A 71827-nucleotide genomic window follows, 5' to 3' on the forward strand; every position below is an offset into this window, starting at 1 on the left:
GTCACTGGAGGATATTGTCTAAGAAGACAATCCATAACATTACATCTCATTGACTAAATTAGGTTTAGGAGGATATTGATTGTTTCCCATATTGTTTCCTCTCGTAGACAGCGATGCTCATTACTTAATAATATATGACATGGTTAAACTCTATGCCTATGTTAAATAATGCATTCATGCCAAACATGGTTAATATCATATTATAGGTTCAGGAAAAGTAAACTTTAATTGTACCCCTCACAACATAAAGTATATGATATTATACAAATCTAGCCACTGAATATGCAAAACAACTGAAACCTTCACCTCCTCTTTTTACATGAGCTCAAGCAAGATAGGATACCCTATCTACAAGACCTCAAGTACTACCACAACATCTAATGACTCAACCCATTAATGTCTTCAACTAGAAAAATTTACCAATAAACTATCATCAAGTTCAAAGTAAATCCACGATGATTAATATCCAAAACTAGCATGCTATACAACTTTAACATATGCTATATTGGATATAAGCTATAAGTTACTTCATCTAACATGTGTTTTCACAATAGTATAATTATAACCATCGCCTAACAACACGTACACTCAATAGAGGTAAGCAATTATGCATTGAATATATTATAATTACTATCCAAGATTTGAGTGTGGTTGATATTAACTATCTTAAGGTCTCTATTAGACCATCTACATACATCTACATATGTACAAAGAAGATTACTATCAAACTACTTCTAGTCAAACCAATTAATATCTTAGTGATAAACACGTATAATATGTTGACTAGGTTATTAAATAAGTTTAAGCTTAGGGATTTCCCTCCTAAGAAAAACTAGCATGTAAATATAATCAAACCAAAAGAATTGCAAAGAGTGAAAGAATACGATACCTAACCGATTGAAAAACCGGATTACTATATTTTCCTCATTCTAGAAAAATAGTTCAAAACAACTGTAATTCTGAACCAGCTCAGGACGAATTGGGTATCAAGCCTTATACCACTGGAAAGCTCTTTGAATCAGCTATCCAACACAAGAATCGGATTGCAAAACCAAACTCTGAGCTGAAAGTTACAGCAGTTTCCGTAACGAGTGACGCAGCTGTCAAAAAGACGAACTTTGACGTTTTTCTTGATAGAAATCTCATATTTGACTCCCACAAACATAGCAGAAAGGTCTACAACCATATAGGGTTTGATAAACCACAAAAGATCAATAAATATCCAATCTTTAATTGGTTTCCCTAACAAAAATGAAATTATTAGAAAATTTTTAAAGTCATAACCCAATAATACAAACAATAACCCAAACAAAAAGACTTATCTTTTGATTGCCGTATTAAAGCACTCTCCTTTGTTCTACTACGAAAAAATTCTTTCCTTAAGATTGTTAGAATAGTTGTATCAACACAGCAACTAGAGTAGAATAGAATGAATAATAGACAAGGACAGAATTAACAGGTAATAACCAAGGCGCGGATTAGGCTGTCCTTAAGGAAAGATTTCGCCCCTTCCAATGGTGCAAAAAGGCAGCAGTGACGTCTTCTTCACAGGATTCAATGGTTAACAGCAGTCTGACTTTGCACTAGAACAGACTACCCTCTAGAACAGCAATATAACTCTCTCTACCGGCTACAGAAAGAAGAGAAGAAGAATAGGATAGGTTATAGTTTCTGTTTCTCTGAGATGGGTTTCTAATCTGTTAAAGTCTATCCCCTCTATGGACTCACAGTCCTATTTATAGAGGTTAGGTCGGTCTCCTAAACAGATAAGGAAGAGAGGCAAACTCCTAATAGAACACCAAAACTTGTTGCTCAAGGAAAAAAACAAAACAAGTTTAGGCAATTGGTCCAACCACTACCCACAACAGTAAGCCCAAGCCCAAGCCTGAACCCGACCTATGGTGGATAACCAATGTGGGACTATCTATTATGCACTAAAGTAGAGAGAACACTATTTATTCATCTCCTCCACTTTGCACACACACACTAGTATTTAGAAATACACAAGAGATTCCAACAGATCCGACCCAGATAAACTTTTAATTGAACAAAATCCGTTAGAACATTACAATGAATTCAAAGGTCATTTTTACAATGCAAAGTCGTGCGCTAGGTAGGGGCTGAACCTACGACACTCTCTTTGTTTAACAAACAGACGCTCTATCCACTGAGCTACAAGCGCATATTGGTTAAGACTTAGGAGTTCAAAAGCAAGTTTTTTCAAAACAATATTCAGCAAGCAGAGAATTCATCTTCATCGAAGAGCAAATAAACACATAGTATCAAAGCAAAAACTGACTAAAAACCTAATCCCATCTGGTAGTTGACCAAGTATCATGTTAGTTTCTAATCAACACGTAGCGACTACATGGAAAATATATTATGGCTCTTCCAAGCCGACTCTATCCGGTTGGCATTGACTGCAGTTATAAGATGCAGACGAGCTTACTAATTTATTCAAAAACTCCTGGAACACTATATTTAGCATATAGAGTTACATAAGCAAAAGGAAACAGAGTATGTGACCATAATGGCAAATCTCAATACAGTCAACAACAATACCACGACACCCTTCATGTATATAACATGCCACATATGAAACTTATGTTAAGCCCACAAAACCCATTTCAGGTGGGATATTGCCTAATCCAACTACAACTAAAATAGAAAGGGGGATAACACAATATCTAAAATGAGCAAATCATATATCAAAATTTAATACCAAAATCCAGAATTCAAGGCTACTTACCAGAATATTGATTGGGTATTGATTGATTGGTCACCCAACATCAAAAGGACCTACATCACCATTTGTATAAAGTGATTTTAATACCATACAAAAAATGCTACGTAATAGCCATACATATTGTAGGGGATCGATATCTTATCATGCACGCGTGCAACGTAAGCGAACTCAGGACGCCGACCCTCGAGACCGAACTGTGAGCAGCTCCCTCAGGAACACCCCGGTACAGCGACCTCCAAGAGCGACCTACGAGAAAGGAGGATGAAGATATTTCAGTACGAGCACATGGCAGAACGCCTCGTGTAATGATAACCATCAGGGGTAATCATTACCCATCCCCGGAAAATAGGGGTAACCTCATCAGCACCCAATGAGTACATGACTTATAATATAACTAGCTCAACACTCATTCACGATCTCCACCTTACACGTGTAGCATAAACACGCGTGTCTTCTAGATTGATACTTCCCTAAGCCTATAAATACCACCTGATTGAACTACGTCGGGGCTGATTCCTCTGACCCCGAAAAAGAAAGGAAAAGGAGAAAAACTAAGAAGAGGATACGTAGGCAGTTCGCTCAAGAGCGAACCCGGTCCCAACAAGAAATCCAAAACACTCCTTTAAATCCAAAACACTCCTTTACATTGGCGCCGTCTGTGGTTTCGATTACTTGAGAGCCACTTTAAATCAGTTCATCCATCTCTAACTCTCAAGCCCACGAAGCATGGTTAGCCTAGAAGATCAAGTCCAGCACCTTGCCCACCAGTTGGGAATAACGAATGAGAGCATTTCCTTGCTCAGGGAGGAAAATGCTACTTTACGTGCTCAGGTGGATAGTTACCAGCAACAACAAGTCGGCAACGGAGCAGAGAACAGCATCAATGACGTTAATCAACAGATTAATGAGTTATCCCAAAGGATTGGCCAGAACGCCGCAAAGAAGGATTCGACACAGATTGTGCACAAGATGCTTAAGACGTATCGCGCATCTCCGTTCAGCGCAGAGGTCCTCAATAAACCCTCTCCACAAGACTTTATCCAGCCACGCTTTCCCATGTATGACGGCAGCACGTGCCCTGGTCAGCATGTGGCTCGCTATATTCAGAGTTTGGCACTTTCACTCACCGAGTTTGATCATCTCCACTGCAGATTATTCCCGCCGACCTCAAGGATGGCTCTCGATGAGTTCTTTTCATTGGAATCGATTCTATAAAACCTTTGAACGACTTTTATCGATTTGTTTCGCCAAGACGATACGTCACAACAGCGGAAGAAGGCAGATCTTGATTCTTTGTTTCAGTTATCATTCAAGGAGGACGAAACTATTCGTGAATTCCTAGGACGGTTCAAGGCGAACTGTTGTGCATGGAAAGTGGCTTGAAAGAATCCTTTCGCCACACTGGCCTTTTCCAATGCTTGCCGAGTGCGAAACACCGACCTCTCTAGGTCGTTGATGAAGGAACGCCCAGAGACATTGTCCGAGCTCTACGCTCGCGTGGACAAGTACATCAAGTTGCAGGAAACTTTAAAACTCCACGGCTTAGAAGAGAACCAGGAGGTCGCAGCAGTCTCAGATCGTACACCACGGGCAAAAAAGCGCGCTAGGTCGCTTGCACCAAAGGCCGACACTTTCGAAAAAAACAGTAGAGTTAAGCTATCGACGACAGCCCCCGGCTACATACGGGTAAAATTAAGCGAGCCCCATTCTTCCGGCCCGAAGTGAGGCAACCCGGTAGATCGGCCTGACAAGCCATTTTGCGCATTTCACAACGCCAAATGCCATGAAACTGATGCGTGCTGGGGGCTTAAACACTATCTCCAGGACCTAGTGGAAGCCGGCCACATCAAACAGTACACTAGCATTCCTGACGGCGATTTGCGACACAAACTGATGGCTCGCCGAGTCCATAGTCGATCTCCATCTCGCCGTCACCCCCAAGAGTTTCAAGGTCGTCCACGCAGCAGAGGACGTCCACGAGATCGTTCGCGCCACGAGCGCCGGCAACACTCATCCGATCGTGACAATGATCGAACTATTCACGTGATTACTTTTCCGGATGATTCCGTAACCTCATCCAGAGAGAAAAGACGTCGTGTTGGCGCTCTTCAGGAAGTCTATCATTTCACCTCCCAGGCCGCTCACGCCCCGCGTGGTTCAGGTCGCAGCGCAGGCGATATCACTTTTACGGAGGCCGATTTAAGCAAAGTCTGCCTTCCTCATAATGATGCATTGGTTGTCCATGTCCGACAACGACCCCGCCGACTATCCCTGCTTTCAAAAAGCCATCAATGACGAGGTCGACAAACTCAAGCAAGTCGGTTTTATCCGAAAAGTAGACTATCCGGAGTGGATCGCTAACATCGTGGCCGTACCCAAAAAGAACGGAACAGTTCGCCTATGCGTCGATTTTACGAATGTAAATTAGGCCACTCCAAAAAATAGTTTTCCCCTACCTCGCATCGACCGACTTGTCGACCAGACCTGTGGTCATGAGCTTCTCTCCTTCATGGACGCGTACAGTGGGTACAACCAAATCCCACTCGCAGAGGAGGATCAAGAGAAGACCTCTTTCATAACAGAGCAAGGGATCTATTGCTACAACGTTCTCCCATTCGGCTTGAAAACGCCGAACAACGTATCAGCGCTTGGTCACCGACATGTTCCAAGACATGTTAGGCGACACCATGGAGGTCTACATCGATGATATGGTCGTCAAAAGTAAAAAGCCGGTGATCACCCTCGCCCGCCTTGAGCAAAGCGTTCTCGATTACGTCAATGCGGGCATGAAACTCAATCCAGAGAAATGCCTTTTGGGCGTCCTCCGGCAAGTTTTAGGGTATCAAGTGTCGGCCGAGGATCGGTTTAATCCGGACCAGATCCGGCGTTCTTAGACATGCCCGATCCGCGCACGAAGAAACAAATACAGAAATTGTCAGGCATGGTCGCTGCACTCAACCGATTCATATCAAGGGCATCCGATAGGTGTAGACCGTTCTTGCAACTCCTTAAAAAAGGCGAGCAGTTCTCATGGAGTGATCAGTGCCATCAAGCATTCGCCACTCTCAAAGAGTACCTCACCACGCCCCCCGTCTTAGCTAAACCTGTAGATGGAGAGACTCTGGGGCTCTATCTGGCAGTATCCGATTTCGCAATCAGCTCAGTTCTCTTCAAAGAGGAAAACAATTCAGAAAAACCGATCTACTTCACAAGCAAGACGCTCACGACAGCGGAAAAGAATTACTCCTTCCTGGAAAGAGCAGTACTTGCTTTGTTATATTCGGCACGGAAGTTCAGGCCTTACTTTCAGGCGCATCAAATCAAAGTTCTTACCGACCTCCCATTGAAGAAAATTCTCCACAAAGAAAACAAAACTACTCGAATGGCAGTTTGGGCCGAAGAACTCGGCGAACACCACCTGGAATTCGTACCACGAATTTCCCAGAAGGGACAGGTCGTTGCCGATTTTCTAGCGGATTTCCCTGTTGATGACCCCAATTGGGAACAAGAGACCGACCTCCCAGATTTGAAGGAGCACATCAAATCCACCTGGTCTCTCTTTGTAGATGGTTCTAGCAATCCCGGCGGCAGCGGCATCGGGGTTGTCTTAGTTTCACCCGATGGAACGGTGATGGAAAAGTCCGTTCGCATCGACTTTGCCACTTCCAACAATGAGGCGGAGTCGGTATTTGCTTTCGGGGGGACTTCGTATATGGCTTCGGCGCGTCGAAGAGATCCAAGTCTTTAGTGACTTCATGAACTTTGTCGTTCGCCAGGTTGCAAAAGAGTACACTACCCATGAAGGTAACCTTTCCAAGTATCTTAAGGTCGTTCATCAGTTATTGCCTTCTTTTAAGCAGGTACACATACATCATTTCTTGCGTGAGGAGAACCGCCACGTAGACAGTTTAGCTTACTTGGCTACCCAGACCCCGAGCTGCGTTCCCCGACAAATTCTCATAGAAGTCGTCGATCGACCTGCATACCAAGTCGACCACACCTTGATGATAAGCGACCTATTTCCTCTCTTCGCCACTCAGTTGAGTCAAACATGGATGCAACCCATCATTGATTATATCCAGCACGGCACGCTCCCTGAGGAGCGTACCAAGGCTAAGCGGATCCCCTACCAAGCACGACGTTATTGTTTGGTTCATAACAAATTGTTCATAAAATCCGTTGGAGGCCCGGACTTACGGTGCATTACCCCAGAACAGGGTCAGTTGATTTTTGCAGAAATCCACGAAGGAGAATGTGGAAATCACGGCGTGCATTTCGTTAGCCCACAATGCCATCTCTCAAGGATATTTTGGCCCGGATGCAGATCGATGCCAAAGCATACGTCCTCAAATGTCTCAAATGCCAAACGTTTGGCCACAATATCATCCAACCTGCTCGTGAACTGATCAGCATAGCGAGCCCGTGGCCATTCCACATGTGGGGCATGGACATTATGGGCCCATTCATCCCACAGAAGAGTACTGGCTTCCGCTTTGTCCTAGCTGCAACCGACTACTTCACCAAGTGGGTAGAGGCTATTCCTTTAGCACACGTCAAGGAGTTACATGTCAGAAACTTCATTTGGACCCACATCATCACCAGATTTGGTTTGCCACACACATTAGTAATGGATAATGGGCCTCAGTTCAAAGGCAGAACGGTTAAAGAGTTTCTAGCCAAGTGGAAGATCGTTCACGCCTTTTCTACTCCACGATGCGCTTTCGAGTAATGGTCAGGCAAAAGCCAGTAACAAAGCAATCTTGGAAAACTTGAAGAAAAAGATTGAAAAGAATAAAAGCCAATGGCCAAATCAATTGGAGAATATTTTATGGGCCCACCGCACCACATTTCGATCCGATGCCGGGCGAGTCTCCATTCTCTTTATGTTATGGCACGAAGCCGTAATTCCCACGGTGACGATCATCACTACGATTTCGATCGAACTTTGTCGAGGACATAACGACTCCATGTTAGCGAGAAGTCGACTGTTGAAGAAAAGCGGAACTTACGCCATCGAGTCGCGATCTTATCGACAAACTCACGAAGAACTCCTACAACAAGCGAGTTCATCCTAGGTCTTTTCAACACGGAGACCTAGTGCTCAAAAAGGCGCAAAGGCGATTCCAAGTTAGCACCCACATGGGAAGGCCCTACATCGTGGAACGCGTCGTTGGCAATGGAGCATACTGGCTAAGAACCCAAGAGGGGAAGATATTGCCTCGCCCTTGGAATACTTATTTACTGAAAAAATTTTACCAGTAGCGATATTCACGTTGTATATCTTCATGTTCACATTAATGAAAACTACGTTTCTTGGGTTAGCTAGTACGGTATAATCTATTTACTTGTATTGACAAGTCAGCCAGTTTACACAGCATAGATAAACAACACGCTTGCTGGGTCCACCATTCTCAAAGAAAGACCCATTGCCGCATCGCTGCGAGAACGCTTCTCATGCGAATATCATCTGACTCTCGGAGCTTACACGGGGCTCTGCCTTTCCAAGTCTTGTTACGTCGAGGACCTATATTTCTAGGATCGACCACCACGAACGCTCTCTCATGAGCATACAGACTCTACGGAGCTTACAAGCTCTGACCTTTCCAAGTCTTGTTACGTCGAGGACCTATATTTCTAGGATCGACCACACGAGAACGCTCTCCGCGAAAGCATGCGACTCTCGGAGCTTTACAGGCTCTGGCGTTTCCAAGTCTTGTTACGTCGAGGACCTATATTTCTAGGATCGACCACACGAGAATGCTCTCATCGAAGCATACTGCTCTCTAGAGCTTACGGGCTCTACTGCCTTTCCAAGTCTTGTTACATCGAGGGACCTATATTTCTAGGATCGACCACACGAGAACGCTCTCGCGAAAGCATGCGACTCTTCCGGAGCTTACAGTGCTCTACCTTTTCAAGTCTTGTTATGTCGAGGACCTATATTTCTAGGATCGACCACCACGAGAACGGCTCTCGCGAAAGCATCTGACTCTACGGAGCTATGGCTCTATAGCCTTTACGTGTCTTGTTATCGATGACTTATATGTCTACGATTGACTACACGAGCGCTCCCCATGAGCGATCGGCTCCCGGAGCCCGCATGATCCATTGACCCCTCCAATTCCTGTCACGTCGACGACCTATATTTCTAGGGTAACCTCAAGACAGGACGCATATTACTAGAATCCTAAGCAGAGCGCTAATTACACACCAGTCCACGGCAATATACATACGGAACATCTCCAATCAGATTATATAACCATGCATCATAACAGCTACATCCACCGATCTGCTGGGATTACCAAGGAAATCCAGATCGATGATCATTACAAAAATTAACCAAGTGTGGAACTGCCACTTTCGTGGAAACCAGTTCCTTGAATAAAAATGGCGAACTGCTCAGGCAAGCCTGAAAACACAGCTCTATTGTTGACTCTCGTATAAGAGAGAAAAATGTGAACGAAACTTACAACTCAAGACTAGAGAGTCAAATGAAGATCACCTTATCGATTCGGTGATGACATGCTTATCTTCGGTACTGCGCTAGTCGGAAGCGATGCCGGTGACCTCAAAGCATCACACGCATCTCATTCCCTCCTTCATCGCCCGCAATCGTTTTCCTCAGCGTGTCATACTTTTTCGTCGGTAGCGGCGCATAGGCGATCTGAGGCTTCGATATACGCCTTCTTCGCTTTTCGCACCACCTCCGACATTTCTTCGCGATAAGCAAATCACCACGGCTAGTTCCCTTTCTAACTGTCCGTCGGTCCACTAACGCGGCATTCTCCGCAGTGGCGTTCTAATACTTGGTCGTCATCAACTCCAGCTTTCTCTTGTTTGCCCCCCACGCAGCTCACATACATCCTAGCTCGACGTGAGGGTTGTCATTCATCTCCGCGTTTTGTACAACATCTTTTCGACTTGTCATATCCCCGCAAAAACTGCATGAAGCAAGTTAAAGAATCAGTTTGCCTTAGTAACTGACATAACAACTCAGTATGTCTGGAGTTTACCAAACAAGCGGCCATATCCATCATCCCCAGTAGCGTGTCCATGTCCTCATCCTTCACCTCCTGACCTAGATCGGGCATTACCCTCACCTATCCTATCCTCTTCTTCCAAATCAACCTCCACGCCAACACTCACTGCTTCTTCATCCTCGTACTCTCCACAACTCAAGGATATCTCTCGGACCTCCTCCGATAGCGAGTGTCATCAGAATCAGACATTATGGCAAGTTTTCTTTTTTCTACCAATTACTCAAGCTGAAACCCTATACCCTTATGATGACCTACCTATTTAGCAAAACGCACTGACAGGGAGGAAAGCAAATTGAAAATGGAAAGATAATAGCAGCAGAAGCACTCACCTGAGGAACCCTATCTTGCGTTTTTGTGGAAGAAGAAAACACGCAATGCCTTTTCGATGTCCCAAATTTGATTTTGTATAAACCGCATGTTCAGTTACCAAAAAGTTATGATTACAGCCTAGGCTATAGCCCGCACACGTGTTCCAAGGTACTGTCTTTTCAACAGTTCCGAATAATGCGGCGACACGTTTCTCTCTCAACTACTACGATTCTGTCACGTGCATGTTACGACATAACTTCCCTTTCCCACCAAAGCATCAGCATGCGTGAATTCGAAAGTCATGTCGTCCCGGTCGAAGTCGTCCACCACGGCTTCGCTCACGTTCCACACATTCTTTTCTCAAAGATAATGTTTCGTGGCATAAACACTCTACTGAGAGGGGGCTGTGTAGTGGAGCAATATCTTATCATGCACGCATGCAACGTAAGCAAACTCAGGACGCCGACCCTCGAGACCGAACTGTGAGCAGCTCCCTCAGGAACACCCCGGTACAGCGACCTCCAAAAGCGACCTACGAGAAAGGAGGACGAAGATATTTCAGTACGAGCACATGGCAGAACGCCTCGTGTAATGATAACCATCAGGGGTAATCATTACCCATCCCGAAAAATAGGGGTAACCTCATCAGCACCCAATGAGTACATGACTTATAATATAACCAGCTCAACACTCATTCACGATCTCCACCTTACACGTGTAGCATAAACACGCATGTCTTCTAGATTGATACTTCCCTAAGCCTATAAATACCACCTGATTGAACTACGTCGGGGATGATTCCTCTGACCCCGAAAAAGAAAGGAAAAGGAGAAAAACTAAGAAGAGGATACGTAGGCAGTTCCCTCAAGAGCGAACCCGGTCCCAACAAGAAATCCAAAACACTCCTTTACATTCAAAACACTCCTTTACACATATATTTAAATCTTTTAATCCATAAATCATTTAGCAAGTTAGAACAGACCATACATCCAATATTTGAAATTTAAACAAATTTTTGAATGGGGCCATACCTTATCAGGGGCATAAACAAATTTTTTCATGATCAAGTATCTCCACCGGCTTCCGACGTCTTCTTACATTGTTCTAATACTTCAACTGATGCCCTGAAACAGCCATCATTAATAAGTATTAAAAATAAATGCATTCTAATATCCTCCACAAAAGCATCAGAATTTGCACCGATTTTTTCACAAATGTGTCCTTGACAAGATCCTTCAGTTCATAATACACGTCATTGTCGTCTTCAACAGTATTTGAAATTTAAAGTGTCTCATTACTTTTCACGTCTTTTTTTTCCATGAACAAAACCACAGAGTGTACAATTTATCTATACTATGATACAACAAGTGATAATGAATCATATCGAGAAGGAAGCATGGGAAATGGGAAGTTTACCTACATCTCATGGTACTTAGCTTTCTCACTACTCAACAGTGGGTAGATGACTCTAGATAGTGGTAGCGAGTTCCCAATTTTTGATATTAAGCATCTCAGAAACCTTTATACACAACTGGTAAACTAAAACTACACCATCAACAAAACAGTCAATCAGTTTCAAATCGGACTTTGCATTGAACCATCATCATATGAATATGAGCCAATACTGAATAAAATTTGTGTAAAGTATATTTACAGAAGTATAGCCATGTCTACAATCTCATCTAGTCATGAGCGGAAAAACCAAATGACGGGCACCAGAAAGCTCGGATTGCTCTTTATGTTGTGGCTAACAAAACCACTTCTGGACAGCATCTTGGGAAGCTTTTATTAGCTGCACTGCTCAAGCCAAGATGAGAACAAAAGTGATGACTCTCTTGAATAACTTAAGGACACATCAGATTTTATAACTCGAAAAGAATTGGTATTTCATGAAAAAGAGAAAGCGCGTAAACAGCTTGGAAAGAACATCTGATTCAGATTACTCACAAGAAAACCTCCACCATATAGTTTACATCTCCATTGACTGGCCCATCTCTACCTCTAGCTGTTTCACAATGAATGCATTTTCTCGTTGTTTCATAATACTATACCACCAGGATCACGCAGGATTCAACAATAGGGGGGGGGGGGGCTACTAACACTAATTCTCACTATTTATTTTTTTTTTTATTTTTTTTTTAAGTGAATTTACCACTTTGTATTTTTGGGTTTTGAGCAAAGCTAGGGGGGGCTATAGCCCGGGTCAGCCAACTCATAGATCCGCCCCTGTATACCACTGTAGGCCTGCTTGATAAAATTTTCTGGCAAATATTAGTGGGAAAACAATTTCCCACTTAAAATTTTGACAGGAAAATAATTTTTTACCGCTGTTTGTTTTATCAAACGACAAATGTTGGCAAATGTCATTTCCAGTGCTTGATAACACAAAAATTTGCATGCATTTTCTCGTTGTTTCATAATACTATACCACCAGGGGCGGATGCAGGATTCAACAATAGGGGGGGGGGGGCTACTAACACTAATTCTCACTATTTATTTATTTATTATTATTATTATTTTTTTTTTGGAGTGAATAGTTACCACTGTACTTTTGGGTTTTGAGCAAAGCTAGGGGGCTCAGCCGGGTCGACCTAACTCATAGATAGATCCCTGTGATACCATTTGTAGGCGCTTGATAAAATTTTCTGGCAAATATTAGTGGGAAAACAATTTCCCACTTAAAATTTTGACAGGAAAATAATTTTTTACCGCTGTTTGTTTTATCAAACGGCAAATGTTGGCAAATGTCATTTCCAGTGCTTGATAACACAAAAATTTGCCATCGGCAAATTCGGCAAATAATTTTAACCCTAGTTTTGAATTATTCGTTTTTCTCTCTCTTCCTCTCTCTTTTTAAATTTTATATATATAAAAACAAACAAAATCATTTTGACTATGATTGCTATGTCAATTTGCCAGATTTGGGGAGATTGGATTAATCTCTTTCTTCTTTTAATTCGAATCAAGGTAAGAAATTTAATGGTTTTCACTTATATTTTTCAAATATTTGTATTACTAAAGTTTGGTGCATACTTACTTCAACTAGCTAGTTCGTTAATTAGAGCTCATGCCCACAGTACAATGTGTAATTTGAGTTGCATAGATGGTATTATGTGCTTGCTCTCTTCCTGCCACCACTAGTGTTCCTATCCTTTTCGCTAGCATCATTTCCATATTTTATTCCTGATTTATAAAATCTGTAGGCTACTTAAAAAGGAGCTTTTAAAGTGTTAACTTTTCTGTCAGGATCTGTTTAAGATTTATCAGTTCTTTAATGAGTTTTAGGAATTTCCTTCACTTTTGAGATTTTAGGTGAAATACTAATATTGTTTTGTCTCTCCCCCATGATTGGTAATTTCGAGCTAGCTTCACAGATCACAGGATTAAGTGGTACTTGGAGTCAAAACATCTTGTTAGAAACCTGTGAGTAGATCGTCCATTTTCAAATATTCCATGTTGTTTATTGATTGCTTTAACTTCTAGTGTGTATAGTCACTTGTATACATAACACATCCCATGGACTAGAAATTATGTACTAAATATTCACCAACCATATCATAGAGGATTGGGCTAGCTATTTGTAATACCCTGAACACTATATACATATACTTAATTTTAAAATCATCATTATTATCAATATTAGCATTTTCAAAATCTTAGCATTTCATTATTTAAATTACTGTATGAAGTCTTTTATAGAATTTTCTTATACTAGTTATTAGCATATCATATTGAATGAATGCATGGAGTTTATCTTTGGACGTGGGTCAGGTAGTCTAGGCTTTAGCTTAGTTTCTATTGGAGAAGTATGAGTGTTGGACACGTGAGGGAAGTGTTGTTAAAGAGAGTTGAACTAGTCAAGACTAAGACTAGAGTCTTAGTAACTTAGGACTCTGAGAACTTAACTCAAAAATGGGATAATGGTGAAGTGGTCATGCATACTAGGGCCGGGCTAATGAGTGCTGAATTAGGGCCAGGCCTATGTTTAAGAACCTTAGCCCTAGCCCTGCCCAAGAAGGCATTAGGGTCGGGCGGGCCCTGCCCTAAACTCTGTGAGAGCTTTAGTTATGAGGGCTTAGAGTCGGGTCGGTCAGGGCCGGGTTAAGGTCATTAGGGCCAAATTCCCACCCCTAGTGCATACAAGTTGAGTGGTTAGAGAAAATATAGGAGAGCTCATCAATAAAGGAGATGAAGCTTTTGGTGATTAAAATGATCGATTTTCAACTGATTCAAAAAGAACTAAGTGGTAGATAAAATCTCTCGAGTGTTGAGAACACACACAAGGACTGTTGGTGGAGTAATCCACTAATTCACTTGAAGGGATTTTTTTTTTTTCGATAATCCACTTGAAGGGATTTATTACTCAAGTGTCAGCACTATGCTATGTATAGGTGCTCTGGAAATCTTCTTTTTGGTTTTGGAGTATCAATTGCTAGTATTACCAAGGTGAGTTCTACACTTCTATACCTTTAATTTCCTATTTTTAATTACTTAGAAAGAATGTTACTTCCATCACTTCTATATATTTTCAAAGATTTATTTGGAATTGTAGTATTTCCAACTTTATACTAAAATTTCATTGTCATACCGGAAATACGATTTTCGACTTATAAGAAGGCTATTTTTATAACTATGATTAATTTTCCGGATTTTAATACATTCATTCACAAGGATGCATGGAATTTATGCAAAGTTGTTGTTTAACAAAATGTATGAATGTGGCTTCGAACTTCCTTTGGAAATTCATGGGTAAATGTTTTGTTAGTTCTTAATATGTGACACGGAATAATAGAATTTGACTCGGAACTTAAGAAGGGAGTTGTTATCCCTAGGGTGAAAGACCCAAAAGTAACGTGTTTGTCGAGCGGTTAAGTCAACATGGTGTTCACATATATAGAATAAGGTTTTGATATAATTAAGTGCATGGTTTTTGCATATTATATGATTTAAGAAAAATCAGCTATTTCAATATATTGTTATCATTTCAATCCATGTTTTCTTTTGTAGTGACTCATTGGGCTTCTTGGAAGCTCACCCCCCTTTTTCTCACTTTTATTTTTTAGATTAGTAAGTTTTCACGTTATGCTCCAGGGATCTTGGGATTCGTGGATAGCGGGGGGCTGGATTTAGTAGGATTAGTAGTAGACCTTTTTTATTGTTTTAATTCATTGTTGGATGTAAGACTAAGCTTTATCTATTTGAAGTTATAGGCAGTGATATCAATACTTTTGAATTTTAAGTTATGTTGAACCTTCATTATTGAGTAATGACATTTGGAATAAATATTAGATTAGAATATTATTTGTGGAGTGTTTTATTTTTTGATATTTTGGATAGTACATCTTGGGTCTTAAATGATCTATTTTAAGATCCAGGGTATCACACTATTTAAGCTTTTTTACTCGGAGAATTATATTATAAATGATCTAGATCTATTGATAAATAGATAGTCAATTTCCTTGTTGGTTTCACCTATTCCATTTCATATGCTATGCTAATTTCACCTTTATCATTTCTGTGTTGCCCCTTATAATAACAGTAGTCAATATCTCCAGGCTTTACTATTTGTTACAAGTTCCGAGGAATTATATTACTTATATATACACAGGCTTTAGAGTAATTATCATTCTTTATATATACACAATGTTGTTTAGTGATTATATAAAATGGTTGTAAGTGTAAGTTTTATTACTTGTTAAATACATAGTTTTATTAGTTGACATTTAAGTTTCTTTTCATAGTTATGGCGAGTCGGCAGCAAACCCGTTGGTCTCTGATGATGGATGAGATCCTGATTCAGTTGTTGTTGGAGAAATGTCTAAATGGTACTGGTAGAATGTCAAGGAATTAGTTTGACATCAGGACCTTAAAAGTGGCGGCTAAGGTTTTGAATCAACGCTTGAACTTGTCAATTGGGGATGGACATGTATAGTCAAGGATTAAAACTATGAAGAGAGATTACATAGCTGTCAATGAACTTATCAAGACTACTGAGTTTGGTTTTTCATACAACTAACAAACTTAACGTATGGAAGTTGATCGGAAAGCATGTGATGCGTATTTTAGGGTAAGTTATTTGCATATCTTGTAACAAAATTGTTACTAGAAGTTATATAACCATAGCTTGCATGTAAGAAACTGTTTATTGTTATAGGCACATCCCGTAGCAAAGCACCCAAGAGGGAGGATGTTTCCTCATTTTGTCGAAGCTTGTGTAATTTTTGGGAATGACTTTTCACATCATACTATTAATGTTGGTGAAAGCTTTGGGCAAGTTGTTGGTGACACTTCAAAAGCTGAGAGTGTTCTTGGTGATACACAAGTTGAGAGGTGAAAGTTTTGGTGGACATGGCGAAAGCTCTGGTGTGGTTGATGATAATACCCCCCCCCCCCCCCTTCCTTTTAATAAAGTATTAAATTCCTTCAGTGGAGTATTCATGGCAGTAGACTTCATAATAGTTTGTTGAACGTTGTGAGGGAGTAATATTCACATCCAATGAATATCGCACACGTGTCCAGCATATACAGAACTACCAACTGACCTCATATCCTCGTCCTTAGAGCTCGCTTCATAGTGACTCGACTCAGGCAAGAAACTGATCTCACGTACTCGTCTTGCGAACTAGCTTCTAAGTGGCTCGAGTCGAGTAAACGATCTCACCCAGAAGCGACTTCCATAGCGCTTAATCCTCGCATCCACAACAGCTCATAATGTATGTCTTTACTACAACCATCAGGCACGCTTAACAATAAATGTCCTTCACTCGCCATCAAGACTTGCAAGTGACTTGTAGACCTGGATCTGACCAGACACAGGAAAGCAAGAGGCATGGGCACCTTGCCTATATAGAGAGGATGAGGAACTACGTCTGACTTGATTCAAGTTTCCCCCCAGAGAGAGAACTTGATACGTAGGCAGTTCGTCCATACGAACTCGGTCAAATCCAAATTATCTATCAAATTCATTCCAAATTGCCTATGATTGTAAGGTTAATCCCAAATCTAACCTTTACATTGCCGCCGTCTGTGGCTCGATTTCTTGAGTTCACAACCTTCAACCAGAAAAACCTTCAAACAAATCTCAAGCCCAAGAAGCATGGAAAGCCTCCAGGCTCAACTGAAGATTATGGCCACCTAGATGGAAGCCATGAACGGTAGCATCACCCAGCTCCAACAGGAGAATGCAGCTCTCAAAACCCAGGTCGAGTCCCAGGACCCGAACAAAGTTACCACCGAGGACAGGATCAATGAGGTCAACCAGCAGATCAACAGCCTTTCCCAGCGGATTGAACAGAGCACTGACAAGAAGGACGCCACTAAGGTCGTCTAGAAAATGCTGAAGATGTACCGAGCGTCCCATTTCACAACGGAGGTGCTCAATAAACCTTCCCCCCAAGATTTTATCCAGCCTAGATTCGCAATGTAAGTCGGTAGTACGTGCCTTGGTCAGCACGTAGCTCGCTACATTCAAAGCCTTGCACTCTACAGTACGCAGGAGTTTGACCACCTGCAGTGCTGTTTGTTCCAAGCAAGCTTAAAAGATGGAGCTCTCAATTGGTTCTACTCGCTGGGACCGAAATCAATCGATAGCTTCGAAAAGCTAACTAACCAGTTCGCCAGCCAGTACGTACGTCCACAACAGACGTAAGGCAGCCGACCTCAATTCACTCTTCTAGTTGTCTCAGAAGAGTGGCGAACCAATTTGCACCTTCTTGGGATGTTTCAAGATAGAGCTACTGCCCATGGAGAGTGACCTTAAGGAGTCGTTCACCACAGTGGCTTTTACCAATTGAATTCTTGTCTTGAATGAGTTTAAGATAGCAGCAACGCCATTTGATAAACCGTAAAAACACAACTAGATTTCTCTAACTTTATTCTTACGTTATCAATTATTTATTTCCTACTCTCACATTTATATTCATGCAATATATCGTTCCACTCTTAACTCTCTAGACTTAAACGAATTCAACTAATCAAACACAAGGAAACAATGGTGAGAGCAATATTTATGGATGTGAATTTATACTACGAAACTAAATATATGAATTTAACTTATACTAATTTAATTAAAGCAATTGAATATGACTTGAATAAAATATGGAGAAGAATAGAGAGAGATTGAAATCCACTTTTTAATATCTTAACATGCTAGCATAGATTTGTATAAAAATCCCTAGTCTAGATATTCTCACACAAGGTTAAAATATAAAGACTAGACTTTTAATGATCCCTAATTACTTTATACTATCTCTAGTCATAAACTAATTAGCATGAGATAAAGCTTGTTCCCATTCTTATGGCAAACTCACTATTCTCTAGTTTAGGTTAAACTCTTCTTATCTCTAAGTCAAGAAAAACCTAAACTTTAAACCCTAAACAACAAATCTATACTAACAAATCAAGTCCTCTCAAAACTTCATTCAAACTCCCTCTAATAGGAGTTTAGTTTTGATTCATAGGACTATCATAAACAAAAGAATGAAAAAAAGACATAATAGAAAGAGAAGCAATTGAATTGAATAATAATAATAACTTGAAGGTATTTTAATGGAGATTTTATGGAGGCTACAATTATAAACCCTAATTACTTAAACTATACTAAACTAAAGAAAGTGGAGAGAGAGAGAAAGAGAAAACCCTAATTTACAACTAAACTAAAGAGGGGAGTAGCCAAGTTTTGTTTAGCCTTAACCCTCTTTATATAGGAGAGGGTTAGGTTTACAATTTTGTGCATGGGCTTTGGAGTTGTGTTTTGGGCCACTAAATCAAGCCCAAAACCTAATTATTTAAGTCCAAAAAGGGTTTTTCTGTGGAAATTTACTACAACACCCTTTTCATCTACTTTTACTACTCTGATTGGATCAATACTTAGACCATTAAAAAGCTCTTTCTGAGACGGTCGTTTTGACATATAATATGCCCAATTCCGATGTCTAAGTCTAAAGATACGGCTTGCGGAAGTTCTGTTGACTTTTCTGTTCTTTTTCTACCCGCGTTAACTTTGACTTTTCAGCTTTGACTAGGCTTTAAAAAAGTTTTTTCTCTTTGAAACTTGGGTTTTAATCATATAATTTCTCTAGCAAGCAATTTGACTCCTTTCTCTTGCAAAAGTGACGTATTTCTTCACATAATTGATTCCAAGACCTAAAATACACAAAAACTCGTAAACATTACTAACTCTTATTTATTATAAATATAATTGGCCTAAATATAATACTATTAAGGGGTTGAAACTACAGTTTTGGGCTCTTATCACAAAGTTTGACGAGGAGTGTAAGAATGTGAAACCTGGAGCTTCTCGCAACTCCACCTATTAGAATTAAGCAACCAAATTAACTCGTGAACATACTGGAAGTTAGTTAAACAAGTCCAGAGAGTCCAAAACAATACTGAGAATAAAACTGATTTGGGCCTAAAAAATGGAGTGTTGATACTCCATAGCAGTCTCACTCGTAACCCGTCAAAGTCTCGTCCGAGACTATGAGATAAGTTCAGTAGTTCAACTTCTTATAGCGTTCTTAGAATGTCCTAAGGATGATAACTCCGATTTGGTTCATAGGTACCTTAAGCAGAAAAATAAAAGTCGGTACGAGCAGTTAAGAGAAACATTAGAATCGCAAAGTAAATGAAAAATCGAAAAGAGGAAAGGGTAGGAGAGGGGGATTTATCCAGTGATGTATTCTAGTTGTTATATTAAATGTCTGGAGTCCTTAGGCATGCAATGACGCCATTTGATAATCAGCAGACTTTTTAGGTTTGTTCTTTCGAGTCCAAAGTCCGTAAAACGTCCGACTAGTCAAGTTACCTTACTCACGTGGGTTGGTAGCATAGATCGAGTAAGAGATCGTCCAAACCTTAGGACTAGCCAAAGTTCACAACTAAATTTACAACTTTAAGAGAATTAGTTAGTAGGATTTTAGGTTATAACAAGAAATTGGGTCTAACACCCAATTTTGGAGAAAATGAAGTCTAGAGGACACGGTTTTTGGTGAGTAACTCACAAGGACAAATTCTAGCAATTAGTAACTCACGAACCCACGATTTCAAATTTTTTAACCCTCAAGGACAAAATAAGTTGGCCCGACCATTTTACTTTTTTTAAATGCCAGTTATACCCTTTCGTGAAAATAACCCTCAAGGACAAATGGCTCGGATTTAAAATGAATATTTTCCAATTTTACCCTTTCTGTCATTTTACTATGAACAATGAGTGTTCATACCTTCTGCTGGTGTATGAACAATGATTGTTCATATCCAAATAGGTGAATGTACCTTATACAATATATTGATGTATGAACATTGAATGTTCATACCCAAAGGACTATGAACATTGAATGTTCTATGAACATTGAATGTTCATACCCAAAGATTATGAACATTGAATAAGGACCAAGGACTATGAAATCAATGTTCATACCCAAGGACTATGAACATTGAATGTTCCAATCAATGAACATTGAATGTTCACTATGAACATTGAATGTTCATATCCAAGGACTATGAACATCGAATTCTCATACCTAAAAGACTATGAACATTGAATGTTCATACCCAATCAATATTCATACCCAAGGACTGTGAGCATTGAATCTTCATACCCAATCAATATTCATACCCAAGGATTGTGAACATTGAATATTCACTATGAACATTGAATGTTCATATCCAAGGACTATGAACATCGAATGTTCATACTCAAAGGACTATGAACATTGAATGTTCATACCCAATCAATATTCATACCCAAGGACTGTGAACATTGAATGTTCATACCCAAAGAACTATAAACATTGAATGTTCACTATGAACATTGAATGTTCATACCCAAGGACTATGAACATCGAATGTTCATACCCAAAGACTATGAACATTCAATGTTCATACTAAATACACTAGGTTGCTTCGTCTGGGCTGGGCTGTTAATTATTTCGCGTTAGGGGTATACTTGATATTTCATCTACCCGATCCGTTTTTTATTTCGCGTCAAGGGTATACTTGAACTTTCATCTACCCGGTCCTTGAAAGTTACTTTTTCGGCATTTTTGTCCTTGAGAGTCACTCCTTGTATTTCTTATGTTGCTCAATTAAAACTTGGAATGCAAGTTAACGTAGAATTACAAAGATTGATTTCTTAGTAAACAAGATAGAGAGAGAGAGAGATACAGGAAGAGGGTTACATAATCATGAAAGATCAATTACAAATTTTTAGAGTACCTTATCACTACAGCTCAATCCGTCTCGAGTTCATAGACAAACCCAAAATGGCGTCGAGTATCAATCCCTAGTAAGATGTACTCATCTCTGAGTTCATCTTACTAGCATGAGGAGTTGAATTAACATTCCATCTCTAGAATATTACTTCAACTCCTGGTTTAATTATACACCAGTTGGGCAAACTAAAGGGCTAATGGCTACCATAGGATCTCGCACGAGACTTGACCTAGTATTAACTGGGTCTCGCACGAGACTGATCTGGAGTATCAGCACTCCAAACTTGATCATACTCAGTCATTTTGGGACCGGATGTATAATCTAAACCTATTTTCCTAAATAGTGATCCTGAACTACTAAAATGCACCCTGATCCTCACATGAGCATCATTAACCCTCCCATTGGGAAGGTTTTAGCTCATGGTCCTTGGATGGATTTTATTTCTTGCATGTATGAAATGAAAAAGTAAGAAAAAGCAAAGGAAGAACTGGAAATTTAACTTGAAGAAAAATAGATTTTATTAGAAGTTCAAGACCTTTTGTATCAACCTAACACAAAGGCTTCAAATGGGAGAAAATACCATGCATGAATAGTAAACAACCAAAATGGAAAGCAAGGATGAAAAATGGAATGCCCCCTTTCTCCAACATCCCAAAAGATATACCCCCCTCTCTCATGTCAAGCCTTCCTACATTTATTACAAGTTTGTCTTTTTCTTTTCAAATCATCCAAACTTTTTTCACACCTTTTATAATCAAAAGTCTAGTCATGCATTTAATTCTTTGTCTTATCTTGTTTTGCAAGGTGTCCAAGAGTGCCTATAACTTGCCACTTGTCCATGCATGATGACTCATCACTTCTTGTGGGCCCATAGAGTGGGTCCACGTGTTGTGACCAGTGGTGGCCCGGGATGTTGGCATTTTTATAACTTTCTATCTTTGCGTAGAGCTAGTCGTCCTGGTCATACATGGCAGTTCACTTGTCGAAATCGGAATCCAGGTTTGAAATATGTGAGCTTCAGAAGTTTGCTGCTTTTTTGCACGTGGTCCTTGTCACACCCCGAATTTCGATAGAATTCGGAAAAATAATATTTGTTCTCGACTCTTCGATTTTCGAGGTGTGATGCACTCTCAACTCCCAAAAACCCATAATCAGTTTAAATACGCGGATAATTAAAAACCAATAAAAAATTTCAAATAAACAAAAGTCATCTTCATTACAAAAATTCACAAATCTGATTAAGTTACAAATCTCATTTCAACCCTCTTTAGTTATAATTACAACTGAAAATATAAAACAACATTTGTCTCAACTAAAATCTATTACACCTTAAGGGAAAACATAACATATCCTGAATGCGACGCTAATGCAAACCACAAGCAGCAACTAACCTTCTTCAACATGAAACCTGTCAAGACTTATCAACTATGTTCATTTAATGAACACACCCGATAAACAAACATGCAAATCGGGTCAACATTATAAACAATGTTGGTGTGAGTAGCCCTAAAATATAAATCATACTAATACATATATATACCCAATAAATAAGGCAGTTAGTTCCTCCACCGAGGCGCCTTAACATCCAACGAATAATACAACATTCTTAATTACAATAATTAAAGCAGGTAGTTCCTCCACTGAGGCGCCTTAACTTCCCACCAACCACACAACAAACTATACGCATAATAAATAAGGCATGTAGTTTCTCCATTGAGGCGCCTTAGCTTCCCAACAATAATACTAAGGCATTTAGTTCCTCCACCGAGGCACCTTAGGTTCTAATTAAACTAATAACCAGCCAAGCATATTCGATACTTACTGCATTTCCTGCTCAATTACAGAGTGGGTTGTCTCTGCACAAGTAATTAGTTTGACCCACCCTTCTGCAAAACCATATACGATCATAAATTTAAAGATATATCATTAACCAATATATTATCATAATTATATTATTTAAGGCTTTCTTTGCGTGTCCCTAAAATCACGTCGTAACTATGTCTTACCTAGTTTGGTAGGCTACCACAATCGCTACCTAACACCGAACATGTACATCCACATGCCTCCCCTCACATAATGAACCACTTCATGCGTAGCTACCCTAAGCGGGATATCGCATACTAGGTAACCCTCACACGAAAGCCATTATGTGAGTACTGCCACTATTCGGCATAAAAATATTGCGCGTCTCGTTCTAATTTTTTTTGTGAACGAATTAATCAAGCTACTATTCGGCTATGCCAGAAGGGCCATTCAGATTCACTGAAATGCCCGAAGGGCCAATCGTATCACATATGCCCCTCACAAGGGCCAAATCACATGAATTGTGGTAGCTAGGTTCTAGGATTTTCGTTACGTAATTTATTCAAGTGTCATATATTGATATCTCAGAATAATTCTTATTCTATCTCATGCCAGTATACTTAATTGTACTGAAACTCAACGTTTCTCGTTATAATACAATCCACATTATCACGTGCCAATACTATTCATTGCACGATATTCAAGTATCTCTATATCAAATCTCAAAACTTATTATTTCACGTGCCAATCATATATTGCACTACACCGTATGGAATATCTCAAGCCTTCATAAATACTACAATTCATTTAAGTTGCAACTCATAATAGCAATCAATCATGTAATGTATTCGTTCAATATATTTATGTGAATTTAATTCACCATCAAAGCCCAATACTAAAGTTCATGAATCTAAGTCCGTATATAATTTAATTATCATAAAAACGTATATATCTAAGTCTTATAAGAATTTCCCTCTTGTTACGTGCCAAATTTATATGCTTTACACTCTACTCACGTCAAATCTTAATTAGATAATGACAACCAAATTTATACAGGCTTCCGCACCATTTTAGCATTTGCTTTGTCCATACAATTTACAACATAAAACGTAGCACAATTAAACAGTCCACAGTCCACAATCAAAGCCCAAAACCAAAACCCAAAAGTCTACATATTTAAAGACCCCATTGGATTTATTTTAAGTTATATGGACCGGCCCCAAAACAAACTTGAAACTGGCCCAAAGAAAACTAATTAGCTTTAGCCCAAACAACTTAAACTAAACCGGGCCCAAACTAAACAATCTAAGGTGATCTGGCCCAAAACAAAACAAATAGAACTGGCCCAAAACAATAGAAATGAATCCGACCCAACAACTAAAATCTAAAGACTTTGGCCAAAAGCCCAAGCACAACCGATCATCTTCCTCAGCTCCAGCAGCCACCAAATCGGCCACCACAACCTCCACTCGTCCGCCATCCTCCTCCCACCGGTTTTATCCCTCATGAAAAACCCTACCACTTTAATACACACAAAAACTCGATTCATTACCTCGATCCCCCTTCATCAAATCTAGATCTGGTTTTCGCGCCGCCATTAACGCCTGACTCAAAGCTTCAATCTGCCCTACTGTCCAGCCCCCAATCAACCCTCAAAAACCAATAACCAACTAATAACCAACATCACAACAAAAAAGAGTTCAAACAAATCAATAGGATTTCATTCTTTTGGCTTGGCGACGCCATTAGCGCCCCTTCAGAGCTTCGCCAGCACCCATTCTATTACACAATCCAATTTTCATTCCCTAAACCCAAGTCAACAACACCACCACTTTCCCATACACCGACAATTCAACCACCAATTTCAATCTCAACAGCCCCAACAAACCTCAACAACCAAACATCAAAACTATATACACAACTATATACCTATATACAAGTTCAATCCATAATGTATAGGACGATTCTTTCCTTTGGGGTTTTAGCCGCCATTAATGGGCCTAAACAAGGTTCGACAGTTCAATATCAACTTTTAGAGTTTCGAGTTTTAACAACACGACAGATTTCAACAAAGTTTTAACAACACGATAGACAGGACGCCGAATAAAATAGGAGAATAAGCAAAAATAAAACAGAACCTTGAACAGACATAAATATCTCCGTATACACACGTAAAACAACTATAGGTTCAATGAAATAGCAAAAATAACTACTCACGTTAATCAAAAGCTCCACGAATCCTTATAGTCCGAATCGTCGCGCTCCAACTCTCTAGCAAGCAAGTTTTCTTATCTCCGCCTCCACTTTATTTTTATCTAAAAACCCTATTCTCTGGAAAAATATTAATATATACATGGGTTTGAAACCTAAGCCCAACACATACTCGGGCCCAGAAATCAGGCCCACATATCCCAAATCCAATCCAACAACTTTTAAATAAATAAATAAATAAATACATACATATTACAAATACAGGCGTTACAGTCCTGTTCTTCACTGGTTTTGTCCCGTTGAAATCTTCGGCTCTAGTTAGGCTTTGTTGGGCTTTGTTGGGCTTCACTGGAGTTGAGTGAGAGACTTCAAGTATGCATAGTATTCTCGTGCTTTGATGTAGGTTTTATCATCATATTCACGTTAACTGTGAAAACCTGCAAAAGTACAAAAATATAATTATTTCATAATTATTAAACACATAATTACCCAAAATGCTATGTCTCTACGGGAAAGCTAGTATTACAGTTGTGGGTGCTTATCAATTATCTTGGAGAGCCTTAAGCGATTTTGCTCGACTGTAATTGAGCTCTATGCAGAAAAATATATGAGAGCACCAACATAAGTTGATATTCAACGCCTACTAAAATAAAGGGAAGAGAGGGGATTTCCTGGAATGCTCGGCAATTTGGACTATATGCATTGGACATGGCATGCTTGTCCAACTGCTTGGCATGGTACCCACGTTGGTCACAAGAAAGAAGCTACTTTGATATTATAGGCAGTAGCTTCTAGAGATTTATGGATATGGCACGCCTTTTTTGGCATGCTTGGATCTCATAATGACATTAATGTCTTGGACCGTTCTCCACTTTTCAATGATGTTATCAATGGGAGAGTTCCTGCTTGCAACTTTGTGTTGAATGGTCATGCATACCACATGGGATATTACCTATCAGACGGTATATATCCTGAATATACAACCTTGATCCAAAGCATATCTCAACCAGTTGGGAATAAACGAAATCAAAATGCATGACACCAATGCACTTTCTCCTCTTTCCAACACAATCATACACACAGTATAAAAAGGGTGTCATTCCTTACAAAATCATTTCACGTCTGAGGATTCTTGTTGATCCGAACAAACAAGTATAGGATTGCTCCCATTGAGTGAATATCTCTTATTGGACATTTCATCAAAAACATATACACATACTATATAAATTTAAGCAAACAAATGCCTTACCCGATTTTGCATGGTCATCCCACTTTGATGTACTGCTTCTAATTGACTGAGAAATCCACAAAACTTGTTGACTGCAAGTTGAATTACACCCCATCGATCACTTATCCCTTTCGAACTTCGACCGGTTTGGTAATTCAAGATCTCATGAAACGCGTCAAGTGCCCGCTCCCAAAACCTTTTTCTAGTTTGGCATGTTCCAACAACCGAATCCTCACCAATAGCTACCCATGCTTTGCACAATGCCTCATCTTCTTCCAATGAAAAATTCGGACCCCTCCTTCTGACATTAATTGATCGTGAAGCTGCCATTACAAGTAGTGAGGAGATTTGTGTTGAATTAATGGCGTAGTAGTGGTGAAATGAGTGCTTGTGAAGCAAGCAGTGAAGGTGCAGAAGGTGGTGGTGGGGAAATTCAAAATATGTCTGTTGGGGTTTTGGGGTTTTGCAGAACAAAAAAACATGAACCGAGTGAAGTGCAGTCACGTTTTTGGTCACGTGCGAACGGATTTGGGCTTCAGCTCCTCTAAAATCATCGATAGAAATAGAGAGAGACATAGGGATTATAAATTTTTAAATAGAGAGAGATATACAGATTCTAAATTTGGGGGCCCCATTTAGGGGCTGCGTTGGAGGTTGGTTTTTCTATCAGTCCTTCAAATTTGAAGATCAAGGCCCGGATATAGGCCCCATTGGTGATGCCCTAAGAGGTTTCCTAGAAACTCTTGTTCAAGTGAAAGGATGAAAGTTCAGTCCCAACTTTGGTGTCTTAACTGCAACACTTTAGCAGTATTTGGATCATCATTGGTAAGGCCCCTATTCAGGTGCTTGGGTGCAGGGTTTATCTACTATATATCTAATGATCACGGATACAAAAATACTGGTCGAAGCTAAATAATTTTGGACCTATTTTCAAGCCATTGACTCCCTTCTCCCATTGTTCAATATAAAATTTTGTTCAATATAAAATTTTGTTACCTGCAAAACTGAAGCAAAGTAACAAAAGATCTTTTATACATTTCTTGCTTGGGTCTGATGGGGCAACGTCCATTGTAGGTCTCCGGGTTTGGGTTTGGATTTGGACATACTGAGGCCGCCCCTGACCTAAACGGGCTAACCGAGTGACCATTTCTTTCTCTCACTCCTCGCCAATGGGGCCTCGTATCTCAACTCTGAAAAATTGGCCAATGCCTCAATCTAAACAAAGAGAGCTTGAGACAGAAATAGAAATCGATGATAATAATAAAATTCCCTTTTCTACCCCTACAATCATTCTTCAACACTAATTCATTTCTACTAATCTTGTAATTATTATTATTATAAAAAAAAAAAAAAAAAAAAATCCCTTCAAATGTTTCCAAGACTATATACAAGCTTACTAAACATCACAATACACTCATTATGCAAAGCCCAACAACTAGAAAAAGCAGAAACAATTCTTATAGACGCAATTCGTCTTGGCTACTTCCCAAATATCAATACATACAACAATCTTATCTCTGCTTACTCACGTATCGTAAGTTTTAATGCTGCTTACTCAATTCTAGATAGAATTACAGAAGCTGGCCTAACTCCAAATGTAGTTACTTACAATGCATTAATAGCTGCTGCTTCTAGATACTCACTTTTATCAACTTGTATTCATTTGTTTGATGAAATGCATGGTTTGGGTATCCTGCCCGATGTTTGGACTTATAATACTTTGATGGATTGTTTCTTTAAAAATGGTAAACCTGATGAAGCTGTTGGTATTTTTCGTGATGTTCTTTGTACTGGTGATGATATTATGCCTTGTGCTACTACGTTTAATATTTTGATACATGGTCTATGTACAAGTGGGTATACGGGTAATGCGTTTAGGTTGTTTAGGAAGTTACAAGAGCATGGTTTTGAAGGAACGGTTGCTACTCATAATATACTTATTAATTGGCTTTGTAAATTGCGTAGAACGGGATCTGCTAGGATCATTCTTAAGGAACTTGAGGAAACAGGGAATGTACCTGATGCGTCTACTTATACTACTGTGATGAAGTGTTGTTTTCGGTCGAAAAAGTTTGAGCAAGGGTTTCAGATTTTTATGGAGATGAAGAGTAAAGGATATACGTTTGATGCGTTTGGGTATTGTACTGTGATTAGTGCTCTAGCTAAGGTAGGTTTGACAAGAGAGGCTAATTATTGTATTGGTGAAATGGTTAAGAACGGAATTGAACTTGATTTAGTTGCTTACAACACACTGATTAATGTGTATTGTAGAGAAGGGAAGTTGGAGAATGCGTTTGGTTTGGTCAATGAGCTACAGGAATGTGGGATGGAAAGTGATCAGTATACTCATACTATACTTGTTGATGGAATGTGTCGGTCAGGTGACATGGATGGGGCTGAACGTCATTTGAAGCTTATGGAGATGAAGGAATTCAAGTCAAATTTGGTAGCCTCCAACTGCTTGCTTAATGGATTGTGCCAAGCAGGTCAAGTAGAAGATGCAATGAAGGTGTTTGGAAGAATGGAGTATAAGGATGATTTCACCTACTCCATGATGGTGCATGCTCTTTGCAAGGCGAAGCAGTTCTTTGCAGCAGCCAGACTTATAAAGACCAGTTTAATAGAAGACGTGAAAGTCCTCAAATCTGCACAAAAGGCAACAGTTTTCGGTCTTCGTTCTACAGGCTATAAAAGAGAAGCAAGTCAGCTCCGGTCAGCAATTATGGTTGCTAAGTATACAAGATACTGAAGTCAGGTATTGAATCACATTAGAAATAGATTAGCTTGGTGTATGTACATTCTTTGGATTACCAACTTGGTAGTGTAAACAAGTTTTGTGTGAAACAAAAGACCCGCAGCTGTCATGGAAAAAGCGGTACTTTAGTTTCAGACAAGTCTTCAGCTTGATTAAACTGAACATACATTGTCCCAGATGCACCATAGAATGATTTAGTGGACCCAGAAGTGCTGAACTTGGACCCATAGTGACATCTCCTCCCATTCTACAAATTGCGAAATTGGTAACATTTTGTAGAAATTTTTTGTTACCCACCTAGAGATGCTCTTAGTAGGAAATAATTGAAAGACTGAAGTCATAAGTCAAATAGCTGTATCCACATGTTGGTAGCAGATGGATGGGAGAGTAGATCGTTATTTCTTCATTTTTTGAATTTAAGGGACTTTTAACTGGGAACCTGACCAAAATATTGTATGTAACTAGATGTTAAAAAATCAGAGATGGCCATTTTTTATTTTTTTTAATAATGATTAGATAGGAGAAAACACTGTGGCATTGTACAGCTTTTATTTTCATCAGTTTCCTTGAGATGAGTATTATTTTTAATCCATATTGCATTAGTAGTACCAAAAGTTTGGAAACAATTTTTTTATGTCAGAAACTGTTCCCTGGCCTCCATACTTGTGTCTGTCAGTCCAAATATACTATAGTAGTTTTCATTGCATGGTTCTTATTTTAGTATGGAGAAACTGTACTGAGAAACTGTTCCTTGCATTCGTACTTGTTTTTATGTTGGTCATTATTTTGTATCCAAAGCTTATTTTTGTTATATGGAAGACATTTCTACTGTAGATGTTTCTATTTCTGGTCACCATTGGTATATAGTAAGTATAAAATTTATTTATAGTGTGTCACTGTCGTATCTCTATGGAGCTGAGGGGAGTCGGGTTTACAATGAGAATCCATTTTCTTTCTATCTGTCTGCTAGTTACAACCCATGCTGCGTCATTTACAAATCAAAGCTTCTCTAGTATAGGATATATATCGTATGTTCTTTTCCCAATTTAAATAATATGCTAGAGTTTCTCCCACTTTTTGTCATTCTAGTTATTTCGCACTTTCTGACATTACTGATTTTAAATATACTTGTGATATTCACTTGGAAATAATTCTTATCTTGACAAAGTTGTTTTTATGCAGCCCTGGTTATATGTTGGGTGTGGAATGCAAGAAAATCATTTTACCCTTTTGAAGTATCTTCCTACTTTTCTTCCTTTCATTTTCTTTTTATGTCTTTTGTATAGGCCTCACCATGTCTATCTGTTTTTTTTCCAGGTACAGTCTTTTTTGGATGCTATTGTTGTTGAGCAAACTCTCTTTTAGCTACTATTATGAGGTGAGTCGCTGTTTGTCCATGAACAGTAGGGTGTAGAAAGAAACCGTATAATTCAATAGATTCCTGACTGCCCAGGCCTTTAATATAGAGGGAGGACTCGATACATGTATGAAATAGGCATAAATGTAAACTAATGTCAAAGATGGAACCTTATTAAGTGGGAACTTGTTCTAAATTTAAAATAACCCTAAGCTGACCTGTATTCCATTATAATCCTGATCGATGTCATAGTATTGATTTTATGGTGTATCTCATGCTCATGTACACCTACCTACTATGAATTTAATCTCGATTACCCTCCCTCACACTCATGATAATACACGATCACCTTGTTTTCGACATTATGTAGTCACTTACACCGTCCTGAAGGTTGTCGCCCTCAAGGATCCATCAAGAAGACAAAAACATAACGGCGACAAACAAAATTCCAATGATAATAATCTGCCTTGATTGCTCAGATTCGAAAGGGCATATGAAAAAAAACCACAAGCAGGTGTTTTTAATGGGCTTTTAATCATCAAGATTAACCTCATTTGGTCTAGTAGTCAAAATGTGTCTCCGCCACGAGCAAACCATTTGTCTTGGTTTTGTGATTTTGGTTTTTGGCCTACTGCGTTACCAAAAAAAACATTTCTTCTGTAGGGGTTGTCAACAAGCTCATGTGGACACGTTTTGTCTAACAGTACATATCAATTAGTGGACACTATACGTAGTGTAACTGCTCATCTAAATTTCAGATTAAACCACTTGTACAACCAACAAAGAAAATCATGAAAATTGGAGTAAGTTCATACGATTGGCATCAGCTTTTTCCAAAAGGTAATCTTCATTTTTATGATCATGGATCTAATTTGTTACATTGTATTTATTATTGAGTTTGAAGGTTAAGAAACTTCTAACAAATCTCGTTTTTCAGTCAAAAGCAATGCTGGTGCTATTGTGGCTGTTTGGGCGCCTATTCTACTTGTGAGTTCTCGTGATTTAAGGCTTCAGGAAAGCTCAGAAGTTTCCTTCATCAAGTTCTATAACTGCTATTGCAAGCCTAATGCTCAAAAATAGATTCCTAGTTCTTTCAGTATACTTAATTGGAAGCTTATACAAGCATTTCGTTCTTGTGATATTAAAATATTTTGATATGTTGATACAGGTTTATTTTATGGACACCCAGATTTGGTATTTGGTGTTTTGTGCAGTATTTGGTGGACTTTATGGAATTTTTCGTCATCTTGGTGAGGTATGCAGTCATTTTTCTATTGATACAGATATTGTAACAGTCTTACAGTCATACAATCTCCTCATCTTAGATACGGACAATGGGGATGCTGAGAAGTAAATTCCTATCTTTGGTTTGAGCTTCCAATGTTTTCTTTGTTCCACCTTCATCCAAATGTAACAGTGGAAGTGACATAAGAAGTTTCTTTAAGAAAAACTTCACAAGGTACTAAGAGTCTTCTTTTTATGTTTGAAATGTGTCTATACTGCTCAAAAAATTCACAGTTCTCTTGAATCTGACAACATCAATCTTATTCTTCTATTACAGGTCTCAGAAAACGAAAAGAATGTCGTTGCTAACTTTGCTCAAGTGTGGAACCAAATTATTACTAGCTTTGGGCTGAAGATTTAATAAGCAACAGGTGCATTTTGTTTTTTGCTAATGTATCTGTCAAAATAAAACCTGTACGAAAACCCAACAGAACTTTGTTTTCTTGACAACAGAGAGATGGATTTGATGACTATACTGGTGTCGATAGAGTTGGGTTCCGGTCTGATCCGTTGGCCTGTTTTTCCTGTTAGCAACTAAAGTATGCTCTTTATTCTCATCGATTGTTATATCTATACATTGCTATTCAAATCAAACTCTATAATCCTTCCATTTTTTTCAGTTTTCAATAGCATTTAGCATGGCTAGAGATTTCGTTGGTAAAGATGAGAAACTCTTGAAGAAGATAAGAAAGGACTACTTTATGTACTTGGCTGTTAAGGAATGCTATGAGTCAGTAAAGTATATACTTCAAGTTTTAGTCGTGGGGGAATTAGAAAAAAAGGTAAAGAAACCATTTTTTTTTTCTTTTTTTCTTTTTCGGTTTGGACTGTCTGGATCGAATTGCTTCCTTAGAAAACAATGCTCTCTAAAGTTCTAGTCTATCCTTCATTTTGTTGTTTTGTGTGCTGCTATCAGGATTGTTTCTGAGATAATTAATGAAGTCGAAATGAGCATTAACAAATCCAGTTTTCTTACGGATTTTAGGATGAGCGAGCTTCCAGACCTACACACTAAATGCATTAACCTAGTTGATCTTCTGGTAATATCTTTTTTTGTTCTTAGTTTCAGCTTTACACTGTATACCTCTCTTTTCTTTTACAACCCTGGGCTTCCTGACCTTTTTCCTTTAAATGTGGCATGCCCTAAAGGTTGAAAACAAAGAAGCAGACCTTGACAAAGTGGTGAAAAGACTGCAAGATATCTTTGAAGTTCTAATGCAAGATATCATGACCCATGGATCCAGGTTTGTTCTGTCAATACTCAGTTTCCTAAGAGTAGATTGTATTCTGCAAAGCTGCAGCTTATTTAGATTGTTTTCTTATGCAGACTCTTGGATATGCTCTATGGTTCCTAGCCATTGAAAAGGGACACGGGATTCTTCAAAGAGTTTCAACCACAGCTATTTGTGTCATTTAATGGAAAATCTACTATTCTTTTTCCTTTGCCAGATAGTGGCCCTTTGAAGGAACAAGTGGGATTATTATTCTTCATCGTTCAATCTAATTACAATAAATGAAATTAATCTGTCCAATTGTTTATGGCAGATCAGACGCTTGCTTTTGTTGCTTACTGCTAACAAAAAAGCTATGGAAGTTCCAGTGAACTTGGAAGCTAGGAGACGTATTTCATTTTTCGCAACATCTCCTTTTATGGATATGCCATTTGCTCCAAATTTTAGGATTATGCTGTCTTTCAGGTTTGATTCCTTAAGTTTACCTACATATTCCGTCCTCCCTTAAATTTCGTTCTGTTCACTTTTTCTGGTCTCTTTTTATACTTTAGTTCTTAGTATATCCTCGTAAAAATTTCAAATCAGATGATGATTATTGATAGTCTAGTACTGGGGCTATATTGTTTTCTCTGATTTCATATTCTCTTTGAATTCAGTGTTTTGACTCCGCATTACCAGGAAGAAATTAACTTTTCCATGAGGGAGCTTCATTCGAGGCAAGAAGGCGTGTCCATAATATTTTACATGCAAAAGATGTATCCAGGTTACTGTAGTTAAATGTCATTCACCTTTTGTTCTCCCAATTGGTTGTTCTACAACGAATTCTGTACACTGACTTTTGTTACTCTTAGATGAGTGGAAAAACTTCTTGGAATGCATTGGATGTGAAAATTTAGAAGAGATAAACTTTAAGGGGAAGGAGGAAGACTTGAGAATGTGAGCTTCCTTCCGTGGACAAACACTAAGCAGAACTGGTAAAGGAAAAGTGCATCAACTATTCTTCTGATATAAAACTGTGAATATTTTTGTCCATCTTGAAATAAACTTTGAGCTTTGTAATACAGTTAGAAGGAATGATGTACTATAGGAAGGCCATCAAACTACAAGCCTTTCTTGATATGGCTGAAGATAAAGGTGAGTTTACTGAAATCTTATTCAGTGGCCAATTCTTCCTTGTATTTGGAATCATTTCAGATGTGTTCTTGGATGTACCTATTTTGATGAAATAGATATATTTGAAGATTATAAGCTCGTTGAATGGAGACGTGATAGGAAACATGGTCCGCACTCTTTATCAGCACAACTGGATGCACTAGCAGACATTAAATTTACCTATGTAGTTACCTGTCAATCGTTGGGAGTGCAAAAGGCTTCTGGAGATGATAAAGAGTTAATTGACTTGATGATGAGGTATTCCGTTCACAACTTGTGTAATTTTTTTCTGTGAAAAGTTACATTAATAGCATGGTTGGATTTTCTATTGTTTCTTGAAGGTATCCATCCTTACGTGTTGCTTACGTGGAGGAGAAAGAAGTTATCGAAACTGAAAAGCCTCAAAAAGTTTATTCTTCTATATTGGTTAAGGCAGTGAACTATTTAGACCAGGTACTGTATGCCATGCACATTGGCCAGTAAATATTGATTCATCTTGATTAATAATGTGAGTTTGTTGCTGAAGGTTATATATTAGCCTTTATCAATTTAGGTTAGTGCTAACTTAATCGCCACGGATATATCTTTTGTAAGATACTCTTAAAGTCCCTTGAAAGCGATTGTATGATCCATACTAAGTTGGAATAGATGCATTTTATTGACTTCGACATAGACCAACGCAGGATATTTACGACTTGTTTAATTAATCTACAAAGTGGCTTCCCAGCCCTTGTGTTCTGAAGGGACAAGACTGCATTGGTAAATGTATCTTCAACAGAACAAGACTGCAGTGTTAAATATGTCTGAATTGTTAAATAAATAGTTAGAATATGTAATCTGTAGAGAAAGGAATATTGCATATTCAATGAATTATATTTCCTACATGTGTACTTTTGTGTCTATTATTATTTTCGAGATTCTTATTTGAAAATGTGAATAACTGCTTAATTTTTCTACTATTTCCAGCAAAGTGCACTTCAACATATGGTCCGCATTTAACAAAATATTTTGAATTTCGTTGGTTTTGAAGTTTTGGTCAACATCGGCATTTTGAACTCTATGCATCTACGTCGTTATACTTGTCTTTGGGAGGTGTAAGGCTGAGTCCAATGGCTCCTTATCCCTTTAAAATAGAGCTAAAATCAACAGATTTTATTCTATCATTAATTACCTCTTTATCTATATAATGGATTTTACTCTCTATATAGAGTAAAATAAGGATAGAGAGTAAAATCTGTTGACTAGAGAGTAAAATAAGGATAAAAATAAAATCTTTTGTATACATAAAAGAGGAAATTAATGATAGAGAGTAAAATCTGTTGATTTTAGCTCTACTTTTAAGGGGATAGGGAGCCATTGGACTCAGCCAATGTCTCTTAAATATAGTCTATGTGTCGACACTGTCCCCACTTACACCACCCAAAGGCCAGGTCCAAAGCTTCCCCATACATGGGTATAAGGTTTTAACCAAAAAGGCCTCAACATTAGTAAGTGGTAGTTGATTCTATATAACCCGGATCCAAGACGGTATCCCATTCGATGTGGGACTAAACGTAATCAAATACTAAGGGTGTGTTTGTTATGATGGAAACACTATGGAAATGAAAGAAAAATAAGATTGGTCCATTTTTTTCATAGTTTGTAAAGATTGGTCCATTTTTTTCATAGTTTGTAAGGCGTTTGTTTAGGCATGGAAAGGAAATGGGATTTTCCATATGAAAACAAAATCATGAAAATGGAAAAGGTTTTGTGTCCTTAGCTAACCCCTGAAAATATGGAAAGGAAAACATATGGAAACAAAATCATGAAAATGGAAAAGGTTTTTTGTGGAAAAAAAAAAAAAAGAAAGGAAAGAAAAGGAAATAGATAGATAGGGACTTACTACTAATACACCCATGACCCAACAATACAATTATTCATTTCCATAGCTTTTGCAAACAAACATGATTATTCCTTTCTCCAGTTTTTACTTTCCTTTCTCCAGTTTATCAAACACATACCATTTAAAATTATTTCTTTTCCATTTCATAGTGAAACCACCCATTTTATTTCCTTTACTTTACATGAGTTAAAATTTAACAAACTCTTTTGTAGGAGATTTATCGCATAAAACTTCCTGGTCCACCCAATATTGGAGTCGGAATGCCTGAAAATCAAAACCATGCTATAATTTTCACACGCGCTGATGCGTTGCAAACAATTGATATGAACCAAGTATTTCTTCTTCTTCTTCTTATTTTTTTTATTTTTTATCTTTTTATTTCCATTCATCTTCTTGAAATTGTTCTGTGCACTCATTGGTTTTACAGGACAACTATATTGAAGAAGCATTCAAGATGAGAAATGTTTTGCAATAGTTCCTACGGCACCAAGAGCAACACCCTCCAACAATAATTGGTCTACGGGAGCACATATTGACTGGAAGGCTAGATCCTTTGACTTGTAGCTAACACAGAACACAATACTTCTTCTTCTTCCAGTGTGTGTCTCAGGGAGAGACATTTATATTAGTGAGTAAAAGAGACACTCACTTCAAGCACATTAGACCAAATAATGAAATTTTCCCACTCATCACGAGATCCCAATTCTATGCCTTTTAACAATAAAATCAAAGTAGTGGTTCTGTCGGATATGCGTCCTATATTGAATCTAATACATTGGCACAAATAATGTTGAGGAAATAATATAAAACCTGATGCTACTGTACGCCAACATAGCTGTAGAACAACAATATGAATGAGACACGTAACACATCTAAATTTTATAAGAGATTAAAACCGGATGCTTTATATCAACTTATGATCATGGTACTTAAAATGCACTAGTCCTGATCTAGGAAAAAAAAAAGAAACACTAGTAGCGATCTGTTTGAGTGGCCATTTAGGTTCAATTTTATGTGCTACCAGGATATAATATCTGCTACCAGCCAGTATTGTAGAATTTTCATTATCTTTTTGTTTTTCTGTATATTGAGTCAAAGCAGATCTCAAGGATTTTATTCATATTAGTGACTTCGGCAAAGATACTATTGCGAAAATTCTAGACCGAGCTGCTGAGGTCAAGGCACTGCTAAAGTCCGGGGACAGGACGTATCAGCCATTTAAGGGCAAATCAATGGCAATGATATTTGCAAAGCCGTCACTGAGAACTAAGGTTTCTTTTGAGACAGGTTTTTTTGTGCTGGGTGGTCATGCCATTTATTTAGGACCGGACGATATCCAGATGGGTAAAAGGGAGGAAACCCGTGATGTTGCTTGTGTACTCTGGCTATAATGACATCATTATGGCACGTTTATTTGCTCATCGGGTAACATGGTCAGTTGTTGTTGTTGATATTATTCACATTATTTGATTATTATCATCTGATTATTCCATAAAACTTCACCAAATCAGATATTTTAGAGATTCCCATATTGAAAATCCTTGTGAAAAACCAAGATCATATTTGTCATTGGTGTGAGCTATGAAAACGTTTAACTATTCAAATGTGTTTTTCCCTATCTTGAACTATGTTTATTGGAACAAATAGTGCTGAATGTGCTCCATCATACCTGTGTTTCCTTGCCTATGCAGTCACTCTCATTGCAGGATATGCTAGTGTTCCAGTTGTCAATGGTCTGACTGACTACAATCACCGTTGCCAAATAATGGCTGATGCCCTCACCATAATTGAACACGTAGGTCAGCTGGAAGGAACAAAGGTTAGTTATAACATCTCTCTGATTATTTTTCCATACCCAAAGTTGAAAGTCTCTTTAGGTTGTCATTTGTGTCATGGTGAAACCGACATTCAATTCAGTATCTCCCTAATAGTCTATTGACTTCGCTATGAATATTATAGTCGAATGTGATTTTTGACAAAATGCAATATCCAGGTTGTTTATGTTGGTGATGGAAACAATATTGTGCATTCTTGGCTACTATTAGCGTCGGTGCTTCCTTTCCATTTTGTTTGTGCCTGCCCTAAAGGCTTTGAACCAGATGAGAAGACAGTTGAAAAAGCGCGAAGTTCTGGAGTAAGCAAGATCGAGATTACAAATGGTCCAAAGGAAGCTGTAAGAGGAGCTGATGTTGTGTACTCAGATGTATGGGCTAGCATGGGTCAAAAGGGTGAGGCTGAATACCGTCGCCAACTGTTCCAGGGATTTCAGGTAAATTTCTGCAAAATCTGGTTCCTTTTATGGCCTATTGCCTGTTCCGTTTTAGAATTAGATACTTGAGCTGGACATGAAACTGAAGCTCCTTGCTTATCATATGAAACCGCTCGAAGTAGATGCTTAAAGATATAGAGTTCAACAGAAAAAATTTCATTATGGATGATTGTTGGATGACAAAGTGTATCCTATATGAATAAGACATTGGATGAAGAACAAATCCTGGGAGTTAGCTGCAATGTGTACTCCAATATACACAGGCACAGCATCATGTTTTTCCACCCATTTTTCATTTATTATTCCTTATTCTAGCCTCCTTTTGAGTTGGTAAATGTAGGATCTGAGCTTAGACGTGTATTATTGGTTCTCACTGTCAATCTCAAGGTACAAGTTACAATACCCTGCAACTAGCCCATTACTGTTGCCCTAATGTAACAGCAGAATATTAGAAAAGCTAAAGAGGCAATAATCTGATAGCATGGGTGTTCTTTTATTATTCGTTCTTGGTAGGAATAATCCAAGTCTTCTAATTGTATCATACTTACTAGTAATAGTCTATCAACTTCAAATCATTTGTGTCTTCAGTTGTTACGCAATAGCGTTCAGAAAGTCTATACTAACTGTTTTTGCTGATCAATTGCAGATAAACGAAGACCTTATGAAACAAGCTGGGCCGAAAGCTTATTTCATGCACTGCCTACCAGCGGAAAGAGGTGTAGAAGTCACAAATGGAGTAATTGAAGCTCCCAATTTCCCTCAAGCTGAAAACCGTATGCATGCGCAAAATGCCATAATGCTTCACCTTTTTGGCTTACGTGTAAGAGAGAGGGTTACAAGGGTCATAGAGATACCAGACTACTGAAGTAAAATCCGACAGTAGTGAAGTAACAGGATAACATCCGGAAGAAATCAAACCAACGTCCAAGGCGGTACATGTCACGGCTTAGAGTTTGTTCACTGTTTCCATTAGTTATTTTGGCTTCGAAAATTGAGATCGGGTTCAGACCTACATCCCGACCTTTGCCAACCTGCATGTACTCATGGTACCTAACACACCCTGCAGCAATATGGAATTGAATCCTACATAAAATAAAAATGCCTGTCACTGCGAAGAACCTAATAACTTAATCGGAGAGAGTATAATAACAGTAATTTACCAGCAAAAATATCCTCGCTTAAGTTAATGGTTTTTGATGCTTTGCTTATTCCACCTCTCGTTAAGTGAAATACTCTATCAAATAAATCGGGATGCCCATAATGGAAAACATCAACATAATGTTAAGACGATTAAATATACCTTGATTTGTTAATTTAAAAGTAAGTGACATATAGAAGTTTTATTACAGCAACAATCAGAATGAGCTAGGCAACAAGGACAGTAAATGAACAGTTTGAGTAAGGACCGAAAACCTAGTGTGCGCATGGTGCATCTGTGCGCAGAGTTGTGAGTCACTCATTTTAAAATTTGTGACCGGTTGTTTAAGTTTTAGCCAACAGCAACAGTGAGGGTAAAAGTGTAAAGACTCCCTCTTCTCTAAACTCTCTCTCGCCAAAAACTCTTTAATGTCCGAAACAAAAAAGACAAAGCCGAAATTTGGGTCCACCCTGCGCACCCTAAAAGCCCTCTTAAAAAACAAAAAACATTTTTTTCCTCTGCTTGCTTTCTTGTTTCAGTCTTCTTCTGCTCTCTCGTAGTTGGGTTTATAGATCGAGAGAGAAGAAGAAGAAAACATGACTTTCTCTACTATGATTAGATCAACTGTAGCAGCATCACCTCCATCTTTCATTGAACCTCCCAAGGTGATATATCTTTAAATATTAATATTATTATTTTTTTCTATATATATATAGTCATGATTACTTGGTTGTTTTGGTATGATTTGATGAGCTAAACTGTGGAAATAATTTGTTAATGAATGATTGACTTTTTTGAGCCTGGACATAAGTATTGGTTATTTGGTTAAAGATAGTATTTTGGATTCTGAGTGGAGATATAAATGAAGTTTCGATACTATTACTTTTCTTATTGCTGGTGTTGTTTGTCGAAACTGCTTAAGTTGCATCCCCAGCTTTTATTGATTCATAGTGTGATAGTAAATAGCACACTCTCCATTGTCAATCATCCATTACAATGTTTGTGAGTTTTACATCAAGAGGAGGATAGAACAATATCATATGAGCATGTTTGAATTAAATGGTCTCAAAGAGAGGAATAAGTTTTTTTTGTTGTTGTTGTTGTTGTTGTTGTTGTTGTTGTTGTTGTTGTTGTTGCTTGTTTGTTTTATTTGAATTTACAATGATTTTTGTTACTTTTTGTCTTTCTCAAAGAATCATTCAAAGTGGCAATCACAAATCAAGTAGGGTGCAAACGGATAGGTTCGGATTCAGATATGCCTGTATCCGAATCCGAATCCGAATCCGATTTTTTTTTTCCGAATCCGAATCTGATGATTATTAAATTTTTTATCCAAATCCGATTTCAGATATTCGAATCGGATATCGTATAATATCCTATCCGAAAATTAATATTAATTAAAATTTTATTTGCTTTGAATAATTCATTTTACCACTATAAAAACTATTATAAATAAATAAATAAATAAATATATATATATATATATATATATATATATATATATATATATATATATATATATATATTTGTCATTTATTATTATTATTATTTTGTTATTATAATTTTATATTATTAGTTTATGATTTTATATAATATTTTATACATTAATAAATAAATAAATAAATTATATATAATAATTATTAATTTTTTAAATCGGATTGGATATTTTCGGACGTGGATATGGCAGTATCCGAATCCATATCCGAAACCAGTTCGGACATAAAAAATTATCCAAATCCGAATTCGATATCCGAAATTTTCGGATAATATCCGATTTTTCGAATACGAATTCGAATCGGATTCAAATATTTGGATATCCACTTGCACCCCTAGTCTGAAGTCAGCTAAGGTCCAAACAAGCGTTTTCGGTAACTCAGTTCAAGTTGACTCATTATCCTTACAGTTCAGTGATCAAGCACTGTGGTTTCTATGACATTGTAGTGAATTTTGCTTTAATTTCACAGTAAATCTCATGATTCTCTGTCTGAACTGTATAGGAAATGTAGTGGAAGAAGTATTCAGCCTATCAAAGCCACAGCCACAGAGACATCCCCTACCATTCCTAGTAAGAGTTGTATTATAGGACTTTTAAGGTGATTAGTTTTTAATTCTATGAATTTGTTTTATTTGGTGTCATTTTTGCTCATGTATAGAGTCATGGAGTGGTGGGAAGACAAAGATTAGGATCAACAGTGAGCTTTTTTTTCTTCTTCTTGAAATCTTGTTTATTATTAGCTTATTTGCATCTTTTAGGTTCCATCTAGACTAGCAATGTCGCAGTTTAGTTTTAGAGCATAGAATGCATCTCGTCTTCTAGTCTATCTGAAAATTACTATCGTGCAGGTTTTGGCCGGATTGGAAGGTTGGTCTTACGTATTGCAACAAGCAGAGATGATTTGTAGCTGTCAACGATCCATTCATTGATGCCTCATACATGGTATGGGGACACTGTTTGTATCTTCTCCAGTTTTTCTTTTCCTTTCTTTGTTGCCATTGGAGCTAAATTTTACAAATGTCTTGTTTGTACCGACTATGAGATTGATTGTGAGACTTGAGGAGGTTTATGTCACTATACAAAAATTAGTATCACCATACATCCTTAGTTTGATCCAATGTAAAACCTAACACATTTTTCTTTTTTGTCTTATACGTACTTTAAATTGTGCTACTTGGTGAAAATTTTGGGCTGATGTTATCCTTTTCGAGGCTTACATGTTCAAATATGATTCGACTCATGGAGTTTTTAAAGGAACAAAAAATGTAATTGATGCTTCCACCTTGGAAATAAATGGAAAGAAGGTTGTAGTCACAAGCAAAAGGTGATGTTCTGGTATCAGCTTTCTTATCGAGGCACTGGTGCTTATTGAAGAACATAGTTTCTAGATTTTAACAACATATTTTTCCGTAGGGACCCTGCAGAGATCATTTGGGGTGAATATGGGGCCGACTATGTCGTTGAATCTTCAGTATCAAGTTAGTTGATTTCTTTTGTCTCCTTGTCTGAATTGTGATTTCTTATTTATTTGTGAAGTTCTAAGTGCATCAATCTTTTGATATGACACTTTATGTGGTATAATTCAACACTCATAATTCAATTAGTTAAAGTGATCTAACTCTTTTTGGGCTCTTTTTGTATAGTTTAGTATGCTAGTATTTCTGCAGTATATATATGAGGCGTAGTTCATATGTGAACTAGTTCTGAATATGACACTTTATGTGGCATATTTCAGTATGTTAACTATATGAGAACTAGCCCAAGATAAGACACTTCATGTTGCATATTGCATTGTGTTAGTATGAGACTTTATTTGGTATAGTGCACTATACACAAAACAAATTACTTTAGATTATAACATTTAAAGTACGATAACATTAATAAGTTATAAGAAGTATTGAATAAGACACATTGAGTAGTATATTAGTATGTTAAAATTGTGAAGTAATCCTGCATATGACATCTTATATAGTATATAATCCAGTGTATGACAATTTATGTGGAATACTCATGTATATGACACTTAAGTGGAATACTCGTGAATACTCATTTATTGGTTTTCCTTGTTTATGTTGATAATGAGGGAAAATAATGGTAATCTTGATTGGTGCGGGCATGTGTCCAGCTTTTACTATCACTTGATTCCCAGTTTCCAACAAACACTCACCATCATCATCTACTGGATGGAGCCTATGACATGGGGGATTTGGGTACTGCTAGTGGTGTGTCATTAACCTCTACTCGTTTATGTGATGTAATACTATGACCATTTTTATCTCTAACTTTTCTATTACTAAACAATTAACCTAAAGGTATGAGGGTTTCACTATGCCATTTCCTTATTATTTGAATTCACATTCAAGCACGGCCTAATAGGTATGGAAATATAGGAACCTCATATAAGAAAATAAGGTTATGATAGAGTTGGCTATCCCAGTGGCAGTCAGGATATAACGATGTCTTCTCAAATTGAAAAAAACTTTCAATTTGAGAGGAGATCATTACAACCGGACATCCTCCTGGGGTAGCTGACTCTATTATGTCCAGCTTCTCAAATATTTCCTTGTATTTTAGGTTAAGAGTTATTCCATAGATATGGATAAACAATGTCATAGTACTACATCACATACACAAAGATTAAGTGTGACAAAAATAATGTGGGAAAAAGACGAGAAAACCGGCCTACACAAAAAGTGAACAAGAAGAATGAGAGAGAGGGAAAACAGAAAGTGGTTACAGTAATCATCATCTACTGGATAGAGCCTATGACATGGGGGATTTGGGTATTGCTAGTGGTGTGTCATTAACCTCTACTCGTTTATGTGATGTAATACTATGACAATTTTTATCTCCAACTTTTCTATTACTGAACAATTAACCTAAAGGTATGAGGGTTTCACTATGCCATTTCCCTATTATTTGAATTCACATTCAAAGCACGGCCTAATAGGTATGGAAATATAGGAACCTCATATAAGAAAAGATGGTTATGATAGAGTTGGTTATCCTGGTGGCAGTCAGGTTATAATGATGTCTTCTCAAATTGAAAAAAACTTTCAATTTGGGAGGAGATCATTACAACCGGACATCCTCCTGGGGTAGCTAACTCTATCATGTCCAGCTTCTCAAATATTTCCTTGTATTTTAGGTTAAGAGTTAATCTATAGACATGGATAAACAATGTCATAGTACTACATCACGTACACAAAGGTTAAGTGTGACAAAAATAATGTGGGAAAAGGACGGGAAAGCCGGCCTACACAAAAAGTGAACAAGAAAATGAGAGAAAGGGAAAACAGAAAGTGGTTACAGTAATCAACATCTATTGGATGGAGCCTATGACATGGGGTATTTGGGTAATGTTAGTGGTGTGTCATTAACCTTTACTCGTTTATGTGATGTAATACTATGACAACTTTTACCTCTAACTTTTCTATTACTGAACAATTAACCTACGCATCTGTTATTTGTAGACGACCTCTTTCTTTTTGCAAATGGCGACATCAGAGTCCTCCGAAAGCTGAAGTTAGGCCTTAACTTCTATCAAAAGGCAGTAGGACAATTTTTTAACACAAAAAAAGTAAGATTTTTCTAGGCAGCATGACTCCTGTGAAGAAAAGGAGAGTAGAGGAGTTATTTGATATTAAAGAAGGAGAACTATCTAAGCAATATATGGGGGTGCCACTTTTCAATAGAATAGTGAACAGTAGATCCACGCAATGACTAGTGCATAGAATCAAAAGGAAAGCTTCTGGGTGGGCAGGCAGAATGTTGTCCTTTCAGGGGAAAGTAATCATGGCCCAAGCGATCTTATCAAGCATGCCAATCCATAATATGGCAGTGTACAAATGGTCCAAGAAAAGTATCAAAGAAGGAGAGGCTATCCGCAACTTCATTTGGTCAGGAGATCCCACCAAGAGAAAATTTGTTACTCTTAAGTGGGAGAATGTATGTAAGCCGAAAGACGAAGGGGGTGGTCTAAGCACTCGCAAGCTGGAAGAGATAAACAAAGCACTCCTTCTGAAGCTTGCATGGGGTTTTCTGAGTAGGAATGATGACTGGAGTAGATTTATGAATAGGAAATTCCGAAAAAGAGATGGCAGTGTTCTTACGTATCACAAGCCCTCATATGTTTGGCCTAGACTTAGAGGTGCGCTTTATGATATAGAGCCGTACACAGGATGGATCATAGGTCAAGGACACAAAGTAGACCTCTAGAGAGACAACTAGGCTGGAAAATCAATCATGGAACTATTGCCACAAGTAAACTGGTCTGGGTACAAGGCGACGGTAGCTGACGTGATTGAAGATAACAAATGGAATTTTCCTGCTGCTGTCTCTGAAGTGTTTGGTCATCTAGGAATTGATTTGACTAAAATCCCATAACCTAGTGGGGAAGAAGATGTTAGAATTTGGAAGCCAGAGTCTGATGGGCTTTTCTCGGTCCAGTCAGCTTATGAAACAATCAGGAGAAAGAAGAATAAAATATTATGGAGTCAGAAGATCTGGACAACCCACATACACCTCAAAACTGCCTGCATAGCTTGGAAGCTCATACAAATAGTTGTGCCAACTGATGATCGTGTGAAAAAGGTTGGGGTACAGCTGGTTTCTCGATGCCATTTCTGCCATCAAGAGGAAGAATCTGTACAACATCTTCTATGCGATTGCACCAAAGTTCGAGAGGTTTGGACTTGGGCAGCACAAATGTTTGAAGTAACCCTCTCAGAGTTTAACTTCATGGTACTGCTGAAGGCGACAGAAAATAACAACCCCATCATTCAAGAGCTGTGGAATGCAACTACAGTACACATCATGGTTCAAGTATGGAAGACTAGAAACAAAGAGCACTTTGAGGACAACCCCATTCACATGGGCAACATGAAGCGAGAGATTCTAAGGGGCGTGAAAGTCTTGGGTTCGCTCTCGCATGGAAGGAAGCGAAATGACATGAAAGAGTTTCGAGTTCTAAAAAGGCTCGATGTACAAGCGTAGAGTGCTCCAGCCCAAAAAATACATGAGGTACATTGGGTGGCTCCTCAGGGGAATGTCATAAAGTGTAACACGGATGGTTTAGCCCAAGGAACTCCAAGTAGAGGGGGGGCTGGGATTGTTTGCAGAAACAAAGACTTAGCAGTAGTGAGAGTTCTTGCAGCAAGACTAGGCCAAGTTACTAGTTTTGAGGCAGAATGCATTGCCATTGTATTGGCAGTCGAGAAAGCTGGAGAAATGAATTGGAATAGCATTTGGATTGAGGCCGACTCAGAAGCTGCTGTTAAGGCCTTCAATAGCGATGTTATACCATGGGTGTTTAGAGCAAGATGGAAGTGAGTGATTACACTTCTACAACACTGGAAACTAACCCATACTTTGAGAGAATGCAATTTTAGTGTGGAGGCAGCGGCTAGAAAGGGATCCACACTATTGCAGGGAACTTCGATTTGGACCACTAGTAGACCAAATTATGTAACTATGATATAGATTTAAATGAGCGTAAGTGTATCATGTTCTGTTTCTGACATTCTTTTTAATAAAATTTCCTTACTTGTGTGCCAAAAAAAAAAAAAAAAAAAACAATTAACCTAAAGGTATGAGGGTTTCACTATGCCATTTCCCTATTATTTGAATTCACATTCAAAGCATGGCCTAATAGGTATGGAAATATAGGAACCTCATATAAGAAAAGAAGGTTATGATAGAGTTGACTATCCCGGTGGCTGTCAGGTTATAATGATCTGTCTTCTCAAATTGAAAAAAACTTTCGATTTGAGAGGATAGATCATTATAACCGGACATCCTCCTGGGGTAGCTAACTCTATCATGTCCAGCTTCTCAAATATTTCCTTATATTTTAGGTTAAGAGTTGTTCCATAGACATGGATAAACAATGTCATAGTACTACATCACATACACAAAGGTTAAGTGTGACAAAAATAATGTGGGAAAAGGACGAGAAAGCCGGCTTACACAAAAAGTGAACAAGAAAAATGAGATAGAGGGAAAACAGAAAGTGGTTATGGTAATATGTGTTGACGACTGTCCGACTACAGTAAAGCTTGGTGAAAAGCTACTTTCAGTAGAATCTTCAGCAACGTTTCAATGTCTTGATTCTCGAAAGCAGCTAGTGGTTGGGAGGTTTTTCAAGTTTGCACATGTAAAGTATGTAAAATGTAAGTCAATCTGAAAACCTTTTATGATGCATACTGTTCATTTGACTATAGAGAATGCGTAGTCGTATGTATTTGTAATGACAATTGAATTTTCCATCACCGAGATATATATGTTATTGTATTAACTGGTGTACGTAATGTATGTGTTTCATTACAGCACCATTGCTTGGGATGGAGACACAATTCAAGTACACGATAAATAGCTGGAAGAATTTATGCTTAACAGATTTGTTAATGGCCAGGTAAGTTATGCACACAATTAGTTCTCATATATCATCGATGAAAATTGACTTACTTCTGAGATGCACTATGCATATATTAAATTGGTAACCTCGAGAGATAGAGAAGATAATTGATAGTGGTGCCTTAGAACAGAGCACTTAGCCATTTCTTTGACACTGATTTTCGTATGTTTGAAACCTAAGGTTATATAATACACAATGTTGCATACTATCAAGTTGTAAACTTGTATTGCTTTTCTAGTGGTAATTATAACATGGCTAACATATGGCAGTGAAGTTCATAAATGCTTTAGGATTACATGTAACAGTTGTTAGCACAAGTACATCTAAAAAAGATGAAGTTGTGAATCTCCTTAAAGCTGATGATAGATTTGTGCTCAGAACTGGCAAACAACAATTGGAAGTATGTTATGGCCGTAAGTTATACTGGCCTTCTTTGTTTTTTCGATAAGATATTGATAATGCACATAGGTACTTATGATTCACATTAGTATACCTCTTGAGCTTGCATACCTCTAATAGGTTATCTTATCTCCAGACAGTGATATGTTATATGAAAGGGACGAGAAACTTTTGAATGGTGACCGAATTTTTTCTTGACTTCATAGTTGATACTGCATCTGGTGATCATCCCTTTGATCCATACATGACACTCTTGAAGACTATGGGTGTTTTGGTCTTAGTGGGCTTTCTTTCCAAGCGAAGTTAAAATTAATCCCACAAGCCTTAATATAGGTTAGTTATCTATTTTCCTTCCAATTCTCCGAAGTATGGTAATTATTTATTTGTTGAATTGGTATTTCTGAAACTGGTTTTAATTGATGGAGATGTTATAACGCATAGTAAGAGGCTGTTAGTGGTCGTGTCGGTACTAAAATAATTTCCTATCTTCTTGGTAGGTTCCAAAACTTTTTCCGGGAGTGTAACGGTGGAAAACGAAGGATACCACGTAAGATGTTAGAATTCTCGCGGCCGCCAACAAGATATACCTGGGGATTGAAGTTATTCCAATCGACTACATAAATGAAGCACTTGAGAGGATGGTTAAGAAAGATGTCAAGTATCATTTTGTGATAGATATTAAGAAGAACTCCTTAAAATGAATGTTTTCACAAGGTAATAAGAAAAGAGTTCCATTAGTTGTTGCATTGTATGCAAGCCATAACAGAAATCAGAAGTACATTGTAATAATTTTATTAGAGTGGTTAAAAAGGTTTTTAACTTGTTTGGTAAATATGGTTCATATGTACTTCATCTTGCTTGAAATAAGGGATCTGCTTTCAATGACTCATATGGTCTATCTGTACTTCATCTTGCTTGAAATAAGTGACCTGCTTTCAATGATTCATTTTTAGTTTGTATTATTGAAATTGTGGTTTTTAGATTTGTTCACCTTCGTTAGTGTAATACAATGAGAAAGCTAAAACAAGAAAAAACAAAAAAGATCAAAATGCCTAAAAATATAAACAAGGGGATCCTAGAAAAACAAAGCACACAAACAAGGGGACAAACAAACCTTCTAACAATTTTTAAACATTGAATTTGATCGATTTTTACTTCTAGTGTAAGATTCCTCTACATTTATTGAAGCTAGAGGAGTTATCATTGATCATGTTATTATTCCCTCAGAAACAAATATGAATAACTTTCCATTACGTAATGTCGGTGGCAATTCAAAATATTTCAGAAGTTTCTCCATCCTAAAACCCTCCTAAAAAAATCATCATCAGTAATAATGGAAACCAACAACGAAGAAGCTTTCCTTATCCCTCTACTTAAAAAACCCCCCTAACAACAATAACAACAATAAAACGAAAAACCCTAACAACATAATAAAGAGGAAGGATTATAGGTTTAGGGACTTGGTTCTCCACTGGGAACTTTTTATTACTGGTGACTAATTAGTTTCTGCCCATTATTGAGGGTGCACTGCTGTTTGTAACGATGTGTTGTTATAGGTGAGACTCTCTCTCACTTCCTCTGTATTGTCTCCAAATTATCATATTTCAATAAAATTCATTTATCAAAAAAAAAAAAAAAAAATAGTATGAAATATGAGGATGATATATCTAGTGGTTTAAGAACTAGTTTAATGACGTAATGGCAAGTAGACTACAATGTCATTTGTTGTTGGATACTTACTTATATGCTACATCTAGTAGTTTAATAGGAGTATGCTACATCTAGTGCTTTAATATGAGTATACTACATCTAGTAGTTTAATAGGATTATGCTACATCTAGTCATTTAATAGGTGTATGCTACATCTAGTAGTTTAATAGGAGTATGCTACAAGCAAAAGGAACAGTTAAGGGTAAGAAAGTAACAACACATCTTCTCTCCCTCCAACCTCCATATGGTGCGAACTAAACTTTTCCTCTCACTAAAATACGTTCAACTGGAGAACTCCTACCTCCACTTCTCGTAATGTACTTTGATCTTCAACAATTATAAGTATGAGGTTAGTTGATTTCTCTTTTGGCACCTTCTATTTTTCATGTCTAGGCAAAATTTCACAATTGAATGGTGTGTGATTTGGACAATTTGGACAATTTAGAGAACCGTAAATCACACACATTTACTCTTTTGTTTATTTAAAAAGTGATGCGCATTATTATTATGACAGTTAGAAAGGTGTATCATGTTGAGCTTTTCTCGAATGTCAAATGAATAAGAACATTGATTGTTTCTAATGTCAAATGAAGTTGACATTGAATCAAATGAACTTGATATTGAAATTTTCCAAAGTGGTATATGGTTTGAGCACCATAGTTATTTGGTTCTGACTATTCTACTGTTCAAGCATTTATGTTTTTTTTACTATTACCACTGTGATTACTTCGTAGAGTATGAAATTGAGTGAATATGCGCTAAAAGTGCACTTGTTTCATATAACAATCCGATGATGAATCACTTATCTGACGACGAAGAAGATTGGCTTCGAAATGCATGTTTTGATAGTTTTACGAATGAAGATAGTGATTTTATGGATGTGACATCTATGGGGGAGGGTGAAAATGTTGAAATTCATGAGAACAGTAATAGAGAAAGTGATTGGTGTGAGGCTAGTAGAGTGTTTGAAGCAGGCAAAGCAACATTCTATTCTATACAGTTCAAGACCACTGAGGAGGCTTTCGCAATTTACAATTAATATGCAAAGTTAGTCGGTTTTAGTGTTTGTATACTTACAGAATGCGTACAAATGGTGTTCGTGTTAAGCGAAGATTTCTATGCTTAGCTGCTGGTGAACGAAATGTAAACAGTGTCACACCCAGAAAACGCGACATCGAATCCAGAGAGTCGAAGCCCATCACTAGATTTAAATGTAAAGCCCGCTTTGAAGTTGGTTATGATTTTGAATTAAATTTGTAGGTTGTGAAGGATTTTATTGAGGAACACACACATCCACTTGTACCAAATCCGAGCTCGATGTTCTTAAGATCACATAGAAATGTAAGTGAAGAAGATTTGCAATTTGCTACGAGCCTAGTTGATGTTGGTGTTCGTAAATGCAAGGTGATGGATGTTTTTGTACATAGAGCTGGAGGTTTCTCAAGTGTTGGTTTTTTAAAGAAAGACTTGTATAATTATATGGAGCTGATAAGAGAAACCGATGTATTGATGGTGACGCCAACACACTGCTGGATTTCATGGATAACAAGGTGAAGGGAGATCCTTTATTTCATTACAATTATAACTTAAATAAGGGTGGGTAGCTGGTTAGACTATTTTGGGCAGATTCCACTTCACGTGTGGACTATAATTGCTTTGGAGATGTATTGTTGTTTGATTCAACATACAAGAACAACCAATACATGATGCCAATTGTTGTGTTTTCTGGAGTGAACAACCATCGACAAACAGTAGTGTTTGGTTTTGCATTGTTGACGAGTGAGTGTGTGGAGTCTTACGAATGGGTATTGAAATCTTTTGTTGGCGCGATGTATGGCAAACACCCTAAGTTAGTGATCACTGATAGTGACCCGACGATATGTGAAGCTGTGAGATCTACTCTCCCAAATTCGAAACACCGCTTATACTGTTGGCACTTTATGGAAAATTGCCTAAAAAATATCCACATCGTTGGGTTTTCAAAAGATTTCTGCTCTATTATGTTTATGAAGTGCTCGTCCAATGAGTTCGAAGAAAGGTGGGAAACACTCGTGAAGAAATTCCAAGTCAGTAATAACAAATGGGTGAACATGATATACATGAAAAAAAAGATGTGGGAAGAAGCATATCTCCATGGTGAGTTCTTTGCCGGTTGCACAAGCACCCAACGTTGCGAGAGTATAGACTCCGTAATCCAGCTTCATGTGAAAGCTAGAATGTAGTTGTTTGGAAAAATGGAAGTGGTAGTTGCAAATATCTGACACCAAGAGCACGAGGAAGAGGTGATGACGACAGTAACCAAACCAGTCCTTCATACCTACTTGAACGAATATGCAAATCAGATTGCATCTATCTATATTCGAGCTGCTTTTGGTTGTTTTAAGAAGCAATTAAATGATGAAGTGATATACATTGCAGATGGCAAAAAAGATGTGAGTGACAATATTCCTGTGTACACCATGAGTCCCCATTTGAACAGGCAAAAAAAGTCGACTATGAGATACAATGTTATATTGCAAGACGCTAGCTGTTCATTTGGGCTATTTGAGTCGTGTGGATTTCCATGTAGACATATCATTTCAGTTTACAAACATGAGGACATTCGTGTGATACCTCAGGGCTGCTTTTTAAGGAGATGGACACGGGTTACTAAATTGGTTGTTCCATTAGGCAATCCCAACTTTTCTTACCGAGCGGCCGCTGTTATACGTTTCAGTGATCTTACAACCAAATGTAGCCAGATATGTTCGTGGGCCTCCCAAATAGTGGAAAGCATTGAAGATTTCAAAGTTTTTTTAGCTTCTTTTTTCTAGAAAGAATCTAACTCCATCTACTTCTGAAGGCAGTCTACATGCTCCTTTTGAGATGCCTAACAATCCAACGAAAAATCCAATAATCGACGAGACTTCACCAGCTTATGAAGGCAGCCCACACGTTTCTTTTGAGATGCCTTTTACTCCGCCTAAAACCACACATCGGCAATCGGTTAATGATCCCCCACATATAAAATCCAAAGGTTGACCGCAAAATCCTAGCAGATTTCAAGGTCACAATGAGACGAAAAAGAATAAGTGTGGCCATTGTGGTGAGACAGGTAACACGAAACCCACATGCACACTCTTGCATCCGAAGGACGGAGGTAAGTTTTATTTACCTTTGCGAATTTTCTTTGGTATGGTCCCAACTTTGTAATGTCTATATTTCCAATTGTATCTTTTGATTAGTTGTCGATTCTACTTTATTTTGGCAACATTTTCATTGTGTTGCACTATTTTACAAGTCTAAGTATTAACCATAACTATGTTGAACGCACTGCTCGAGTTGCCGACCTACGTGAGGAAGATGACGAGTTGAACAGAGATATAGGGTGTAAGTTAAAAGTTTGACGTTATAAAATTCATTTCCATATAGACCTGTGGATAACGTGCATTGATAAGAGTGTCTGTTTATCTTTTACCTATATCAAAATATGTTACTACAAGGTGTGGAAAGACATAATAACATGCATGCATGTACATTTCACTTTTAGTTTTAGAAATTTCCTTTTGGAGCATATGCCATTTTATTTCTTTGGGTTATAAAGTAAATGTTGTTTGTTTCGTGGCCTTAGTGAGATTGGATAAAGGAACACCGGGATCTCGAAGGTACAAGTGTAGCAACTGCCAATCTACGGAGCACACAAAACCTAGGTGTCCACATCCGCATAAACACAATGGTGAGCAAGGTACGACACATGTTTTGGTTTTGCACTTGTTTAACTTAGATGGGGATGACGTTATAGTGTAAACTTAGATTGTATGGTTCGCGCAACTATTTTATTTTTATTTTCTGTTGAACTTACAAGATTTTGTGGTGGTGATGTTCCTAATGGTGAAGTTATTGGTCATGTTCCTGGTGGTGATGTTCCAGGTTATGATATTGGGTACAACACTCCAGAAAAATTCAATGTTGATAAGTTTTGTAGTGAGGATGGGCAGGTGTTTTTCCGCATGACAGATATTTGATGTAAGGAAAAGAGATGTGTAACTGAACAATGTAGAGTATTTGTGTTGTTTGAAGCAGTTGTTGCTAAGCTTCTCAGAAGATTTAGTGATTGTTGTAATAGTTAGAGCAATTGTTACAACGGTATTTATTTTGGCTTCAGGAATTGGATAGATATTATGATTTTGTTTATTACAGTTCAGGAAGAAGTTCACTGATATTGGAACTTGTCAGTCCATGAGTCTTTTGAAATGATAAAATTTATGCATATCACACTTTATGTGGTATAATTTGGAATATGATACTCTATATGACATATTGCAATGTGTTAACTATTATGAAAGCGGTTTTCAGTATGATACTTTATGTGGCATATCTCAGTGTGTTAAAGTAGAGTTTGGGCCTTAAGCCCACAATTCGAATGTTAAACCCCATTTAGCCTTGTTCTTTCTCTTTCTTTCTTCTCTATCAACAGTAAATACAGTAAACTACAAACTTCTGACAATAGTTAAATGGTAGAACTAAACTCCAAACTTCCAACAACCTAAAAGTACAGAACTTGCAAATCCACTATAGAAAATGGAGAAGAAAACAACCAACAGTAAAAAACCAACAAAGACGAAAGCAACACCTATGAAAGTAGTTGATAGAGCGAAGAAGAGAAAAAACTAGGAAAATGTGCATTTAGAGTCAATGGGGAGGGGGAGCAAAAAGCGATGCCCGGGAGAGAAGGTCAAAGACAATTTTTAAGCTTGTTGTTAATTTATGGATTTTTAAGCATAAGCATTTGAGTTTTTTGAGGTTGGATTATTTAGAGGAATGTAATGCTATTAAATGATCGAATCTAAATAAATTGGTTTCTTATACTTATTTTCATGCATAATCTACATGAAATACAGTTAGCAGCTAAGAAGAGGGAAGGGAAGGAAGTGGTAGTTCAGAGAGTGGATGGAGATAACAAGAACAAGAAGGAAGAGAAGGTAGTGGATGAGGATAAGAAAGAAACGAAATCTTATCCTTTTCACTTAAGCTTGTTACCAAATTTTTATCTTGCCAATAAACTCCGTGAGTCAAAAGCAAGTGTTGATTTCAATGATCTAATGGGTAGACCACCATTTGGTCACATTTTTAGAGTGTTCTTTGATGATTTGTTGGACAAACAAATGTTGGTAAAAAAAAAAGCATCATAGTGGATATTATTAAAACTTACGATGAAAGAGAAGAAACATTCAAGTTAGGAGAGGTGTTTGTCAAATTAACAACTGAAGATGTTTCTAGAGTGTTTGGTATGCCAATGAATGGGAGTCATATAACTACAAACGTAAATGCGGGCGAGTTGAGTAAAATGTAGTTTATGACTCGTCACTTTGGCGAAGAAAAGAACTTGTCCAAGGAATTGATTATAAATGTTATTTATAAAGTGGTGAATTCATGGAATGGTAAGCAGGATGAAGAGGAGTTCATCAAACTTATTTCATTATACATTATCACCACTCTTCTCTTTCCAACACCATCAAGAACACAGTGGTGGTTTTTGAAGTACTTAGAGAGTGTAAAAATAATGAGTGAAGTATCTTGGACAAAAGTGATACATCAAAACCTTATGTGCCGAATGAAGATCTACTACCGTGAACCTAAAAAAGTAAAATCTTGCGCAGTTCTTCTTTTGGTAACTTACAATCTGAATTCACTTTAGTTTAGCCTTGTTTTTTTTGTCATTTTATTATTAATTTCATTTTTTACATGTTTACTAGCTTTTTTTTTGGTGGCTCTTGATATCAGTACTGGTTGTGCGATCACGTCAATTTGGTTGATGCAATGCCAAATAGACCTACTGATTATGTACCTTTGTTCGCAAGATGGGATATTGTAACACTCGGCAAAATGCTTCGTACCCAGGCCTTGTCAAATTTGAGCGTGGACAAGGTGAGCAAATGTATTAGAATTTGAAGTTATTTTCCTTCCCCCTATATGATGCCTTCTTCAAAATTTCGATGTCGTCAGAATTTCATTCCAATTATGGAAGTAGTTTTCACTGTCCGGACCTCTGTTGCAATGTCAAGTTCATTTGATATTGATTTGATTTTTTATCACTTGTGAAGTTTAGCTTCTTTCCCATGTCAAATGAACTTGACACTGATCATTTCCAATGTCAAATGCATTCAACAATAGTTTTTTCTAATGTAATTTTTGTCTAGACAAATCCCCTATTTTCAATGTCAAATGAACACTTTACATTGCATTCTTACTGTGTGAAGTTATTATCGGTGCTTTCAGGTGACCGCCGAAATCAAATTTAAGGAAATGGAGCTTGTTACATTGACAAGTGATCCGATTCCAACAGAAGAGGACTTAAGGGGAAGGTGTATTAAGTTGGAAGAAGAAAATCAAAGCCTGCGGGCAGAGAATGAAGCCTTGAAGGCCAAATTAAAAGAAAGAGAAGAAGAAATTGGAAGTCGTTGGTGTAGAAGCTCTCAATTTATAAGTACGAAGAAGGATGAGGAGGGTAAGAAGGAGAACAAGGAGGATGCTAAAGAGGAGTCCAAGAAGGAGTCTTGGGTGGAGGCTGAAAAAGAGATGTCACCTTTTAGAGATAATGATATGCAAGCATTGCCATTGGCACCGTCTGTTCCAGTGGATGTGATGCTAACAAATGAAGCCAACCAAGAGGAGCTACAACCGGAGTTGCGATCAATGGTTGTAAATCAAAAGAAAAGGATGAGAAAGGTTACATAAAAAGTGAAGAAGAAGAATGAGAGAGAGGGAAAATAGAAACTGGTTACGGTAATATGTGTTGATGGCTGTCTGACTACAACAAATCTTGGTGAAAAGCTACTTTCAGTAGAATCTTCAACAGCGTTTCAATGTCTTAATTCTCGAAAGCAGCTAGTGGTTGGGAGGTTTTTCAAGTTTGCACATGTAAAGTATGTAAAATCTAAGTTAACCTGAAAACCTTTTATGATGCCAAGTTCATTTGACTATCAAGAATGCATAGTCGTATATATTTTCAATGACAATTGAATTTGCCATCACCGAGATGTATATGTTTTTGTATTAACTGGTGTACGTAATGTATGTGTTTCATTGAAGCACCATTGCTTGGGATGGAGACACAATTCAAGTACACAGTAAACAGTTGGAAGAATTGATGCTTAACAGATTTGTTAATGGCCAGGTAAGCCAAACACACATTTTGTTCTCAACTTCTCATATATCATCAATGAAAATTGACTTAATTTTGGGATGCACTATGTAGGTATTAAATTGGTATCCTTGAGAGATAGAGAAGAAAATTTATCCTGGTCGTAAGCCTCATAACATAGCACTTAGCCATTACTTTGACACTATGACTTGCATATGTTCAAAACCTAGGGTTATATAATACACAGTGTTGCATACTATTGGTATTGGTATATTCATTACATATTCTTATTAGGTTATTATTAATATTTTTTGACAGACTGCTGTGATTTTTCCAAAACACCTTGAGAAGGTTTTATTGATTGATCCACTGCATCAACTTCACGAAAATGTTCAGAATATATTCTTTCCTATAAATAGTGACAAAACAGTCAAAGAAAATGGGGGATACCATTGGATGCTCCTACATTATAACATGATGGATAACATATGGACACACTTTGATTCAATGAACACAAGATATCCCCTCACATCTGTTCCCTACAGGAATGCCACGAAAATAGTGAGTTACTTAACTTGAGTTTGTGAACTTGCATGTGAAACTATTTTGTTGTCGATTCTAATTTGTAGGTTTTGTTAGAGTATTACAGACTGATGATATTTGTAATATCTTCTATCAATTTGAAATGGCAACACAGATGGAACGTGTTTATACAATTTTAAATGAACACATTGCGCTGAAAAAGAGCAAGAAACCCTTTTTAAAGGCTACATTATTGGAAATTGGAAAGTGCCCTCAACAACGACCAGATTCATAAGTACTTCTAGCCTAGTTCTTTTGTGATAATGTTAGTCTAACACTGGAAATGTGACTCGAGATTTAATACTTCTTTTGTTTGAGCTTTAGGGTGGAATGCGGACTATTTGTGTGCAAATTCATGGAATGGAACGCACGTTCCATTGATGACTTCCCAAAATTACACCAAAACGCGATGACTGATTTCAGGGGGGAGTTAGTGTACAAATTACTAACCGATGAACCATACTGCTGGAAATCATAATAAAAGCAACACCCCCGAAAAGCTAACGAATATTGATGAGATTAACTGGGGGCTTACAACTGAGGATGCTATGTTTTTGACTGTGGATGCTTGGGTTTTTCATGAGGTTGGAATGAAGTATCTGGATTTCGTTAGATTTAGGGCTCAAGTTGGTCTTGTTTTTAGTTATGTTAGCTAAGTATCGTAGTTGTATTTACATGACCTGCTTGTTTGAAGAATGGACTAGTTGTATTAGCTTATGAGCTATTTTATGAAATAAAAAACTTGGCTTCCTTTTTAAATGGCGTCTGTTAATTTGACTTCATTTTATTTTTGGAATGAGGATATGATGGTTGAAAGTAGTTCTGACAATATCACACTTTATGTGCTTTACTTTTCAATATGACACTCTATGTGATATATTGTGGTGTGTTCAAGACACTGAGGTATTATGAAAGTTGTTCTGAATATGACACTTTATGCGCTCTAATTTGCAATATGACACTCTATGTAACATATTGCGGTGTGTTCATGACTATAAAAGCAGTTCTAAATATGACACTTTATGTGGTTTAATTTGCAATATGACAATCTATGTGACATATTGAGCTGTGTTCACGACTATGAAATCAGTTCTGAATATCACACTATATGTGGTATAATTTTCAATATGACAATCTATGTGACATATTGAGGTGTGGTTACTACTATGAAATCAGTTTTGAATATCACACTTATTGTCGTATATATAATTTTCAATATGATACTACTCTATGTGACATATTGGCGTGTTCAGTACTATGAAATCAGTTATGAATATCACACTTATTGTCGTATAATTTTCAATATGATACTCTATGTGACATATTGAGGCATGTTTAGTACTATGAAATTAGTTATGAATATCACATTTACAGACTGTATAATTTTCAATTTGACACTCTGTGAACATCCCAACCAACAAACCATGAATAGATCAGACTATAAAATCGTTCACAAGTCATGAATATGAAAGTTAATATAAATAGAGAAATAACAGCATTGCATCCCATCATAAACAAAACAAACAAAACAAACCACCACAAGTCAACTTACATTACATATCTCACAAAAAGTTCCCAAAAGAACAACACTACGACAGAGATGTTGTGTTAAGGATAATTACAAGATTCATAAAAAGCTTAGGTCTTTGAGTTTCAATGTCTCCGAACTATTGAGGCAACAAAAAAGACGTGCAAACTTCTCGAAGCATACGTTCTCCATATCATCTATGGGCGCAGTTTGTTTAGTTTCGATATTACTATTGAGACAGCAATGTGTTGCCGGAAATAAGGTATATCCTCCTGTAAGTTCATAGACAAATCCGCGTGGTTAGTCAAAATGAAGATGTAAGGTAACCAAACTATAGAAAATTAATTGGACGATGAGAAAGATACTAGATTGTGTGAGATAGTTACCTGATCAAACCACTGTACCAACTTTTCCCCATCCCAAAGCTCCATGAATTTCATCATGAACACCCCACAGTCGAAGCTATACATATAAAGATACGTAGTTGCTATACTTTCAAAGATTGCACTAAACTCAAATTTGAAACTATAAGTTAGGGCCATAAGATAAGTTATATACCCATTGTATTGTTATGGCACATCTTTGCATTTCTCCATAACCCAGTCTTTCAGACCATAATTTTTGGCATTGAAATCTCCAATCACAGACAAAGTGTAGTGCATTTTGGTAACCTAAGAAAACACAAAAGTCAGTTATAGTTTGAAAATATGAAGCGTGTGGAATGTGAGATATTCTCAAATGATCACAAAAATACTTGAAGTTACAAAACAAACCATAGACTTTATCGACTCCGTCCCTCCATAAATGTAGGATGCGCTACTTGCAAGAGAGTCCAATATCACAACTTTGCGAGCACTAGGATCAAAGACATATAGCCACCAGTGATTACTGTCGATGACGGGCACAAACCTCTACACAACCACAATCAAAAGTAGTTCAAGGTGGAACTTTCTACCAAAGTTGGGAATTGCCATATAAAACCATGAGTCATTATAGAATCATCTTACCCTTCGATATTCGCTAATATCATTGTCCAAGTGAATTGCACGAGCCACGGAAGTTAGCTGCATCTCATTTGTACTTTTATCCTACAAAAAACAACATTGGATACTCAAAAGGTACATCATCATGTTAGCCTTTTATTATAGAACAAAACCATTTGCGCTTCATACCTTACTCGCACCCATTAGCATAGGGTAGTAATAGTGCCTATTGTTGTTCGTAGGCTTGCTATTTTGCTCCGCGTTCAGGTACGCACACCAAGAAAAGACCAACTACACCAAATATAACAAGTAGCAAGGTAATTAAATTATTTTGTAATCCCAAAAACATTAGTAGTTTCTAATTTCAGAACATCACAACAAAATGTGATCGTAACATACGAAGCTAGATACTTTGCCATTCCCAAGTAAGCACTTAAATGTGGATCTATTCTCCGACCATCTGTTGAAGTCCACGATGAAGTCCCTACACCAAAGAAAAGGAATTCAGTATGGGTTGGATGAAGTTCTATTGAAATAAAGAATGTACAAAAGCCAACATTGTTTACCCAGATTTTCCACAAGGTGAGTATATTGAGAGGAATACAGTTGCTTCCTCCATTATTAGTAGTGCGTGAGGTTGTACCCAGTCTGCCTTCACATCTTTAAATGGATAATCTTCAACCTTGTTGTCCGATTCAATCTAGAAAGCAAATAAATTACTATGTGACATATTGAGGTGTGTTCATTACTATGAAAGCAGTTCTGAATATGACACTTTACATGCTCTAATTGGTAATATGACACTCTATGTGACATATTGAGTTGTGTTCACGACTATGAAATCAGTTTTGAATAGGACACTATATGTGGTATAATTTTTAATATGACAATTTATGTGACATATTGAGGTGTGTTCACTACTATGAAATCAGTTCTGAATATCACACTTTATGTGGTATAATTTTTAATATGATACTCTATGTGACATATTGAGGTGTGTTCAGTACTATGAAATCAGTTCTGAATATGACACTTTATGTGGTATAATTTTCAATTTGACACTATGAACATCCCAACCAACAAACCATCAATAGATCAGACTATAAAATCGTTCACAAGTCATGAATATGAATGTTAATCTAAGTAGAGAAATAATAGCAAACTCACACAATTACCTGTGTTATTATCTTCCTCTTTGCAAAAGGAGTGTCCGGTGAAGGGAACAGATTGCATCTTCTCACAAGGGGAGGTGTCTTAAAGACATCTCGTTTGTAGCTTTTCGCATCAATTATCTTAATGCCTTCATGTATATCTTTCAATATGGGTTCCTTCCATTCATAAAACAGGCTACTCAGTGTTGTAACATTGTCCTTGAGTTCTACTAGCGCCGATTCGAAAGTCCTTTTGATATCTTTCACATCTAGTTTAAGAATCTCCAACTCTGATTGCACCAAATTGACCCGTTCATAAATATTATAGTTGTTACTAGGTACTCTGGGTGGTCGGTGGTGTTGTGCACCTACAATAGAAAACAAGTCCATATATATAAAACAGCTACCAAGGTATAAAAGAGGTAAGATCATTTTAATTTTAACATAATATATGAATATCAAAACATATGTGCTCAACACAAGTATCAAAGAAGCAAGCTAAACACAAACATACCCAAAAGTCTTCTAGTTCGAAAACATGTTTCATTTGTCCAAGAACCACTCTTTCACCATTTAAAATATGTGGGCAACATGCCAATAATCAAAGAAAATGTACAAATTATATAACTGTTAGTAATTTAATTTGAACTAAGTAACAAGTATCTAATTTGAGGTCCTCATATTCCTAATATGCAACAAAATATGGCATATGCATATCTGAACCAAGTTAAGAATATGCAATTCGGGCGGATTTTTTATTTTTTTTTATAGTAGTATGCTGTAACATATGCTATATTCATATATCTGAAGAACCATGAACACAAACCATGTAAAGTGAGCACTAAGTTTAGCGTTGATTCACATTAACATTATGGTTCTCATAGCACTAATCATTTCACTTAGTGTTGCCCATTGAAAAATTGAAAGTCAAACCAAGTTTAGTCAGCAAGTAAAGCAAATTTGCATAAACGTAATTAACTAGCGCCAAATTAAACCATGCTCTCCTTACTTTTCCTTAGAAGAACCATGTTTGCTTCAGAACTATGGAGACCTTGAAAATATTAGAGTGGTTTCTCTCTTAAAAACCAGCCTTTGTTTCTCTTTGTTTGTAATGGAGCTTGAGAGTGGTAATTTTGAAAAATAGATGAGAGTGCTGGAGAGAAGTTGTTATGGGGAGCAATTATATATGATATAACAAGAGCAAATTGTGACATATTGTTAATGTCGTCCTTGTTTGATTTGATTCCCCAAGTCTGCTGTGAGAGTAATCATTACCAACACATAATTATAGGTGTCTCATGTTAGGTTGTTTTACAAAACAGGGCAGAACAGAGAGTAAAGTATGCGGCTGATACGATGTGCATTAATTGTTGGTGGCAAGGGCGCGAAGAAGAAAGTTGATGGGTGTGGGGTTTAGATAGAATGGTAATGAGAGATACTTATAAAATAGGGTTTGTGTTGTTTGATCTCAAATACACCCGATGTGAATAAGAGATATTCCCACGTGGTGCTTTTATGAGCAAGGTCCACTAAAATCGTATGGAAGCAGGTGTAGCATATTGACTAATTGGGTTAGTGAAGTAGGCTTTGATGAGGATCATGATGTAGGCCTCGATGACCATCTATGATGACCATCGCATAGTGGTTAATTACTATTACTATGACTCAATTACTACGATGTTATTACGAATTAAAGTATTAATTATTGGTGTTAATTATGAATTAGTACTAAACAAATTTATTTCTTATTTGGCCATCTTCTTATTTTTATCTTTTGTTAATTATTAGTGTTAATTATTTGGCCCTCTTCTTATTAATTATTGGTGTTAATTACGAATTATATTTTATTTTATTTATTTTTACTATTATTTATTGTTTATTTTATCCATTTTTATTCATTTTTATTCTTATTTTATTTACTCTTATTTTTTGCTGATATTGAGGTGCCTTATTAGAATTCGAGAAAAATCTCCAATGATTAAAAGTGATTCAAACTGAGAAAGTATTATAGAATATGGAATACCCATATTAGGCTCCATATAATTTGACCAACAATAAGAAACCATGCCGCCTTCATCAGAAGAATGGCTTCATCCATTCCCATAGATCCACACGCCCCAACATAATCAACTACGAATAGATTGAAGTGATTCAAGGGGTACGTAGGTAGCCACCCGGCACAACCCCTCTCATATGAAAACAACCGCCCTTTTGACACTTTTAATTAAGTCTCGAACAATTGTCATCATACGTGTTATGTATAATCTATATTATTGAAATATTATATTGTAGGGGTGACAGTTTTGTACATAACCTGTGAACCCTATACTTATGTTAACCCGCGGGTGACCCAATTAGTTATCCGGTCTAATGGGTTGGGTAATCAACTTGTGACCCGAATGACTTGTTTTAAGATATGTTTCCTAATTTGTTAGATATCATCATCCCACCAACCTAAAACAGAAGAGAAAGAGTAGTAGTATCATGCCGTGTAAAAATTAAAAATTAAGTATGTATTTTTTTCACTTTTTTTTAGTTTAACACGTCCAGCCAGTGCACCCTAGCTTTAGCCTTTTTTTAAGGCTCCCATTTTTTAAAAATAAATTTAGACTTTTAATGAAAAAAGTGGTAAAAATTAATGACTAGACCATATGCTTGTGCACCGGTGCAGCATGCACATAGTAGATTTTACATAAATTCAAACTTAATTAATGTCCCCAATAATTTATGGCTTTAGTCCTTAAGTTATTGTTGTTTAACAATTTATGTATGGAAAAGTTAAAATTTACTAACGGGTTATCTGTTAACTGGCACCTCGGGTTAGGGTTGGACAATCTTCACTTGTTTATCAAATGGGTTGGGATTGGGTTTGCTCCTTTAACCCATGATACTAGTCTCTCAGCACACGTGATGTGCGTATTTCTTTCGCATTTATTTGGTGCTCATTGTATTGAGATTCAAAACCTACTGCTTAGAATAACTTCTTAATCATTTGTTCCAAAAAAGTATTTATTTTTGGTATGTAGCAGTATTGAATAAAAGTAAAATTAAGAGGAGCCTAAATTAAATTAAAATTTCAATTAGAACTAGAGTAAAGCTAGTGTGCGTATGAGAGAGAGTGGTGTATTGAATCTAGGCAACTCATAACAGCAAAAGGTACTGGTGTATTACTCCACAAAGTACTGTCCAAGGGCCTAGAAGTCTGCGCATGAATACACCCTGCGCACCCTAGACGTCCTCCTTATTATTACAGAGGTTGTACTTTGGCATCCTTGTAAGTAATTTAATTGTGACTCAATGAACTTTTTTTTTTTTTTTTTTTTTTTTTTTTTCAATTCAGTGATTTATGTCCATAATATTTAGGCGGCGTTGTACAAATTCCAACTTGTCACTTAAATTTATAAATGTTTTAAGGTTTTAAGGGCAACCATGTTTTAAGACCCATGTAGGGTTTTAAATTACTTAATTGCGAATTTATAAAATAGAGGTATAAAATATGTGTATTTTCCACAAGGACATCAACAACGGAATTTCACGAAATATGTCATTTGAATTCGAAATGTCAAAATTGATGTAATTTCACTAAATGTTTATGGCTTTTAATGTTGGTAAATCAGAGCAACTCATTATTGTGTGGTTCACTAGTTCAACAGGTATTAGTTTTCTTGGAATTAACTTTAACTATGGGTTATGTTACATTAAGTTTCAGAAAACATGAGAGAGCCATGAATATCCAGTTACAGGACACATATTATATTGTTCACTGACTTCACTAAATCCACCAGCTTTTAACATGTGGCACTCTTTCTCAGGTCTCTAACCCTTGGTTTTAGGGAATAGAGCCAGCGCACCCTACCTAGCTTTAGCCATGATTATATTGATTGGGCAGTGGGTAAAACTCTAGAAATGAGCCATGATGATGGCACCTACCAACTACACCAAATCCATATGACATTGTTTGGGTCCTCATTTCTTCTGACATACTATACTCATCCAAAAAAGATTAGGAGAAATGTGATAAAAGACAGATTTACGTGGACTAACTATCTAAGCGTAAACACAAATAATCAATCCACATAAACAAGTGCTAATCAATATTCCTACTCTCAATTCATTATGCAATATAGAGAGTCAGGATTCGTTCCACTCTTAATCTATCTAGACTTAAGCGAATTCAATTAATCAAACACAAAGAAACAATGGTGAGAACAATGAGAGTAGTGTTGTGATTTATTTAAACTAAAACTAATTATAAATTTAACTAATTTAACTAATTTAACTAAGCAATTAAAAGGTGAATTTACTGAATTGGAAGAACATAGAGGAAGGATTAATCCAACTATGTGAAGCTATGATTATTTTAACTAGTTTCTCATGTTTTAATCTTAACCTTTATTAATCTACGCAAGGTAAAACAACAAAACCACAATTTATTATTGATCCCTAACCAATCTTAGCAATCTCTATACTAAGATATGATTAGCATAAGAGAAATTCTCCTCCACAAATCTCTTTGTGGAGTTTCATTTCTCTAGTTCAACTTCTATAATCTCTATCTCTAGACAACTATAAAACTTGAACTTGGAGCACCTAAGACAATAAGAAAACTAAAGAAGAACAATCATAACCCTCACATAGACTTCATAAAACTCCTCTAATAGAGTTTTTAGCCTAGTTTCATTGGGTTCATTAACAATAAACAATAATAATAAGACATAATTAAATTAAACTAAACTTGATTAAAATAACTTGAATTCGAATTTGAAGATTGAAATATAAACTAAGTATTTTATTCTAAAATTCAAAACTTGTTCTAACAACTAATAAAATTGACAAAAACTAGATTAATCTATAAAAACTAATTAATGAATTAAAACTAAGTATTTTGATCATTCACTAATTAAAACTAACTAAAACTAATTGACTAAGTAAAAACCAACTAAAAACTAAGTACTTATTGTTCTAAAAACTAATTTTTATGAAGTAAAACTAAGTATAAAACTATCTTTCTGATCTAGATCTAACTATCTTTAAGAGCTAAGTATTTTTTTTGTTAAATGGAGGAGACCAGATCCACAAAATCGTGGATGGGCTGAGGAGGCTGTTTTGGGCCGGAAAAATCGAGCCCAAAACCTTAGTACTTCAGTTCACAAAGGGCTTTTCAGCTGGATTTGACTTCAATAGCATTTTTGTCCACTTATACTCATCTGATTAGGTCAAGGTTGAGACAATTGGAAATCTCTTTCCAAGCCGGTCGTTTTGACATAAGGTAGGCCCAATTCTGAGGTCTGAGTCCAAAGATACAGCCTTTGAAAGTTCTGCTGACTTTTGTGTGTTGTTTTTGCCCACGTTGACTTTGACTTTTCAGCTTTGACCGGGCTTTAAAAAGGTTTTTTCTCCTTGAATCTTGGTCTTTTATCATAGAACTTCTTAGTAACCAACCCTTGCTCCTTTATCTCGCAAAAGGGGCACATTTCTACACATATTTGACTTAAATGCCTGAAATACATAAGAACACGATAACAGTACTAACTCTTACTTATTAATCACATAATTGGTCAAAAGTGATATTGTTAAAGGGGTTAAAACTACAGTTTTGGGCTCTTATCAAACCACCCCGAAACAGCATTTTGCTTGTCCTCAAGCAAATATGAGAAATTAGAATAAGTTACCAAAAATAGAGTTCTAACTAATCTCGTTTTGCCGAGTGTGATTGCATTGACCATATGCAACAAGGCCTTAAACCACTAGGAATTCCCTAGTAGACGAGTTATAGCCTCGTGAGAGTTTTCCAGTGAAGGTACTCACAAACTTTATCTATACTACAACGACTAAGAAATAAAACTATTGTTACCTTATTTATGTCTCAATGATTTATACATATCACTAGTATTTAAACAAGAATGATCATTATAAAACTTAAACTAATACATGCATAATAATCAAATCATCTTAAGATAAACAACTATATAATGAACTATGATATGAAATGCAATGGTAGGTCCGTTTCTGAAACTTTTGGGTAGCATGCCTAGGTAGGTTCTTACAAGAAATGTGTCAAAACACATAACACTCTAATTTTTCTACTCAAGTTTGTTAACTCCAGTGTGCAGTGGGCACACATTTCCTCACAATCTCAATGACAATCCAAGGAAGCTGAGGTCAATCAAACACATCTACTATTTACTATCACACCAACCTATTCCTAATTTAGCTAGAGGTCTTTATTAGGTGATACGGGGCGTATGTATTGGTTAAAGAATGAAGAAAATGGATATTCAAAAAAGACAAGTCTATGAAAATAGGGTCTTCATATTATGTAACTAGAGAAAACCTTGTTCTTTTGCTTCTACACTTTGTTTCCATCCTTAGCCTTTTTATTTTGGCTTTTTGACTCATTTTATTCTATTTTTGGATTTTTTATTTTATTTTTATTTATTTTTTATTTATTTTTTCTTTGGATGGAAACTTCTTTTATTTTTCTTTTCTGAATCAACTAACTAATTTTTGTTTACACATGTTTTTCTCTTCTCTTTTCTTCACTCATCCTATTTCTCATACTTATCTAGATAGGTAGGCTGATTTTATTTTTTTATTTTGTTTTATTGGGTAAATGATTTATGGTTTGTGAAAAGGCTAATGAAAGGCTCAGTAGGGCGACTAGCGGATAATAAATTTAATATAGGTGTGAATTTCTGGCGATATCGATCCAAAGAGGGCCTAAATTCTCGCTTAGGATATGGTGTGGTGATCAAGCAAGTGGATGTGTGATTTATCTACTCGGATTTGACTTCTTCCTTGTGTCATCACTCAAATATTTCACTCTTATGAGGCTTTTAGGCTAGATGCTCACAGGATATGTATTAAGTACTCTAACCTAGGTCTCAGAAAAATACTGCCAAGTATAATCAAAGATGCTTATGCAAGATGTTCATGAAAAGATGCAATGACTATTACTTATGTATTAATCTATGTTTCAAAAATTATTTCCTAATTCAAGTATTACGTGAGATTTCTAGACTAATATCATCATGGAGAAGGGAGCAATACTATTATCACTAAGTGCCTAGTATAAATAATATTTATGATTTTTTTATTTTTTATAAAGAAAAGTTCGTAATTTATATCCTAAAAGTGCCTAATATTTGTAATGTTTCTATCCCACCCCCAAACAATCGAACGTTTTGTCCTCAAGGTGTAAAGAGATAAGGAAAGAATTTATCATAGAAACGTGGCAATAATTGGTAGTACCTGTAACAGAAATATTGTAAAGATGATATGATAACATGAAGCACAATTAAACTATTACGTACTAACTAACACAAACTCTACTAGAGTAAACATGACAGGCAAAAGGTGGCAAAAAGATTTGAAATGAAATACCAAAATATGCCACCCCCAAACAAAATTGGAAAACTCTTTTTAAGTTTGAAAATGTTTGTTCGGCCTATACTCCAGAAAGGTGGTATGTTACAAAAAATTATATAGGTCTTTTTAAGTCAGATTCCCTAAACTTAATGTGATATATATGTATTAGCATGCAGTTTACCATACATCAATAATCTAAATAATTGTGGATCTTTCCATAAATAGTTAACACGGAATGCACCACCAAACAGAATCAAGCACCAAGACTTTCTATGTCGCAACTTAGTGGAATGAGAGCGAGATCTGATGGACTTAGAACCTAATCGAGTGTGTACTCTTTTCTTTTTTGAACGAAAGGGTGTCCAAGTGCATGATCGTGAAAAAAAAATTGGTTGTGGAAAATACTTGGAATGTGGATAAGTGTTCAAAGAAAAGGGTGGAAAGAATGATTGGATTCTATGAGGGATTAGCTCAGGTGGATGGTGGTCGGGTGGTGCTCTATGTAGTTTTTGAGAGGGTGGATCATCACAGGCTCTTAGAAACTCATAGAATTCCTCATCTAGCTTGGTCGGATCTACATAATTATGGTATTCATCTACATCTTTGAAAAAGTCATCCAATCTCGTCTAAGGAGTCGAAATTGTGATCTTTGTCTTCTTCCATAAGAGGGGTATCTACTAGTGTGGGGACGAAAGCGTCGGCCACACTAATGTGAGATACAAAACTTTCAATGGACTTCACTTCTCCTTCTACAGGCAAACCTAGTTGTCCCTGCTTAAGTCTAAACATGTTAACCTCCACAGAAAGATTTCCAAAAGAAAGAGTCATTGAGCCATCCTGGCAATTCATTTGGGCATAGGCGGTTTCCAAGAAACGACACCCTAAGATGATGGGAATAGAATCATGAGCAGTTTCTGTGTCGAGAATAACGAAGTCAACTGGGTAGTAAAAATCCTGAACTTTAATGAGATTGTTTTCAACTATGCCTTTGGGATACTTAATAGAACGATCGGCTAACTGCAAAGTTATTTTAGTTGGTTGAAGTTTTGTTAGACCTAATTGTTTATATAAATAAAAAGGGAGTAAGTTAACACTCGCCCCTAGGTCTAATAAAGCAGTTGTTATGAAGGTATCACCTAAGGTGTATTGTACAGTAGGACGACCAAGATCCTTGTATTTAACAATTCCATTATGTTCAGATAAAGAGGGATATTGTTTAGTTAAAAAGGCTTCGTGGGGTATGTTGGTTTTTCTCTTCTTGGTGCACAACTCTTTTAGAAACTTAGCGTGTCCAGATAGACTTTTTATAGCATCTAGAAAAGGTAGGTTTATAGTCAGATTTTTAAACACTTCCCTAATCTCATCAAAATTCTCGTCTTTTTTAGACACAATTAGTCTCTGGGGATACGGTGGTTTATCTCTATATTTAGCATAAGGATCAACAGTATTATTAGTCTTTGTTTTATCTTTAATCGTTTTCCATCTAGGTGTCTATATTGGAACCTCTACAGGTGTAGGGTCTTTAATTTCTATTATTGGGTCTTGTAAGGTTTTCCCTTTTGGTTGTGGTTTAACTGGTACTTCTACACTTGTAGGGTCTTCAGTTTCTATTATAGTATTTAGTATGGTATCATTTTTAGTTTGCGGGTGATCTTTAGGCATAGTCACTTGGTTATCAACTACTCGCCCTGAACGAAGGGTAGTGACTGCCTGTAGGTCCCCTGGGGTTATATTACCATTACACTGAATACTTTTTATTTCGAAGGCGGTGTTTGTTGACTTAGGAGTAGGCACTGCTTGACCTGCAAACACGCCTGTTTGGTTATTATTTTGGTTAGGACACATGTCAATAACCTTTTCGCACAAAGACTGCATCATTTGCATAATTTGTTTCATCATATTAGAGTTTTGATCATGCTGATCTTTCATCAAGTTGGAGTTTTGTTGCGTAATTTGATTTTGTTTTTCCAACAAGGTCACTACTACTACTTCTGTAGATGGTTGAACTGGAATTAAGGCTTGTTGATTGTTCATGTCTCAATGTTGATAGTTCTGGGTCATGGGCACTAAACCTATATTCTGGTCACCTAAGTTTCCTTGTCCTTGAGGTTGAGTTAACTAGTTGAAGTTTGATGGTTGTGGTGGTGGTTGTGCATAGACAAGAGGACAATAGAAGTCGGAATGCTCAAGACTAAAACAGACATTACAACGAGTAGTTTTAATGTTCATGATAGGAGTGGGTTGTTGTTTAACAAAGATTGCATCTACCTTTTTAGTGAGGGCATCGATAAGAGTTTTAAGCTCGGGATCAGGTTTAACCTCAAAAGAAGAAGGAATGGAGCGAGAAGAGTCGTTACCTCCCCAATTGTTGTTCTTTTTAGATTGATCTTCTAAGAATTTATATGCCTCCAAGGCTCCTTTACTAAGAAAACTACCCCCAGTCATGATATCTAAAACCTCTTTATGACGATGTAAAAGCCCCTTGAAGAAGGCACGAACAAGTGTGTCTTTCGCAAGATTATGATGCAGGCATTCAATGAGAAGATCAGTGAAACGATTCTAGGCCTCTGAAAAGGATTCATGAGGATTCTGGCGGAAGAAATGAATCTTTTGAAGCATTTCATCTGTCTTCATTGGTGGGTAAAACTGTTCCATGAATAATTGAACAAGATTAGCCCATGAGTCCACAGAGTTTGGCGTTTAGGCAGTTAACCAAGACGCCACCTTGTCGGTTAGGGTGAAAGGAAACACCCTAAGTTTAACTTGATCCGGACTTACGCTAGGATGATGGAATGTAGTGAGAACTTGTTCTATCCTACGCATGTGTTGAGAAGGCTTCTTGTGGTCTAAACCATGGAAAACTGGTAACAAGTTAAATATATTCGGGGGAATTTGAAAATTCCCTACTAGGTCTGCAAGAACGATGCACGACTTTGGGCCATTGTTTAGTGCTTTATAAAAATCAGAGAGAGGTGTCTCTGGTTCTTTAGCCATTGATGCAGGTGTAGTGTGTGAAATTCTAAATAGACATGTGATATTACGTCTACAAAAAAAAAACAAGCCTGATTATACTAGAATTGAAACTCCTCTGACAGAAGAGGCGAGGAGTGGAAGAAGTACCTGAATGCCTCCTTGCTACGTTTATGAATAGCGTATTGTATATGCGAGCTCAGTATATTTAACAAGTTAGAAACACTAAATAACTTGAAGAAATGGAAATTTGGACTAACCTGTGAAAATCGGGCAGCTCAAGAAGAGGGCGCGGGTCGTGCTCAGAAATGGCCTTGGTAGGGCGCGAGTCGCGCTCAGGTCCAACTCGAGTTCCAGGCGCTTCAGTGCAAGGGGCGCTCGATATTTGCCTTGATAGGGCGTGGGTCGCGCTCAGGTCCACCTCGAGTTCCAGGCGCTTCAGTGCAGGGCGCACTCAAACTTATCCTTGGATGGGCGCGGGGCGCG

General features: G+C 37.2%; 4 protein-coding genes and 1 long non-coding RNA gene across 39 annotated transcripts; 4 read left to right on the plus strand and 1 right to left on the minus strand.

The window, feature by feature from the left end:
- Nucleotides 1-2509: 2509 nt before the first annotated feature.
- Nucleotides 2510-12122, minus strand: LOC147496871 (uncharacterized). Its single transcript, XR_015196674.1, has 3 exons — nt 11512-12122; nt 11127-11219; nt 2510-2799 (listed from the first exon to the last, which is right to left on the minus strand). It is a non-coding gene; the product is annotated as an uncharacterized LOC147496871 (long non-coding RNA).
- Nucleotides 12123-27698: 15576 nt separating this feature from the next.
- On the plus strand, nt 27699-37441 carry LOC147496872 (putative callose synthase 8). Of its 16 annotated transcripts, none has more exons than XR_015194921.1 (21): nt 27699-29303; nt 30486-30538; nt 30621-30681; nt 31419-31500; nt 31598-31647; nt 31829-31915; nt 31986-32119; nt 32222-32315; nt 32398-32483; nt 32565-32726; nt 32861-32984; nt 33094-33188; nt 33272-33416; nt 33490-33641; nt 33833-33939; nt 34028-34150; nt 34241-34310; nt 34406-34586; nt 34670-34781; nt 36423-36542; nt 36638-37432. XR_015194921.1 is itself a non-coding variant. In XM_086559708.1 (21 exons), exons 17-21 carry the CDS (start codon nt 34250-34252, stop codon nt 36683-36685), a joined length of 522 nt encoding a protein of 173 aa, XP_086415834.1. In that variant the 5' UTR covers nt 27699-29303; nt 30486-30538; nt 30621-30681; nt 31419-31500; nt 31598-31647; nt 31829-31915; nt 31986-32119; nt 32222-32315; nt 32398-32483; nt 32565-32726; nt 32861-32984; nt 33094-33188; nt 33272-33416; nt 33490-33641; nt 33833-33939; nt 34028-34150; nt 34241-34249; the 3' UTR covers nt 36686-37441. The 16 variants fall into 15 exon arrangements, 2 of the variants coding, with proteins under 2 accessions (XP_086415834.1, XP_086415835.1); XM_086559708.1 differs by having other exon boundaries at nt 36638-37441; XM_086559709.1 differs by having other exon boundaries at nt 34418-34586; nt 36638-37441.
- On the plus strand, nt 32402-34116 carry LOC147496873 (putative callose synthase 8). Its single transcript, XM_086562689.1, has 9 exons — nt 32402-32470; nt 32565-32683; nt 32861-32984; nt 33094-33188; nt 33272-33291; nt 33394-33416; nt 33490-33641; nt 33833-33939; nt 34028-34116. Exons 1-9 carry the CDS (start codon nt 32402-32404, stop codon nt 34114-34116), a joined length of 798 nt encoding a protein of 265 aa, XP_086418815.1.
- A 21-nt stretch (nt 37442-37462) lies between the features above and the next one.
- On the plus strand, nt 37463-39633 carry LOC147496874 (ornithine transcarbamylase, chloroplastic-like). 2 transcript variants are annotated; one of them, XM_086559710.1, is made up of 4 exons: nt 37463-37643; nt 37902-38029; nt 38204-38479; nt 39126-39633. In XM_086559710.1, the coding sequence occupies exons 2-4, from the start codon at nt 37976-37978 to the stop codon at nt 39342-39344; spliced, it is 549 nt and encodes a 182-aa protein (XP_086415836.1). In that variant the 5' UTR covers nt 37463-37643; nt 37902-37975; the 3' UTR covers nt 39345-39633. The 2 variants fall into 2 exon arrangements, with proteins under 2 accessions (XP_086415836.1, XP_086415837.1); XM_086559711.1 differs by having other exon boundaries at nt 37463-37635.
- A 349-nt stretch (nt 39634-39982) lies between these two features.
- On the plus strand, nt 39983-48813 carry LOC147496875 (glyceraldehyde-3-phosphate dehydrogenase GAPCP2, chloroplastic-like). 19 transcript variants are annotated; one of them, XM_086559713.1, is made up of 10 exons: nt 39983-40282; nt 41615-41682; nt 41771-41809; nt 41961-42054; nt 42324-42436; nt 42526-42590; nt 47440-47524; nt 47797-47940; nt 48063-48259; nt 48424-48813. In XM_086559713.1, the coding sequence occupies exons 4-8, from the start codon at nt 42052-42054 to the stop codon at nt 47837-47839; spliced, it is 309 nt and encodes a 102-aa protein (XP_086415839.1). In that variant the 5' UTR covers nt 39983-40282; nt 41615-41682; nt 41771-41809; nt 41961-42051; the 3' UTR covers nt 47840-47940; nt 48063-48259; nt 48424-48813. The 19 variants fall into 19 exon arrangements, 14 of the variants coding, with proteins under 14 accessions (XP_086415839.1, XP_086415842.1, XP_086415843.1 ...); XM_086559718.1 differs by lacking the exon at nt 39983-40282 and adding an exon at nt 41230-41519 and having other exon boundaries at nt 48067-48259; nt 48424-48470; XM_086559719.1 differs by lacking the exon at nt 39983-40282 and adding an exon at nt 41230-41519 and having other exon boundaries at nt 48133-48259; nt 48424-48470.
- The last annotated feature ends 23014 nt before the right edge of the window (nt 48814-71827 follow it).

The sequence above is a fragment of the Coptis chinensis genome, chromosome 5, assembly GCF_015680905.1.
Source record: "Coptis chinensis isolate HL-2020 chromosome 5, ASM1568090v1, whole genome shotgun sequence".
In the NCBI taxonomy this organism is placed as follows: Eukaryota; Viridiplantae; Streptophyta; class Magnoliopsida; order Ranunculales; family Ranunculaceae; genus Coptis; species Coptis chinensis.

Coding starts and splice junctions, on each gene's coding strand:
- LOC147496874 (XM_086559710.1), top strand. CDS start 37,976: ATGGCTGATGCCCTCACCATAATTGAACACGTAGGTCAGCTGGAAGGA. Junction 38,030..38,203: donor GTCAGCTGGAAGGAACAAAG/GTTAGTTATAAC, acceptor TGCAATATCCAG/GTTGTTTATGTTGGTGATGG. Junction 38,480..39,125: donor AACTGTTCCAGGGATTTCAG/GTAAATTTCTGC, acceptor GATCAATTGCAG/ATAAACGAAGACCTTATGAA.
- LOC147496872 (XM_086559708.1), top strand. CDS start 34,250: ATGATGTACTATAGGAAGGCCATCAAACTACAAGCCTTTCTTGATATG. Junction 34,311..34,405: donor TGATATGGCTGAAGATAAAG/GTGAGTTTACTG, acceptor TTGATGAAATAG/ATATATTTGAAGATTATAAG. Junction 36,543..36,637: donor AAACAATTGATATGAACCAA/GTATTTCTTCTT, acceptor TTGGTTTTACAG/GACAACTATATTGAAGAAGC.
- LOC147496873 (XM_086562689.1), top strand. CDS start 32,402: ATGGATTTGATGACTATACTGGTGTCGATAGAGTTGGGTTCCGGTCTG. Junction 33,417..33,489: donor GTGGCCCTTTGAAGGAACAA/GTGGGATTATTA, acceptor TGTTTATGGCAG/ATCAGACGCTTGCTTTTGTT. Junction 33,642..33,832: donor AGGATTATGCTGTCTTTCAG/GTTTGATTCCTT, acceptor CTTTGAATTCAG/TGTTTTGACTCCGCATTACC.
- LOC147496875 (XM_086559713.1), top strand. Junction 42,437..42,525: donor GTTGTAGTCACAAGCAAAAG/GTGATGTTCTGG, acceptor ATTTTTCCGTAG/GGACCCTGCAGAGATCATTT. Junction 42,591..47,439: donor CGTTGAATCTTCAGTATCAA/GTTAGTTGATTT, acceptor GTTTCATTACAG/CACCATTGCTTGGGATGGAG.